This window comes from Mytilus edulis, chromosome 11 (assembly GCF_963676685.1).
Source record: "Mytilus edulis chromosome 11, xbMytEdul2.2, whole genome shotgun sequence".
NCBI lineage: Eukaryota > Metazoa > Mollusca > Bivalvia > Mytilida > Mytilidae > Mytilus > Mytilus edulis.
In genome coordinates, this window is record NC_092354.1 from 76,192,591 (window position 1) to 76,264,679 (window position 72,089).

The following is a 72,089-nucleotide window of genomic DNA, read 5'->3' on the forward strand; positions in this document are numbered from 1 at the left end:
AGTATCATTATTTGACACCTGATCTACTTTTATTGAAAAGAGAATTATATGAGCCCGAATCAATTATTCCAAAACAAAACTGATGAATTGAAACAATTATTTAATAATTTATATTTAATTTCTTAAACATTTCTTGAGGTCATTGGTATAATGACCGACCTGAATAACGCAACAATAAAGACTATACAGAATTTTTAAATGTTTTCAATTTCCACCGTTGATTGCAAAATCCCCATTTTTCTACATTAAGATATTTCTGTAACTAGTTTGGGAATCGGTATTTTATTAATTATTTTTTATTTTTTGCAATAACTTCTCCACGATTTTATTGTTGTTATATCATAAGGATCGAAATTTTGTTGACTTGTGTAAATCATGCTGATACTGAGGTCTGTTTTGTTGTTTGTAGGAGGTCCTGGCTACTTATTTTGGTTTATTTATTGTTCTTATAGTTCTCAATCCCCATCGTGTATATCTATTGGTAAATTTATATCGGAAGTATTTGTCCTCCTTCTCAATCTGAAATCATAAAATGAAATGGAGATGTGTGTGTAGACCTTAAGATGTTTAGTATACAAATTATATTTTAAAAACAAAATAACAAAACAGGCAGGTCATTTTAAACTAAACATATTTACGTAAATTTCGAATGGATAACATGTACATTGCCATTGTATTTACTTTGTCTGTAATGAACTTAAAGAAAGCAGGTAAGAACAGATTTTGCTAATATTATTACTTTTCTATATCTTCTACTGAAACATTCAGTTTGAAAATACTGCTTTTAAAAAATGATAACTTTTAACAAAACATATTGATTATTTTATTTTTGATATTAAAAAGACCGTTATAAATTTGAATGCTTCATATGAAACATTTTTGTTCCAAAATATATGAAATAAAAGCCAAATCTTGAGAAGGATCTACTGACCCTTCTGGGGCACATGATTTAACTTCCAGTTAATTCTTGGTGGGGTTCGTGTTGCTCAGTGTTATTTTATTATATGTTGTGTACAATTATTGTTTGTCTGCAGTTTTTTTTCGCATCTCTTTTATTTCAATTACGTATACCTATTTCATGTGGTGTGTATCCCGTAGCGTTGTTCTAAATAATTGAATAGTGTGTTACATATTTAATGCTAAAAGAGGGACGAAAGATACCAAACGGACAGTCAAACTCATAAATCTAAAACAAACTGACAACGCCATGGCTAAAAATGAAAAAGACAAACAGAAAAACAATAGTACACATGACATAGAAAACTAAACAACACGAACCCCACCAAAAACTAGGGGTTTTCTTAATTTTAATAACTATGATAACTATTAATACACTTGCATACTATTTAAACACTTGCTTTACATTGAAGATGAGTATTGTGTTTAATACTAAGTAATAAAACTGGTATCACTATCAAGAGTGAGTCTTCTCTGGAATTCTATTTAAAACAAATAGCATACTGTGAATTTATATACTGAGTGGAACAAAGCACACGCTTAACATAGATAAGTATCTATTAAATCCGCAAAACACCATTTCATTACCATTATGGCTAACTAGCTAATGTCATAATTTCAAATTGTACACTTTTCCCTCAAATGTGGTATACTGAGTTAGACTTATTAGTTAGTTTCTTCTAACAGGAGCAATAAGACAGGTTCCGCATGTGGAGTAGGACATGATAAACCCTGCAGGAGCACATGATATTATACCTATTTTTTAATGGGGGGTTGTATTGCTCAGTCTTTAGTTTTCTATGTAGTGTTTTGTATAGTATTTTTTTCCATTTTTTAGCTATGGCCTTTTTCAGTTTATATTCGAGTTTTGAGTTGATATGGTATCTTTCTCTTATAATTGTTGTATTTCCCTCAGTTTTGGTTTGTGAACAGGATTTGTTTCAGTTAAATTGATTAATGTTACCTTTATTTATAATAAAACTTTCTTTTTTCAACAGATTGTGGATTGCATATGAATTGTTATCGCTTCTACAGCAATTATTGGGATCCTGGTGTGGAGAATACTGCCGGTACTAACATTGGGTGTGAACATTATTGTAAAGCTACTGATATAGATCATACATTTTCGGCGACATTTGTAAGTTGATATTTATTATCATTAGATAATTTTAGAAAGATTCCCATGCCAGTAATACGCGTTTCAAAAATAATTTTGATTACTCATTCTACAAAACAATTTGCTGCAAGCCAAAGCAGTCCAAGTATTCAAAGTCGGGTTTGCCTGATGAGTTGCATTCTTAATTTTAATACATTTGCATACTATTTAGATATTTGCTGTCATAATAAGTGCGCCAAAACCAAAGCATTGACTACTGAAGGAAGATCGTATGGAAAACGTTTAGAAACGATTATTTTTTCTAATGTCAGGAATGCCAAGAGACTGGCAGACATAGGTTTAAAAGCCAAAAACATATGAATACAAACCGAATCTTTTATGATTTTTTTTTATTTGCAATGGTTTATTCTTACCGTTTCTTACTTTTGCCTACAGTTTTAGTTTGGTTCTCACTATTTCAAAGGTTAAAATTAAATTACGTTAGTTTCTCTTACCTCTTTCAAGTGTTGCGATTAAAACAAACATAAAGACTTTCATATGTGATAATGTCGTAAAGGAGTAATATCGGTTTTCTTTGAAATCACATTGACGTTTGCTGAAATATCATTAAAAAAATTCGATTCATACCAGAAGAGGAGGAATACATGATATTGTTTGTTTTAACGTGATATTTATTTATTATCTAACAGTATTGTTATTCATAAATATTGATATATGCACGAATGACTGAACTTTTCTAATGAAATAAAAAAAAAATTGTCTTGTTCAGGTAAATAAACACTACTGAACAATCCGAACATAAATTGAACAAGTCTAAATTGTCTGCAAGCGAATCGTAGAAGATATCTGAATAAACTGAACTGGATACGTCTACATAGTATATCTGAAAGACATAGCTAATAGTTATCAAAGCTACCAGGATTATATTTCAATTCGCCAGACGTGCGATTCGTCTTAATAAGACTAATCAGTGACCCTCGTATCAAGAAAGTTATCAAGCCAGAAAAGTACAAACTTAAAGCGCATTAAGGACCTAAATTTTCATTAACTTGTGCCAAATACGCCTAAGGTAATCTTTAACTGGGATGAGACAAAAGTGCATTGATATTATATTAATAGTCCTGTTAATAAATCGTTACTCTAACTATCACATAAACTTAACATGATCTTATAAATGAGGCCAAGGTCATAATAACCATCTAAGAAATACATATACACCTTACAATCATTAAATGCACTAAATAAAGTTGACCTATTGATTATAGTATCTAAGAAACAGGTGTAACAAGAAAAAAAACATTGACCAATGAACCACAAAAATGAGGTCAGGTTCAGATGAACCATGCCAGGCAGACTTGTAAAGCTATATTCATCCGTTCAAAAAATATAGTTGACCGATTGTTTATAGTAAGAAAAACAGACCAAAACACAAAAACTTAACACTGAGCAATGAACCGTGAAAATGAAAACAAGGTCAAATAAAACCTGCAAGACTGACGTGTACATCATAAAATATTTCCATACACCAAATATAGTTGACCTATTGTATAAAGTATTAGCAAATCCTAGTTTTATTTGACCTTTAACATTTAAACGCCAAAAAATTAAACTGCACAATACGACGTTTTGACGACCAATTTAAAATTCAAGTAAAATCATTTTTTAGAACTGTTTAGAATTTCGCCGTGACATATGAAGAGAAGTTAAATTCTTTTAGTATTCGACAGTTCCTGATTTGTTAGTAAAAGAAGATAAAATTATTATAGATATGTGATGGATTAATTGATTGATAGGTGTTTAATGCCACTAACAGCACTATTGTGTTTATTTGTGTTAGTCAGTTTTTATTGGTTGAGGAAGAGAACCAAAGACCTTCGATAGGAAAACGAACAATTCATCCAATTGAAATTATAGTCGTGCGCACCTGTCACGTGCTGGATTCGACTCATAAACTCAGTGTTGACAGTCTATTTCGACTTCTTTGATCAATGGGCCTCTGATATGTGATGTAGAAAATATCACAATTTAAGTCAATTATAGAAAGCACTAACTCTTTACCGTGTTTTGGGGAACTACACAAAACAAAAAAGAGTGTGCAAAAGTAGCAGTGATTTAAACATTTCAGTTCATTGGTATTCAGTGAAAGTGTTAATTTCAAATTTGTTTAAGCCATCCTATTTTTAATCCTTGAACGAATTGTGTTATTGCCTCACTACTTGAATATGTAGAGCTTTCGTACAATACGTATAATCATGGAAGTATTATATTGACAGGAACTCCAACGAAAAATTAGCACATTCGCATCCCACTGATTTCTTTAGGAAAATAAAAGGTTCCGACTCAGTATGTCAAGTATGTGATAACTCCTTTGTGGGGTATCTGCGATGCCGCCCTCGCGTGTGTAGTTTACAGAAACTGATCTTATCACGTGATCTGTTATCGAGGGTCTAATCTACCTACCAATGTAAATAAACACGGAAACTCCCGTGGCTAATTGCGAATCGCTACATGAATAACGACACCTGTTTTTGTTCAATAATTAAAGACTACAGCTGAAACAATCTTAAAAATCGGTCCATATTTAACAGAATGACAAAAGAAAAATAACTGTATTTGGAAAGAATGTAAGATTATTTTTAGTTTTGTCTAATATGTTTTTATCACTAGAACTAGGAAATCGGGAAATATCGGATTATGCAGATTACATGACTCTGAAGTAGAGTGTTTGCAGAAAATAATTTGATGTCCGTGTAGTGTGCCTGATGGCGCCTGATAACTCAAATTTTAAGTTAAAGATTGTAAATTTTAATCGAGTGTAACACAAATATTAATAGTTTTCTCGATCGTAAAATGTAACTTAACATATTTATAGAAATTGTTTTAAGCACTAAGAGGTGGATAATTATACGCCCGTGATTGTCTCTCCATATAGTATGTATCAAGTTAAAACACAGATTACATGTACACCTTCTTTTTTTTTTAAATTCAACCTGGTCCGAGATTGCTCTGGCGTCTGACGGATTTGTTTTGGGAAATTTATAAAATTTTCTTTTTGTTGAAATGAATGAAACATTTGACACCGGACTTTCAGTAAACAATTCAACAAGTGATTTGTTAGCAGTAAACCTCAATTATACATGCAGATTACAACTATTTGTTTCCTTACAAAAGACATTTATTATAATTCAATATAAAAATAAGAAGATATGATTGCCAATAAGACTACTCTCCACCAGAGATCAAACGAAACAGAAGTTTTCAACTATAGGTCACCTTACAGCCTTAAACATATTTTAGCAAATCCATTTCATATATGAAAAAAATTATATTGGCCTGATTATGCACAAAACAAATAAGCGAATATAAAGAATAAATAGATATTTGCGATTGAAAATGATGTCCATGCAAACGATTATGTTTTTTTTTTCAGTTTTTTTTTTTTTTTTTTTTTGGGGGGGGGGTCGTTAAATGTCATATCCTTGACATTTATGTATACATCCGGTTACTTCGGTAAATTCCGTAATTACGAGTATCCCGAAAACGTCGTTGAACCCATGCATCGATACAACTAATTGAAAGATGTCAAATTAATTAACAGATACTTAACGATTTTGCGGCATCGCACTATAAACGTTTGAAGTCGGTTTGTTGGAGTTCCTGTCAATATAATACTTCCATGGTATAATATAAATTGTAAGATAAATATGTACGCCGCTCAAGTAAACCTCATATATTTTCTGAAAACCTCAACTGTAATGACAAAGCTAATATATTTAGTCGGAAATATAATTTTGCAAAGAAATTTACTATCTGTTTAAACGTATATTGAAATCTTAAACTATGTTATTCCTTTTCAGTCAGATATGTGCTATTGTCGAAAAACTCCACCACCTTCAACCTATGAGAAACCAGCTAGTGAATGTACTCGTACCTGTTCGGGTGCCTCAACAGAATTTTGTGGAGGTTCTACCACATTAAGGGTTACAGTTTCTATCATAGGTAATTATTAAGATACACTGAAAAAAAATGAGAATGAAAATGGGGAATGTGTCATACTGACAGCAACTCGACCGCAAAAAAAAAACAATAGCAGAAGGTCACCAACAGGTCTTCAATGTAGCTATACACTCCCGCACCCGGAGGCGTCCTTAAGATGGCCCTTAAACAAATATATACTAGTTTAGTGATAATGAACGCCATACTTATTTCCAAGTTGTACTCAAGAAACTAAAATTGTTTATTAGTGTTGTTTAATGCCATTTGTGTATTCGAACCAGATCAAAAGCCAGCACTTCTGTGTTGACATGAATTATCAATGATATGTTCAAATTAAAAAATAACTATCTGCATAAACTATTCTTTTAAAATGCTCAAGATTTATAACCCCATGAATAGATTTTCTTAACTGCATTTGGAAAAAACGTTTTGGGAATATTGAGTTCTCAATGCACTTTAACTTCGTGCTGAATCTGGCATATTTTTAGATTTTTGGATTTTAGCGTCACTGGTGCCTCTTTTGTAGACCAAACGTGCGTCTGAAGTACAGTATGTTAAGCATGGTGAATACTATGAGTTTATTGTAACGATTGTCCACTCAAACTATTTGAAAGACACTTTAAAGTATAATATATTATCTATATTGGGAAAAGAAACATTAAATTCGTCTATGATAAATCAAAGTTTAAACATAACACATTGCTGACCTTTTGTAAAGAATTATTACTTTTTCACAGATCGGCCGCCTGACATAGTGACTACTACAATTTCACAAACGACTACTACAACCTCTCTAGCTATTAGGGAATCGCCTACTACAACCTCCGCGGATATGTTAATCACTGACACATCTCAAACAATAGTCACGATGGAATCGTTCAGTACAATATCTGAAAATCTTCAATATTTAATTTCAACTGTAACGAATCCGACTTCCTCACAGACAACCACAGATGTAGCTCTTTCAACAACTGACAGTAAGTTTACTTTGCTATTTTAAATATAAAGTATATATAAAAAAAATCAGAAAAGTCAAAATTCCAAGGTAAATTCAAAAATGTACATCACACTTTAAAAAATCGAGCGTTCGACTTTGTCTCTCAATAGAACGTTAGAAAAAACAACTATTACAGATGGGATATGACGTACTAATTGATGCATGACATTCTTGAACTTAAAATACATTTCATTTCAAGGAAACACATTCTTTTTTCTATCTGCATCAAAATTGATGTCACTCGCAACATGTACTCCGATGATTTATTGCATGTGAGGCAGATAGAAAACACAAGTGGACATAACAAATTGATAAACTGTTCAATTTTTTTCAAAGTTAATAGCTATTAAAGGTACCAGGGTTATAATTGAGGACGTCAGATACGCGGTTCGATTATGTCAAAATAATAAGTAGTTGAAAATATTGATGATCCTTTATTAATTGACCGTACTGAATTTTTACAGCATAAACAAATCGAAGGAAAAAGGAAATATTCTGTTACTTTAATAACTAAATATATCCAATATATATATACGTAAAATAAAACAAATTTATCATGAACACTTGTTGGATTTGACAAATAATTTGCGTACCTATCACTTAATCAAAGGTATGGGTTTACAGTTGATAATATCTATTCTACTAAATTAACTTTGATGTCATTTGGTCTCTTATAAAGAGTTTTTTCATTGGCAATCATACCCCATATTCTTTTTTATATTCAATGTTTTTATTTCAGGAGTGAATCATAAGAAAACGTTATGCAGATGTCCAAAAAGCTTAGTTAATACTAAATGGCGTTTTCTTTATGAAATGGGTTTAACAGACTCAGAAGCAACAACAATAATCCTTCAACATTTTTATGAAAACATACTACCGGAAATAACTGTTGACAAAAGAGCTGTAACAAAAGAGGTTCGAAAGAGGACATCAGCCGAGAACAAAACACAACCTGCACAATTCATTGGATGGGGATGCATTGTGTTTCTCATTCTCCCAATAGTTATTTTGGTCTCTATAGACTTGCTTAACTGTTGTATCTACTTCCAGAAACGCTCTCGTCGAAACAAACGCAACCGAATAAACTCAATGTAAGAAACTAAACATCGTAAAGCAGGCACAATGTCTATGCAAATATGAAATTGACTGAACATATTAGGTCAGTACACACGGTAGTTATCAACCTGATGAGAAAAATCATTAAAATATCAACACAGACTTGAGAACGACTTTTTGCTATACGTAATCGAATTAATTCAGTACATTTACCACTTATCAACTTGTCAGACACCTGAATCATATAGATACATTGCTTACTACAATGAATTTCAGATACATTTGCACTTTACTTTTCGACAATATTAAAGACAGTACTCAATTAGAAATTCATATATAGTCCTAAAAGTACAAGTAGTACCAACGCATCGGATACTTACCTTAAGAAATTTACATATCACTAAAATACATGTACAAGTAGCTGAAATGATAAACAAACGAATTTGTAAATAATAGATATATATCCATCTCCAAAAAAAAATGAATATTCAGAAATAAATGTGAATGACTGATCACCATTCACAGTTAGATGAATCAAACATAAATTAAGCTTTTGTGATTTGTGGATTAAGGAAAAAAATTAATCTTTGTTGAACATATCATTTTATGGATTAATTATACTCACAGTTTTGAAAATTGGTGTCCAACGAATAAAAATGAGCCCACAGTATAAACTAGTTATTGCATGTTCATCCACATCTTGACAAGTGTTTTCTTTGGTATAAATAGGAAATGTGTTGAATATTGGGCACTGATAAGACTGAATATATAATATAATAATCGTCCAAGAGTAAACGCTGGTTTGTTGTTATCAATTAATATACACGTAACAGTTACATGTATATATAATTTTTAACAATTTTCATTTCATTTGAATCTACTTTTCTAATAGTAGTGCAGTGCAAATGCATGGTGAACACCTCACTATAAAAAATCGATTTTTCTAAAAGATTGGATATGAGGAGCCATTCCTATTATCCCGCAAAAACAATTACAGAGTTACCGGTCCTTGCCGGGAATATTGCAAAACGTTCTTGATATTTTCTTCCGCAAGCTTAAACACAATTTTTCGGTATTAAATATTATCATGATGTTTTCTTTTATATATATATATATATATATAACTAACGACAAAACAGTTTCATATTATTAATTTGTATTTATTAAAAAAAAAAATTAGGAGTATCCATTGAAAGAATAAATTTAAAACAAGCGATATGTAATGTTATTTTGCACAAGATATTGTCCGCGAATCTATATTTTTATAGATCGGTTGAAAACGCTAAGCTTATTTGCATATTGGAAATTTAGGCGATAGCAATACATCGGAGTGACCTCACGGTCATCTCGGTGTTAAAAGACAAAAAATACAAATAAGTCAACAAAAGTTTACAAATCTCAACATAGAAAACTATAGATAATTCATCCATCATTTTAACTTTGAAATGTTCAGCTGATAATGAGAAACAACGTGTGTGTATGCGGTAGACGACTTCATAATAAATAAAGACATTTGTCTAACAACTGAAAAGCAAATAGCAATGCGATAATTGAGAATACTTTTGAAGTTGTTTCGGTTTATTTATTTTGTTTGTATTTTGTGTTTTATTAGTTTTTATTTGAATATGTATCTGTTTTATGCATAACCCCCGAAAATCAGATTTGTAAAAACAACTTTCTATGCTGCTAACCAATGTCTTTTATATTTGTTAATTCCTGGTTACTTCTTCAAGCTAATTGGTTGTCAAATGTACCAGGATTATGTTTGGAAACGCCAGACGCGTGTTTCGTCCATTTAAGAATCATCAGTGACGCTCAAAGCAAAATACTAATAAAGCCAAACAAGTACAAAGTTGAAGGACTTCAAATGTATAATGATCAGCTGTATATATAGCGATGTGCATAACACATCGATATACTTTTAGACTTCAAATTAAAATAATGAATATATTTCAATTCTTTTTTTCTTATGAGAAATGTTATTCTAGGGCTATTGGATATGAAGTAATGAGCAAAAAACATTCAACGCATGATCTGCTTTTATTAAAAAGATAATTATATAAGCAAGAATCAATTATTTCAAAACAAAACTGATGAACTTTAACAGTTAATTTATAATTGATATCTAGTTGCTAAAACATTTCCTTGGATAATTGGTATAATGACCGACTTGAATAACACAACAATAAAGACTTTATAGATTTAAGCGTTGGTTGCAATTTCCAACCTCCCCTACAAAAGGAAATGCACGTCACTAGTAAGGTATATTACAGTTGTGTTCCAACTGTTTGTTGTGTTCGAGTTTTGTATGTTGTCACTGGATTACAGACTTTCAGATAATAATAAATTTCCTTGGAGATCGTTTTTATTAATTTTTTTGTTTTTTTTTTATTTTTGCAATAACTTCTCCTATGCAATTTCATTATTCTTTTGTTGACTTGTGTTTACTTATTAGAAGGTTCTTGCTTCTTATGTTGTGTAATGTATTGTTCTAACTGCAATCAATAATAATCCTTTTATCTATTAGTTATCGTAATACACCATCGTGTGTAAGATTCATTTTGATTGGATAACGTCACCAATGGTTATGCCATCAATGCATAATTGCAAGGATATGTCATCATTTCAAGGATATGTCATCATTTCAAGCTGCAATTCTGACATTATGAAATGAAATAGAAGTGGGTGTGCTTTCTCTATGATGTTTAGTATACAAATACGATGTTTCTTTTCAGACAAATTTAATTTCAAAATAACAAAACGAGACGTTAATATTAAACTGAACATATTTACGTAATTTTAGAATGGATAGCATGTACGTTGGCATTGCATTTATTTTGTCTGTAATGAACTTAAAGACTGCAGGTAAGAACAGATTTTGGTAATATTAGAATTTGTTCTATATCTTCTGAAACACAGTTCGATGATATTTTATTATTGATAACTTGTTTAAAGTTAAATTAATGTAATGATTATTATTCCTAAATGAATGGTTCAAAACTATGTGTTTTTGTGTTTGTTACCTTATATTTAAGGTGGTACCAAACACTACAGGGAGATACCTCTGTAAAGTCATCTAAACGTTTTGATTACGTTGTGTTGTAAGGGGAATATTAAGCTGCTCAATGATCAAAATTAATGTTTGTCAAACTGCTATATAACCAGTGTAAATTTTGACAAAACGGTTGGTTCAAAAATTTTGGAAATGTTTATATTTTTGTTAAAGGGTCAAAGTTTATAAATTAAACGAGCAAAATTAAGATAAGTGAAAGTTTTGGGTACCACCTTAAACGATTCAGGTTTGATAATTGTTCATTTTAAATGGATTTTTTTTAGGTAACAAAAACTAACCAAAGAGAATCAAACCTTTATGTTTTAAATTCAGACTTTTATACCAATATCTGCATTTATTCGTTCATGTGTAACTATTATTTGAGCCTTAAATAGAATATTTCAAAAATAAAAATCACAATAGTATCCTTGCTTAAGATTGTTGACAAACAGATTATGTATATACTTTCGGGGACTTTCGGATTACATTTTTGTGCTTCATACAAAACTGTTTTAAATATATGGAATGAAAAGCCAAATGTAGAGCAGGATCTGCTTACACTACCGGACCATTTGAGACCTATCCTATAGGTTTGTTTTGCTCTATTGTTAGTTTTTTTTATGTTCCTCTGATATCTTTCGCCTTTCTCTTGTTTCAGTTTATATTCCGATATAATGTGGAGTGTATCCCATCACAGTGTTCTCATTATTAGATTAACCCATAACATCTTTAATGCTAAATGATTTTCAGGACAGGATGCTGCCTCTGAATTAGTAGTTTAAAGGTTATTTTGCAGGTTTTGGTATATATTTTTTTAAATAGATATAGACTGCATACAGCAATTTTTAGCTAGTTCGATATACAAATAAGTTAACATGACCGAAATTGACACAATTGACCCAGAAATGAATTGTTGCCCTTTGTCATAATTCATAATTAATCACACTTGGCAACAATCATCTTTGGGGGTATATAGTTATAAACAAATGTCTGATGAACTGACTTGTCAACTAAGATGCCCAACATGGCTAAAAATAGAACGTAGGTGGTAATATGCCAAAAAAAAATTTAAACTATTTTGAAAACCATTTTATTGACAGAAAATCTGACATGATCAAACATGTTGGGAATGTTGAGCTTTACCTATTATTCATACATTTCAAAAATGTCAGATGGCTTTTTATATAGGATTTATTGCCATTAAATGTCACATTTTACCATTTTTTGTATTGTCGTAAAACTATAATATGTACAGAGTATAGCGTTTAGAGGAATCAGCAAGATGGGTTCTTCATATGAGTCAACATGGGTGAAACCGTCAATCGGCCTCATTAGGGTTATTGCACTTTTCAATTTATTTTCGACTTAACTTTCATCTCATAATTTCATTAACACTACTATTTAATGAAGGCAACCGTAGTATACTGCTGTTCGAAATACACAAATCGATTGAGAAAAAAAATAAATCCAGGTTACTAAATTAAACTGAAAGAAACACGTCAAAAATAAGAGGATAACGACGACACAACAGAAACACTAAAATGGAACACACAGAAACGAACTATAATAAAACAATGGCCATGTTTCTGACTTGGTACAGAACATTCAAAGAACAAATGCCGGGTTGAAACTGGTTTAAACAATAACATGAATAAGTTAATATCATTTTGTTCTTATACATTATTAACGAAAATATTTACAAAAAAAGTATGAATGCATTTTTTCTATCCATTAAAACACAGGATATGAAAAATGATAAAACGTATTGCAAATAAGTTTTGAATTATTTTTTTTTATTTACAGATTGTGGATTGCATTTTAAATGTTTTGATTTCGGAACCATTTATTGGTCTTCTAGTATTCAGTATAATGCAAATACTAACCTTTGGTGTGAAAATTACTGCAAAGCTGCTAATATAGATAATACATATTCGGGAACATTAGTAAGATTAGTTTTAGATATTAAACAGATTTGCATGCGAACACGAGACATGTTCTAAAAGTAAAATCACAAAAAAACTGAACTCCGACGAAAAGTTAAAACGGAAAGTACCTAATCAAATAGCAAAATTAAAAGATAAAACACATCAAACAAATTGATAGAAACTAAGGTAATAAGATTTACTAGTTATTCTCGCAAATACCCTGCAAGCCAGGCACACTATCCATTCGATCATAAGCAGCTTTATCTGCGCCAAATAAGCAAAGCATCCACTACAGGAGGTGGTTTGACTGGTATCATCTGGAACAGGAATATCAAAACCAACCTGTTTCATAACAGACTATTTTCTATTTATATCAGGCTTTCTTCAATCGTTAGAAATCGTCAAAACCTTGCAGAAGTTAACAACGCTACCGAATCATAAAAGATTAGACATTTTACTCTCCAAAAAAATCTAATCAAAGAGAGATTTTAGTATCAAATTAGACAATTCAAGCAAATATTCTCATGGGAAAAAAGAACAGTTCAAACAACTTTAGTTATTATTATAGATTATTATATGGCATTTTCCATATTGGCCATGGTATAAATCCTAGACTCCAATATCAAGCCATAATAGTTCCTGTTACCTGTTACCTAATCTATATGTTCAAATCTGTCAGACGGATCACCAAACGGTGTATTTGCAATTTGCTATAAGCACGGGTCATATTCACAATTTCTGAAGTCAACCTTTGACTTAAAGAATTTATCTGCAAGTAATTCCCGGCTGTAGTAAGAAAACCAGGACTGATTCCCACAGAAAGATTGTGAAAGCAAAGAAACTATACAACTTAAATTAAGCATTTCTATCAAATGAAAATACGAGTTCTAAACATACAGGCTGACATAAGGCGTATGGACATATATTCAGTAAAAGACACGTATACTGCACGTTTTAGTATATAAATCATCTAAATAACAATTTTAGATCTGTAAATTAGTTTTTTCTTCCTTTGCTGGGATTCAAAATCATGTTACTAAGATATTGTGGCACCGAATTGCGTTGCACTGTGACCGACGCGCTAGACCACTCGACCATCTAGGCTCTACAATGATATGGCTTTCGGTGACCGGTTCCTCGTCATTTGTAATCTAAAGTCGTGAAACAATACATGATATATGAGGCATGAAAATGGAATTGTTACTGATCAGCTGAATTATCTACTGTAAAGATGTAAGATGCAGTCGCAGAAAGAAAGAAAAAATCAGGTTCAATCCACCATATGTTCTTGTCCTGTACCAATGAGGGACAGTAGCAGTTGTTGTCAAAAATCCGTTTCTATGTATGCTGGCGTTTATGTTTAAAAGCTGTGCAGTGGCTCTGTTGTTCTGTTGATTTCCACGTATGATTGATGTGTTTCCCTCTGTGACCAGGATTTGTTTAAGTTAAATTGATTTACGACTATTAAACAGTGGTATGCTACTGTAGCCTTTTATTTATTGATTGAAATAGTTTTGTTATTGCCTCGTTAGTTAAAATTTAAAATGTTCGTATGATAATAAGTGACAATCAAGGATTTAAAAAAAAACTAAACAAACATGCGGTATGGGCTTTGCTCATTGTTGAAGGCTGTACGCTGGCCTATAATTGTTAATTTTTGTGTCATTTTGGTCTTTTGTGGATAGTTGTCTCATTGGCAATCATACCTCAATTTCTTTTTTATACGTCATATATATTTGGGCAGCTTAAGTAAATATTCTCGACAATCATCGGAAGTACACACAAAGGCAACATATTTAGTTTAAAATGTTGAATAACATATACCTATATTTAAATATATATGGAAACCATATGCTGTGTAATCATTTTTCAGTCAGACTTTTGTTATTGTCGAATAACGACACCACATTTGAACCAACAAAAAGCAGAGGATGAATGCACTAGTAAATGTCCAGGAAAATTATCAGAAATATGTGGACGTTATAACAACCGGGCTACAGTTTATAAAATAGGTAATTATTTCTTAATGTACACCATAGCAAGTCATTCGTCAAAACTCGGCCGATTCCGTTCCTCATCTAACGGACAGACGAAGAGTAGCGAATTCACCCGAAGATTGCCGATTGCAGAGTAAGTTTATACTGTTAAAATGGAAATTATTCAGATGATTATAGTTTTGCAATAAAATTCGATTAGATGGGTATCCGAATAACAAAAACTTGAATTTACACATATATTTGTATTAGGAATTTTCCGTACTCGCAATACTCATTCTCATATTTTGGTATGTCATGTCGAATTCGCAATTGAAAGTAAGTTTGAATTATATCTAAGTTAAGCAACACATAATTATTTAAAGTGAAAAATAAAAACATGCAAACAATACAGAACGATGGTATTGTACATGTATAAAAAAAAAATGAAACAACAGTCACGTGTACAATTACTTGTACACAATTGTATATAAAAATAAATCAAGATGTATTTCTGCAACTTTTGAATTGTTTATCATCTGAAGGTTTGTGAATCAAATCGTAGTATGTTTGCACCTGTCCTGAGTCAGGAATCTGATGTACAGTAGTTGTCGTCTGTTTATGTAGTTCATATGTGTTTCTCGTTTCCCGCTTTTATATAGATAAGACTGTTAGTGTTCCCGTTTGAAGAGTTTTACAACAGTAATTTGTGCGGCGTTTTATAGCTTACTGTTCGCTGTGATCCATTGCTTCTTGTTGAAGACCGAACCTTTACCTATAATGGTTGACTTTTATGAATTGTTACCTGGATGGAGAATTGTCTCACTTGCACTCATCTTTCTTTATCTATATGCTTTAATTTTTTTACTCAGTATATTAGGTTATTCAAAGGCTTATGTTAACCTTATCTTTCTGAGAATGACGTTGATACTTAATTAGTCGATTCCTACTTTTTTTTGTATCGACAACCTGGAGGAACAGTTATCAAATAAGAATATTTAGCTGTAACGGAAAGGATATTGATCCGTCAGAGGTTTCTGATCTGTTATGTTTTATATATTTTGTTTTTGGACTGTTGATTGCCTTTTAGTCAATTCTTGTTTTTGCCTTAATATTGTCATTTTGTTTTCTACTTTGGTATATTTTGGCCCTCTTTTATTTCTAATACACTATGTTTTATGTTTATGGACGCATTACAGTTTGTTACAAAGTGGCTATGAAATGTTCTGACATCGAAATCGTAAAAATGCAGTTGGATAAAGCAACTAGAAATGATTCTTTAATCATTTAATGTAATGCAATAACACACCAGCTTCTTTGTTCACATGAATAATCATTAATATGCTCATGATTAGAAAATAACGTTGAAATTTTGAAATGCTAGGATTTTTCGACCTCACTAGTTATCTTTACTAAATTTGACTACAATTTGTGGAATTTTGCTTCCTCGATACTCTTAATATCCGTACTTTATTAAGCCTTCTAAACTGGTTTGTTTGGCATCAGTGATGACGATGTTGAATATTAAGCCTGGTATCTATGATGAGTTTTTTTATTACTGTCAAATCTTCCGTTTAAATAACATTAACGTATAATTTATTAAGTATCTCGAACAAATACGACATGTTTAATAGTCATCTGAATTAAAACAAACATTCGAATATCAACTCTCTGTAGATATTTTGTAAAATAAGATGACAATAAATTATTCCTGTTTTTTACAGATCGGACAACTCCCACAGTGACTTCTACAATTTCTCAAATAACTACAACGTCACCAGCTATGGCAGAATCACTTACAACAAGAACTATTGATAGGATAACTACAGACACAGCAACCTCTACAATTTTGCAAACGGATAGTGTAACGTCACTAGCTGCGGGAGAATCGCCTATTACAACCTCCATGGATACGATAACCACTGACACATCCCCAGCAATAGTCACGACTGAATCGTCCAGTACAACGACTACAAATCTTCCATATTCAATTTTAACTGTAACGAGTCAGACTTCCACACATACAAACACAGATGTAACTTTTTCAACAACGGAGAGTAAGTTTATGTAGCTATTTTGAATATAAATATATATAGGAAGTTGTGGTATGAGTGCCAATGAGACAGCTCTCAATCCAAATACCAATTTATAAAAAATGAACCAGTATAGGTCAAGGTAAGACCTCAAACACGAAGCATTGGCTCACACTGAACAACAAGCTATAAAAGGTCCCAATATTAAGTAATGTAAAACCTTTGAAACCGGAAAACCAGCGGTCTAATCCGTAAAAAAAACTAGAAACGAGAAACATGTATGAACTACGTAAACAAACAACAACTACTGCAATTAGATTCCTGACTTAGGACAGGTGCAAACATTTGCAGCAAGATTAAACGTTTTAATGGTACATATAAAAAAATTCACAGCTCAAAGGTAAATGAAAACAAACTGGCAAAACGAACGTTGTCCCCAACGGAACGTTAGGAAAACAACTATTACAGATAGGATATGGCGTAATAAATGATGCATGGCATTTTTTCTCTATCTGCACCAAATTAGATGCCACTCACAACATGTATTCCAAGGATTTATTGCATGTGAGGCAGATAGGAAACACATGTGGACATAACAAATTGATAAACTTTCTAACTAGTTTCAAAGTGAAAGGGGATATGATAATGTCAAAATAGATTGTATGTCTCCTCGGTATCGTCTTCCTCTTTTACTGTTCATCTTTAAATTTGTCAGCTTGAAATATTTAAAATTATATCTACTGAATAATTTTGGAACTAAAACGTAGTATTCAGAGATAAATATACGTATAGGTCTTAAGTTTTCTCGTCTATAGTGTTTTACCTCTGTCATTTCGATGGTTTTTCAATGCCAACGGTAAATAGTTATCAAAGGTACCAGGATTATAATTTAGTACGCCAGACGCGCGTTTCGTCTACATAAGACTCATCAGTGACGCTCATATCAAAATAGTTATAAACCAAACAAATACAAAGTTGAAGAGCATTGTGGATTCAAAATTCCAAAACTTTGTGCCAAATACGGCTAAGGTAATCTATGCCTGGGATAAGAAAATCCTTAGTTTTTCGAAAAATTCAAAGTTTTTGGAAACAGGAAATTTATAAAAATGACCACATAATTGATATTCATGTCAACACCGAAGTGCTGACAACTGGACTGGTGATACCCTCGGGGACGAAACGTCCAACGAGAGGTATCGACCCAGTGGTGTAAATAGTTATCAAAGGTACCAGGATTATAAAGTCTTGCATCAGGTTTGCAGACCAAACGATGACCTACATCTGTTGGATTTTGTGTCATTTGCGTCTCCTGTAAAGTTTTTCCTCATTGCTAATCATATGACACATTCTTTTTTATATTCAACTTTTTTATTTCAGGATTGAATCAAAAGAAAATGTTATGTGAATGTCCAAAAAGCTTAGTTAGTACAAAATGGCATTTTCTCGATGAAATGGATATAACAGACTCAGAGGCAGCAGAAATAATCCTTCAGCATTTTTATGAAGATATACTACCGGAAATGACTGTGGACAAAAAAGCTGTAACAAAAGAGGTTCGAAAGAGGACATCAGCTGTTAACAAAACACAACCTGCACAATTTATTGGATGGGGATGCATTGTATTTCTCATTCTCCCAGTGTTTATTTTGGTCTCTATAGACTTGCTTAACTGTTGTATTTTCTTCCAGAAACGCTATCGTCGAAACAAACGCATCACAATTAACTCAATGTAAGACACTAAACATCGTAAAGAAGGTACAAGTCCTATGCAAATTATAAATTCGACCGAAACATATTAATTTAATAAAAGCTGCAATTATTACAAATCTGATGTGAAATATCATGAAAATTGAAATTAAACATCAAAAAGCCTTTTGCCAATACAAAATCGAATGAACTCAGTACATATACCACTCTTCAACTTGCCAGACACCTGGATCATATAGATACATTACTTACTTGAAGGACTTTCATATAAATATGTACTTTTCTTTTCGACATTTGTGAAAGAAAATATGAAAGACAGTACTCAACTAGAAATTAATATATCTGGATAAAGGCCCAACCTTCTGCAATGCATTCATTGAGTAAATCTTCAATTTTTTAACGTGTCTAGTATTTGCTTTCATTGAACGAATACACATAACTACAAAGCATCGGATACTGACCATTAGAAGTTTACAGTATACTAAAAGAAATGACCAAGTAGCTGAACTGACAAACAAAACAAGCAATTTTATCTGCACAAGAATTTTGAAGGATTGTAATTATATTTATCTATATACAAAAAAACAAACAAATGAATATTCAGAAATAAATGTGAATACTGAAAACCATAAACAGTTAAAATTTATATATGATAAATCAATGCAATGTTTTAATTTGCCTCAACAGAACAAACATAAACTCTTGAGATTCGTTGATAAAATTTATTGAACTTAATATTGTTATAGGATTCTTATGAAGGTCACGGAAATGGGTCGGAACTTCTCGGAAAACATACAAGGCTAAACACTGAAAACATACAAGGCTACACATTGAAAACATACAAGAATACACACTGAAAAATTAAATAGTTTGAATAGTACATTTTAATGCTTAAAATCTTCCAAAGATTATTAAATGACATTAGTTAAGTAATGTATATGTATTAACCTCTTTAAAACTGTGCTTCTCTGCTTTATTTATGCCCGTCTTCAAGAATGACCACTTTACAACTAAAGCATGATTCATTTATTCATGACAAGAACATATTGACCACGATTTATTCAGAGAACATTTTGTCCATGATAAATTCCAAGAACATTTGTCCATGATTTATTCCAAGAACATAGTGTCTATAAGTTATTCCTAGAACAAGAATATATTGTCCATGATTATTCCAAAAAAACACATTGTCCATGATTCATTCCAAGAACATATTGACCAAGAAAATACTATCCATGAATTATTCCAAGAAATATAGTCAATGCAGAATACACTGTTCATGATGAGGAACAAGAACACATTGTCAAAGATTTGTGATAGAACACACTGTCTGTGATTAATAATAAGAACACATTAAAACTGTGTTTATATACTTTATCTCTATCCGTCTCCAAGAATGCCCTCTCTCATACTAGAGCATAATTCATGACAAGCACATATGTCCATTATTTATTCAAAGAACATATTGTCCATGATTTATTCAAAGAACATATTGTCCAAGATTTATTCAAAGAAAATATTGTCTCTGATTTATTTATAGAAAAATCGTCAATGCAGAATACACTGTTCATGATTAAGAACAAGAGCACATTGCAAAAGATTTATGATAGAACACACTGTATATGATTTAAAATTAGAACGCATTGTCTATAATTTAAGACAATAACACAATGTCAATGATTTCTGACAAGATCACATTGTTTTTATTGTAAGACAAGAACACATTTTCTATGATGGATGACAAGCACACATTGTCTTTCATTTAAATCAAGAACACATTGTCATGGTTTATAACAAGAACACACAAGGGACCACTGCCCATGATTTGTGACAAAAACACAGTGCCAATGATTTGTTACAAACATACATTGTCCATGATTTATGAAAAGAATATTACCCTGCCCATGATTTGTGACAAAAAAAATGTACATGATTTGTGACAAGTACGCATTGTCTAAGATTCATGAAAAGAATACACTGACCATAATTTGTGACAAAACACATTTTATATGATGTGTGACGAAAACACACTGCCCTTGATTTGTGACAAGAACACATAGTTCAAATTTTATGACGAGAACACATTGTTCAAATTTTATGACCAGAACACACTGCCTTAATTTTTGACAGAAGCACACTGCTCATGATTTAACACGAAACAGACTGCGCATGATATGTGACAAAAACACATTGTACAAGATTTATGACAAAGAATACACAGCCCATGATTTTTGACAAAAACGCACTGCTCATGATTTGTGAGAAAAACACATTGGCCATAATTGATCAAATTAACCTGATTATATATCAACCAAAGTTGAAAATACACGATTTGACGACATGACATCTCTAACGACAATAAAAACTTTTCTGAGATTTCACTTAGCCCTATTCTTTTGCAATGGAGCAGGCCAGAAGGGATTCACTCTTAGCACACTAAATATACACGAATAAATTAATTTACGACATCCTTAATTATTAATTTTGATTAAGAAAAGTAATATATATACTGTGGTTGAACATTTTCAGCGTTTAAACAGACGATTTGACATTAACATTTTTTCATGCTAATCAAATAGAAAAAAATCTCAGTCAAATGTTATACTTTAAGCCTTTGTGAACACAACATCAAATATCTTATCGGATTTGTTATAAAATGAACAACACGATGGTTGACACATGTGAAGCAGGATCTGCTTATCCTCCCGGAGCCCCTGAAATAACCCCTAGTTTTGTTGTTGGGTTTTGTTACTTATTCTTTAGTTTTCAGTGTTGTCTATTATTTGTCTGTTTGTCTTTTAAATTTTTAGCCATTACGTTGTCAGTTTATTTTTTATTTATGCGTTTGACTGTCCCACTGGTATCTTTCGTCCATCTTTTATCATGTTCAACTTTTTTTTCTTGATACTCCGCAAACTGCATAATCGTCCATGTCTATCTCGAGTTTGGATCAATACCAATTTTATACTATTTTTGTATTATCGTGCTCATCTGGTGCAGAAAAAAATAGTATCGTTAATGGTATTTATACTTAAAACTGACAATTTCTCTTAATAACATGTCTCTAGGAGTATGATATCAAAATTTGTCCCAATGCCCACATTTATAAAATATAGTTTAATAAAATACATTTGTTAAATATCAATTCTAATTTTCTCTTTCTATAAAAGGGGAGATAAATCCAACTCTAAAGAAGCAATAGCTAATAATTGAATTAATGAGTTAAAACATTATTAAGTCATTGAGTTACATAGAATGAATGTCCAACAATGTCAAGGACTAGGCATAGATATAGGAAGATGTGGTATGAGTGCAAATGTCAAGGACTAGGCATAGATATAGGAAGATGTGGTATGAGTGCAAATGAGAAAAAACTCAATCATGGATGTTTTTCTCTCTAATCAAAATATACAACTTAATTTAATTATCATAACTGTTATACAAAACAAATAAATCTATAATCAGAGTACAAATGAGGAAAGTTACATTTTTTACGGGAAAACATAAATATGAATTTGATATTCTCATTTTTTCAAGACATGTACACTCAAATAAGAAATAAAACAAAGCCAATCTTATATATGCATAACGCTGTTAGATATTGTAATCCACTTAGAAGACTTCCGGGTCATTGTATGTGATGATAAAATCAATATTTTGTAAATGTTTACACTGTTAAGCAATTTAGATAGATGTTTTATCTTTTGAATGTTATGTTCATTTTGATTCATAATTATACAAAAATATTATGTCTAGAAGTTGATCTAGATATAGGAAGATGTGGTGTGAGTGCCAATGAGACAACTCTCCATCCAAATAACAATTTTAAAAGTAAACCATTATAGGTTAAGTACGGCCTTCAACACGGAACCTTGGCTCACACCGAACAACAAGCTATAAAGGGCCCCAAAATTACTAGTGTAAAACCATTCAAGCGGGAAAACCAACGTTTTAATCTATATAAACAAAACGAGAAACGAGAAACACGTATATAGTACATAAACAAACGACAACTACTGTACATATGTTCCTATTTTAATAACGTATGTTATAAACACCTGATAGAAGACCACACTGACGCATCCAACTGAATTATTAATGTTTTACATCAATTGACTAATGATTAAAAAAGAGGGGGAAAATAATATATTATCAGTTAATAAATCTGGGACTGGGAGTATACTTAAATTGTTCACCTGTTGCAACCCCAGCTAAAAATGATTTCTGAACTATGTCCCATGCTATATATGTAATGCTATACATACAGTTACTTATTACCTGACTACAGCATTCCATGTTCACATAGTACATATTAAATATTAAACAAAACTAGAATGCGAACATTTTTTATGTATATTTTAATATTTTACAGAAATGTCATAAATAATTATTTTCAGATAAACATTCTTGTTTACGTTTGACATACAATGCGTTATCCAATTGAACAAAAAACTATAGTGAAAAAATTACCCTAATTGAGTGAAATATTCGTAAATATAGTGGAGGGATAACATTATTAGATTTCATGATAACATGATAACACGGTTAATAGTCTATGGAAAGTGCGAATCAATAAAAAACAAATCTGACCGATATTTTCTTTTGTAATCGATGTGCAATAAATAGGAACGAAAAATCATTTTCTTTTATAGAATTGTTTCCTTTTATTAAAATACAGGGACGCTTTAAACAGGACTGTTATGCTGTCTTTGTTCACTGTCCTAAACTATTGTTACGTAAAAGAGGGACAAAAGATACCAAAGGGACAGTTCCAACTTATAAATTTAAAATAAACTGACAACGCCATGGCTCAAAATGAAAAAGACAAACAGACAAACAATAGTGGACATGACACAACATAGAAAAATAAAGAATGAACAACACAAACCCCACCAAAAACTAGAAGTGCTGTCAGGTGTTCCGGAAGGGTAAGCAGATCCTGCTCCACATGTGGCACCTGTCGTGTTGCTTATGTGATAACAAATCCGATAAATAGTCTTATTTGGTAGGTCACATTCATGAGAGGGAAGGGGATTGTAATTACGACGTAAGGAACATGTCCGTCATCATTTGTGTAACGGTTATTCCATAACGGTCAATTGTTATTCTGTCGAAACGCACCATTATATTATTAATTTATGTATTCTTTGTCTTGAATGTTCTGGCAGTTATTTGTACTGTATGTCTGTCATGTAAAATTGTCATTTAAGCGATATAGTGAACATTACCATCATGCTAGGTTTAGCCAGCAACAAAACCAGGTTCAACCACTCATTGTTCTTAAAATGTTCCTTACCAAATCATCAAAATGGCGATTTGTTTCTTATAGTTCAGTTATATGTCGTTTGTTTTTGGTGCACTTCATTGTTTCTGTTGTTTCGTTGTTTTCCTCTTATAGTTATGTATTTTCCTCAGTTTAGTTTCGAACCCGGATTTGTGTTTTTTTCTTAATGGATTTATTACTTTGAACAGCGATATACTAGTGTTGTCTTTATTTAAACGATGTGCTTGTCTATTTGTCTCTATAAAGAAAGTGCCTCATTTAAAAGTTAAACAATGCTAAAATTCCTGTTGGATATACACTCTATTAATAGAAAATATCTCTACTGCAAATAATAAATAGTTTTCTTAATTCCAATTTTCTTTTGACTGGTTACACTGTGACAAATTTGACCATTGGTAGGTTAACCATTTCATTAAACATGCGTTCAACTGTTTTATAAACCTTAAATCCATGCACTGACATTTCAGTTTATATAGTTGTCAACTACGTGTACTGACTGTTAGCTTGTGTATATAAAGAAACTGTTATACTACAGTCATAGTGTATTCGGAAATCTTATAGAAATGAATTATTTAGCACTACATGTTGTTATAATTCTTGTACTATTACTTTGTTTTTTTAATGAAGGTAAGATTTTCTGCAGATTAAGGATGTTTGCTACTGTATTTTGTAATAACAAACTTTTTAATGTGTGGTTCAAGCTGGAGTCACACATTCACGATGTTTACTCCCGTCGTTGATAGTACCATTCTCGATTAAAATGTGTTACAAATCTAATTGGGAACCTGTAAATCGTGGCAAGAAATTGAAACTTCAATTAATCTCGACAGCAATCAGATGTTATCCCGAATGCGTCTAAACTCAGCTGTTTACAGCCACATAATTTATGTCCTGGTTACACGGCTTCCAATGCGATATTATTCCGGTTTGTATATCTCATTTGGTTAAAAATAGAACAGTATCTGTTTTGGTTCATTTGTATGTGTCAGAGTTACGTGTGACATGAATTATCACGGACAAGGTGTACATTTGTGTAAGGCGGCCAGCTATGGCCCCCAATTGGTGAAGACCTTTTATTTGGCTGTTAATTTGTTTTTGGTCGGGGTATTTGTTATCAATCATTCCTTGTGCCTTTCCATTCACAATTTCATAGTATACATAAAGGCAACAGTAGTATACCGCTGTTCAAAACTCATAAATCCATGGACAAAAAACAAAATCGGGGTAACAAACCAAAACCGAGCGAAACGCATTAAATATAAGAGGAGAACAACAACACAACACCGAAACGCAACACACACAGAAACTGACCAATCATCAGACAAAACAATACAATATTTTATTACATAAAAAATCCCAGAATAATCTGAATTCTTCATTTGATAAACTGTTCCAAATGTTGTGTACCAAGTCAGGAATATGGCAGTTGTTATCTAACAATTCGCAACTTATGTATTTAGCCTTGGCTTTTGATTTCGAAACATCGGTATTTCTGTTGGTTTAAGTTTGTATTCTGGATTTATTTTCACTTAATCAATTTATGCGGTGTACCACTATTTCCTTTATTTATCAATGTGAGAATCAAAATATAAAAGCTTCAAAACAGTGTTTTATCTTTTGTTGCAAAATTTTTTTCATTATCTGAACATGTGTTTTTTTAAAGAAAAATTTTTTTCCGACCTTTTTGTGAGAGATTGTTGCAATTTATATACAAATACACATTCTTTTCTAGTAAGACGGGAAATCGAAACCTCAAATAAATATAACAGATATATGTTATAAAGGTTATTAACTACATATTATTTGCCCTTTGAATGCTTTTATTTCATACTATATTCATATGCTTGTGTGCTTCAAAATTACTTTTAGTATACACATGGGGTTGTTTTATTTAAATATTGCTTGTCTTGTTTTCTTCGTTATTGTACAAGTTTTTATTTAAAATAAAAGCTCCTCGGAGATATGTTTTAAATATTCATCAATAAGACGATTCAAATTGACTTACTTCATATTTACTTGTGAAATAAGCCATTTTTGAAATTGTTACACGATGATGACTGCTGTTCCCATATTTTGACCATTTTATTTATTGCGTCTGTTTAGTTAACGCATCATTGTAAATAAATCGGAAATTTATGAGACTGTCATTAAAGTGAGAGGGTTAGCGCTAAAGAACCAGGTTTAATCCACAATTTTCTACATTTGAAAATTCCTGTACCAAGTCAGGAATATGACAGTTCTTGTCCATTCGTTTTTTATGCGTTTTGTATTTTAATTTTGCCATGTCTTATGGACTTTCCAAATTAATTTTCTTCTCAGTTCAGTATTTTTACGATTTTACTTTTTATACACATAGGAATGTGAAAATAAAAATATCGGTCATATAATCTTTATATTTTTACATTTACAGACGGTTTACAGATATACTTATACTTGTTATATCAAGATTAATAAAGTCATTTTATATCAAAACATTTCAAAATGTCTGCGTATGTTTCTTCCCCTCCCCCCCCCCCCTCCCCTTTTATTTTTGGTTTTGAGTACGCGTGTTTATTTTGTCGGATGAATAAGCAATATCAAATTAAATAAAATTTGATCTATTTAAGGAATGACTAGTATTCTCTGTCTATGAAGAAATAACATAAAAAATGTGGTGCACACTAAATACCGTGCGTAGCGGGTTATTTAACAGTGTGCACCATATTTTTTGTGTTATTTCGAATAGACAGAAAAAATACTACAGTCATTTCTTATAATTTAATTCTAAATTCGATTTTAAACCGTAGAAAACCACGAAAAAACGTTGATGACGTCACGGCTGCATGACTTACTTATGTCTATGGGCGGATAACAAATAACGTCGGCCAATTAAAATACGCGTTACATTAAAAATTTAATTATAAACATTTAACATGAGAGCATGATTCTTCTATCAAAATTGCATATCTCCACCATGAATCGAGCCTGTGTTTAAAGGCATCGCGTGTACCAACTGAGCTAAAGATGAGCATCTCAGCTCTTCAGCTTACGCCTGACTAAGTATCTACCAAATTTACTAATGGGAGTAATACCGTCACAGATGCATTTACTTAACAATAAAATGATTAAAAAAGTCTAAATAAAGAGTTTTGAAAAAACAAAATCAAGTAGCATCTACACAACAATTCGTATCAACTCTATACAACTACTTTTATTATGCTCATAAAACACATTTCTAAAAAAACATCGTTTATTTATGGAACGTAACAGCTGTCTGCCTTATGTGATACTCTGACATTTAGGTTGTTTCCAAGTGAATGGTAACACGTGATTTACAAAATTAATTCGAATTTATTTTTCTCTTTGATATTTACGAGCGTAAACAATCATATTAATTCATATCATTAATCATAATTTAGTTCTTATCCATTTATGTCTGACCAATTTTCATTGAGTAAGGTCAGCTGGTTTAGCAAGACATATCCATCTCTTTTGTTGCTTCTATAGTGTGTCGTGTGTCAATAATGTTGGATCCTGTGGTTTCATGGATGTCTTTGTTTGTGATCTGACGTATACAGAATTTTCTTAAGATCTTTATGGGACACCCATTGGAAAAACTAAATAGCTTGTTGACGTTATTTTGGGCAATTGTCCAGTATTCTTCCCCATATGAATGAATGAGATATAACGAGTCCAGAACCAATCCTATATATACCAATACATATTCTTAGTATTTGACTTTATTTCATAATCTATTTTGTTCAATTCAATATTTTATCATAAATATTTGTTGTTTTTTAAGGTGTTTCGGTTAAGGTTTAACTACCAAGTTATAGCAGCACAACAAGTATACATCTATTGCATGGTCTAATTTTGTTGTTCATACTGAAGTAACTAGACCTACAGATGTTACGTAGCTGAAAAAATGCAGTTCTTGTTTTTCACACTCCGGAGCAGATGCCATTTTTTGCTCCTTTTTTAGCTGTTACTTTCAAAAGACTATGCTGTCATGAAAATGAACGACGAAGTACATTCCAGATGTTCTCCATTCACAGATTTTACAGGATTCTCTGATTTTTGAAGTGGCATAATCTCTGAGTAATTAATGGTGTTCACTCCAATAATACTTACATTCTTCTGTGATTTGATGGTTTTTACTTGTATGTGTGTTTCTAGTAATGCCAGAGCAAATACATAGTTTAGATCTACTATATATTAGGTAAATAGAGTTTATCTGATGCATGTGTTTCTACTGCCTATTATTATTTACATCAACTAGTCGATAGTTATTATTACAAGAAGGAATGGCATAATAAAAGGAGTCCAACTCCTAATTTTATTAAGAATACTGATGTTTGGTGAAGTGTTTACAGTACATTTCAACTCTGTATAAAAATGTGTATAGGTTCGACTGTTTTTGCTGTTATCTTCTAGCTTTTTTTAATAACTTCCATAATCATTTACCGTGTATTCTGTTAAAGATTTTTTTGAAATTAAAAATTTGTATTATAAAAGGTTAGAAAAGCAATATTCAAAATTAACAAATCTCTCAGTATAATCAATTCATGTAGACTTTTAGAAACACTTTTTGATACAATGGTACGTCAAATTTTATCATACGGAAGTAAAGTTTGGGTATTGAAGCAATTAATTTTTTTTTTTTTTTTTTTTTTAAATGTGCACACAATGTTGACCAATTGAATATGTTGAAAGAGAGGGTATCTTTGGCATAACTAGGCTAAGTGCACACACACTCGAAATTAAGAGCGGCAGATACATGCAAGTTAACATAGAAGAAAGGTTGGGCAAATTATGTCATGATCAAATATAGAAGAAGAAAAACATTTTATCTTGCACTTCACAAAATATGAACCACACAGAAATGTTCTTATATCAAAATTGTCCAATATTAAAAATTATGACAAACAATTCAAAACTGAGGATGAATATATCAAACTAGAAACAGAATAATAAGTTTTTTTAATCCTTTTTTTACTGATAAATGGACTGACATTCATGTATTTGGTTTTGATGTTATATTTTTTATTCTCATCGAATTTTGTCTAATGCTTAGTCCGTTTCTGTTTGTGTTACATTTTAATGTTGTGTCGTTGTTTTCCTCTTATATTTAATGCTTTTCCCTCAGTTTTATTTTGTTATCCAAATTTTGTTTTTTGTCCATAGATTTACTAGTTGGAAACAGCGGTATACTACTGTTGCCTTTATTCACATACTAGATGATCTCTACCCATTGTGGTAATTAAATGTTGTATAGGTGATGTTGTTTTTTTTTTCTTCATTAATCTATTTTTGTTTTGTTGATAGGATTCTGCATTCTGCAAGTACAACGCAATACACATGGACGTCACAAAACAGTTGATGGGGAAAAAGACACAGAACCACAGTCAAAGAATACACCAAAATTTGTGTCCGACTCCATCGAGGGACAATATAGATCTGCTGCAGTGGCATCTGACGCAGGAGCTCCATGTGCAAGGATAGGAACGTAAGATTAATACAGCTCAAAACATTATATCTATTTATGGTAGCACAATACAAAGATTTTATAACTCCGACTCCCAAGTTGTAACATGTTTTAACTTTCTTAATAATGCTTGAAATTTATAAAAGTGGTAATTTTAAATAGCTAATAGATAACTCTTTCAAATTAATGCAATGTTAGTATTATGCAACAATTATTCAACCAATTATAATGTTAACTGTGTCTAAAATATTTTTCACCAAATTTCCACTTTCAAATGAAATTAGCTTCTGCATAAGTATCCCTAGAGGGTTGATTTTATTATATGTTGTTTCTATGACCATTATCTACAAAAGCATGTCTCAGATTTCAGATAGAATGTATAGAACTAGTTTTACACCTAATCAAACATTATCTTCTTTTATGTGGTTAGGACGTTTACACTAGTTAAAGATTTATGAGAGAATGGAATACCATAAGGACAATTTGAGACACCATTTTGAAGCCCATGATGTGTTGATAAAGATTTCTTTAAATTTTTTGTATAGCTAAAGAGATGATGGAGCTAAATTCATTCAAGTGAACAGACCCAGATTTGGACACTCATTACTTAATAATTGATTACATAATGATTGCATTATAAAAATATTGCAGCCATTTAAAAGATTATTCTTCTATCTATCTATATATACCTCTTTTATTATTTTCTATGCTTTAATAAGAACGTTACAGCATTTTAAAAGTTATTGATTGGAGGTAAAAAAAAAATTACTACCTTAAAGGGGAATAATCCTTGCATAAATTTATTGTCTCCCATATTACTTTCTCTTCCATGTGCATGCAATAACTGTTCAGTGTTCTATTGAGATGTATTTTATTTTACTATATAGTAATAACACAAATCATTGTAATCATTATATAAAATTAAAAATCCGCAAGGGTCCATAATTGGATTATTAAAGTTTTCTTATTATCATTCTTATTCCTATATATTTACCTTTTGGTGGATGATTATACATGAAAGAACCTAAACAATATTTTACCTTAACGCTGTTGAAGAACAGGACGACCACATGAAGAAAAGACAATAAAATTACAGTGGAAAAATAAACAAAATAATAGTCATTGAACAACCAAAATATCCTTTTTAAAATCGGGATAGGCAGTTTTGTTCTCTCTATCTTTGACATTTTCCCTTGCATTTGAACTATTTCACAGCAACAACCATTAGATGTATATTAAGTTCACATATTGGTGACATTTTTAGTTTGAAATACAAGATAGCAATATAGTTAAAAGTGTGTCTATTGATTCAATGCAATAAACGAATGAAATCTGTAGGTCTTGGGTATCTTTGTGATCAGATAATATTTCATTGCAATTAGCAAACTGTTTGATTACAATAGATATTTATTAACGACAAAAATGATATAGCTTCGGTTCAAGACAGCGATTAAATGAGTTGCACACCTGTATTTCAACAGGAGAGAAAAAAACACTTAAAAAGGAAAACAATTACGACAGAAACCAAAAGACAAAACTGCTGCCTTGGATGTTAAAATCTTTTATATTGTTTATTGATAGAACACATATTTCTATGTATCAATATAAATGTCCTGTCTACTAATTTTCGAATGCAGACAAAATACCTGAAAAACTAAGCGACCGGGTTCAAAATTCAGCAATGACTTACAATCTGTTTTAGAGTTATTTAAGAAATAATTCCTTCATGTCATGTTCTATGCTCATTTTAACATGGGTAGGCATTATATTTGTCGATATTTTACACTGTTTCGATTCTAATATTACAAATACTATATATTTATAGGTCGAAGCGTACGAAAATACCGTAAAAATGTGTGGCTGCTCCCATGTCTTCCCCGAGGAGTCTGTATATTACATTTCATATTTGATCAGTTTAAAAACTACAAGCAGGGCAAATATATGTTGTTTGATAAAAATATATAATAAAAGTTTATGTTAGCTGCTTTAATGTAAATATTTAAAAGGATAACGAGGGAAATAACGTTAATATAAACAGTAAGTACGTGCGCATGTGTCAAACATATTTTTTTGTGCTCATTAGAAGACGGCTTTGATAACAAAGCGTAATAAGGACGTCATATTAGAATCTCATTTCAATCTTTTTAAAATTGCAAAGCTCGAGCGGGGTCATTCCTGTCTTCTTTTATTTTCATTTATAATCGGGTTATAATCATAGATTTATAGAACTATAGAATAACTCATCGAAGAATTCAAATAAATAAAAAACATTTAACGAATGACCAACAACACAACAATACACGAATGTTGGTACCTCATGATTTAGCTTTTTGATCTGTTAGACACGAGTTGTGAAATTATTGAATTATCATACTTTGACATAATATATAATAATAAAGTTAAAAGAATATCAAAAGTTTACAGATTATATAAATCATATTGATTTGCATTGTAGACACATCATGAAAAGCCGTCATGGGTCAGCTGTTGATGCAGCCATTGCCACTCTTCTATGTCAGTGTGTTTCAAACTTGCAAAGCTGCGGCATAGGAGGTGGATTCTTCATGACTGTTTTTAACAAGTAGGTATTCAAAATGAACTAAAGCGTATTGACTAAATCTGCTAACACTTACAACTAAAGCTTTTTCAATACCAGCCAAAAGATAAGAACAAACATGAAGGGAAAAAGAAGAGCTCAAATATCAAGAATCGTAGTGACGTCATATGTCCTATAAGGATAAACATAATATATAATTATTATATTACTGCTCATGTAGCACTGGTTGTACCGTCCGAAAAGCCATAAATTACGGTTTCCTGTAATGAATCGTATCTGGCTTGTGAAAAAGGCAAAATATACCACACCTTCTTATTCTTATAATTCATGCATATACATAAGTCTAATGTTATTTGAGACAATCAGAGTGTCTGAGTTAAGTACTTACAAAATGCATCAAAAAGCAAGTTTGCGTTAAACCTTCAGGTTTAAAACTGCTAAAAAAAAAATTATGAAATCGAAATCCTGCGTAAAGGGAACATCTAAAATTTACATTTTCCAATTTGTTTGCAATAAACTCTGAAACACCATTCACTTATAATTAAGTTGACTTGAACAACTGACCTTTTACACATGATGCTTACATATCGTTCCGTCTATGAGCCGGTTCAAATTAATAAACACTACTAACTTGTATATGAAAAAGGTACAGTAGATTTGATATATTAAACTGAGAATGGAAATGGGGAATATGTCAAAGATACAACAACCCGACCAAAGAGCGGATACCAGCCGAATGCCTCCAAGGGATCTTTAACGATGCGTGAATATCCTGCATCCGGTGGTGGTCCTCAACTAGTCCCTTAATAAACATGATAAAATTGTTTATTATAAAATTAAGAATGGAAATGGGGAATGTATTAGTTTAGCGATGAACTCCAAAGCATATAAATGTAATATATTTTATTCCAGGAAGAATAAATCTGCATACACGATCATTGCTCGTGAAACGGCTCCTGATGGCGCTAATGCGACCATGTTTGATGGCAGATCATCTACAGAAGGTACTGACATTTAAAGAACTTATGATGTTTTATTATAACGCTTTAATGAACAGAATGAGTCAGCTCCAAAATTGATATTGATTGTTTTTCGAATTGCAATTAACTATTTCTATGTAAACCCGTTTTGTCGACAATGAACACCTTGAAAACAATTATTATTTGGTAGAAATTTAAAGGGAGATAATTAAGTATTAGTTATAGATATTTTTCCCCGTCCACATGAAAATTTAACAGAGTCATTGATATTTAGATAGTAATTCGCACATAGATTAACAAATTTATAAAACCGATTGCATTGAATAACATTGATTTCACAGTGAAATAAAAACCAATAACTTCACATGTGAAAGAAACGTTGCCATTTCACTCCTCTGACGTCATATAACAATAGGCGTTGACAAGATGTCGATTATGTTAGATCAAAACAAATTGTGAATGCATACAAAAAGATATAGTTCCTTATATTTTGTACTTTAATTTCATAAAAAAAAAGCAATTTGCCAAAGCAATAAGAAGAATAACTAACCAAAGAATTCAAATATCGAAAAAAATATTCAACTCATAACCGGATAACACTGATGATTAACTCATGCAGTATGCGCATGCCTGAAATAATGTACCGTTTGGTCACTAGTTGAATGTTGGTCTCCCTTTGAATTCTCCGATTTTTTATTCTATAATTAAAGAGGTTCTTGATTTTAGGTGGTTTGGCTGTTGGGGTTCCTGGCGAGATACGTGGTTATTGGTTAGCTCATCAGATCGGTGGTAGACTTCCATGGAAAGAATTATTTCAGCCATCAATAAAATTATGTCGGGAGGGTATAGTGGTAGGAAACCCAACCGCTTTTGCCATATCTCGTCAAACTGAAAATATCAAAAAGTTTCAGGGATTAAAGTGAGTAATATTACATAGTTTACAACATACATCTGATTTGTATCAGATATCCGCTTTGTTCAGTACGGTTTATAATATCAAAACACCTGATTATAGAAAGTGTATTTGAAATTTAAACCACATGTCAAAATTGCTAGATTTATTGACTGCAACTATATACATATGCTCTAGCAACCTTAATTAACTCATGGTAGCTTAAATCCAGGTTATTCTTGATATACCGTTGACACGGGGGAGGGGGGGGGGAGGTCTAATTTCCATACATCCTACTGAATAACTTTTTGTATTAATTCCTATCGGAATATTTCCAAGACACTTACAAATCATTATAATCAGTATCGTTTTTTGTATAACTTATCTTTTTACGATATACTAGTACTTATAAGAGTATAAGAAATCTGCATCTCTATTTCAATTTTCCTTTACAAAATGTGCTTAAATAAGTTATTGCATAAGCAACATTCAACCTTGTAAATAACAGATAAGTTTAAATATGCAAGAAAAAACAATAATCTCCTCTGGGATTCAATGAAATAAAGGTAACAGTAGCCTGTTCGAAACGTCTGTTTTATTTGAAGGTGACATCTTTTATTGGTTATTTGGATATCTGAAAATCCTTAATTTTGACAGAAATTTAGTGGTAAACCCAGACACAGGGCGTTTATATGAGGCTGGGGATATTTTAAAAAGGCCAAAACTAGCCAGAACTTTAGAAACCATTGCTAACAAAGGTGTGGATGCATTCTATAATGGAGAATTGAGTAAAGATATAGCAGCAGACATACGAGATGCAGGTGAGTCATTCGTCACAACTCGGCCGATTTCGTATTTCAATCTTACGGATAAATGGAGAACAGTGGAGTCACCCGAGGTTTGCCGATTGGCGAGTGAATTGTACAAATCTAACAGATAAGGGTTTGTTGAATAATGCATTTCCACAGGTTTTGGGGCATTTTATCCTCTTGGTATTGCTTGAAAACAAACAAAAGTTTTGTATTAAGACAACCTTATCTTAGTTATAGCTTCTCATTGTAGATTTATTAGGGTGTAAACGCGTCGACATTATCACTATGTGTAATAAAGGAAGAGGCGAAATAAAGGCGCACATTAAATACGTTAACAACATGTACACCTTCATAAAAATATTTCAAACATTCAATTCTTATCGTTTCATTTTGATGCAGAAATAAAACAATTTATCATTTTACCTGTTCAATCAATTGTTAGGTGAGTTTTGTTAAAAATATTAAGATACAATGTTGTTATGAATACCACGTCTTGGTATAATAATGAAAGTTGCGTTCTTTTTATAAAAAAACCAAAACACTTCAAACCAACCACGCTTTGTTTATCTGCAATCAACATGAACTCCTTTCAAAAATGTATCCTATATTACTATGAATAAATAGACCACTTTCGAGTTCATCCGTCACCGGAAAAAAAATCGTCAATTATGCGCGCCTTTATGACGTTATTTACCAGAAAGGAGGGGTCACCTGTATCCCTGCACTATTTACGTTCATCAAGCGTCTTAGTGATCGACATTGTGCAGGATAAACTAGAAATAATGGTTGTTCTGTAGGTACTTAATGACAATTTCCTAATGACAGAAGTGCTAATTGTCAATTTTGAAAATGCAATTTGCCGAATAACTCGTACAATATAGAATTAAATTTTTCCAACCACTCAACATTGGAATGGAAGTGACGTCGCCCCTAAACGCACAAATGACGTTCACTTAAACAAGAGTTTTTGACGGGAATGCATCGAACTCGAAAGTTGTCTATAAGAACAACCTACACTGGTTTCATGCGTTACGTTATAGATAGTTCATGTATGTAGCAAGCTTCCGTAGTCTGCCATGTATAGATTCGTAAACGATTTCTGTCAATCGTAGCTATTTTGTCATTATCGTATAATTACATTAGGCTTTTCCAAAATGGCCGAGTAGTAGTGCTTGCGATGTACAGTCTTTCATTTAGTAAAGTCTGTTTCTGTTTACAGGTGGTATCATCACTGAGAACGACCTTGCTGGGTACACAGCACTAGTAAAGAATCCATTGGTAGTTAAACTAAACTCAGAGAGAACTGTGTTTTCTCCCCCACCACCATCAAGCGGAGCAATCGTACAGTTCATATTGAATATACTGGACGGTTCGTAGTAGTATTAATAGGAGTTGATCATACTTTATGAAAGCAACCATTTAACTTAAAAGGGAGGTAATAGTTTCTTGTCGCTGTCAATCAAATGATTTTATTTTCAAAATTAAAAACTACAAGGTATGTAAGGGACAGTCTAGATTCACAATAACTTATTTTCTTCAAGTTAGGGATCAGCATATTTGTTTTATGGGGAAAAAATATAACCCGCTCTCCAACCTTCCTTGATATTAAATGGTTGTTCCTTAAAAAAATGCGACATTTTCAAATTCTAAAGTGTTGTCCGCTGCGTTTGCAAATGGCGTCAACATATTTCCTTCAAGGCTGTTAAAAATGTCTGCTGCAGATATATAACGTTTTATGTTTGGTTTTTTGTACTAAGTTGTAGTATGAATGATAAGCGATGTAAGGTTAACGTGAAAGAGACAGTTACACAACGACTCATTTTACCAAAAGACAACTAGATGGAATCTCAACAAAAGTCTTAAAAGAAGAAAGATGTGCATATAATTCTCTTATCCCGCTTGACATTCAGTAATTTGTCAACTAGATACATTTATTTTTGCAATTATATTATAGGATATAACCTGAACGAGAAAAGTCTTTCTTGTCAACAAAAAGAAATAGTGACATGGCATAGATTTATAGAATCTTTTAAGTTTGGTTTTGCTAAACGAACGGGCCTTGGCGATGGAGATGTTGAAAACGAGGCTTTTAGAGAAAAATTAAACGAGGTAAGTACAGACTATATGTTTCAGAAGACAGTCAAATTAAGATTAAAGTTGAACGCAACTCACATGCTGCGAAGCCACAATCTCACGTTTAAAAGGCTCTAAGTATTTTAGTTGGACTACCTAGACCAATAAACTAGCGATGCGCTGTGTAACAATGCCTCTTTCAAAAATGCATACAAACTTCTATACAACCTTGAATGTCATATGGCGTATGTGTAAGCAAAATAAATAAGAATTTGTGAATTGTATTAATATTTTGAAAGTGCTTTTCTTGAAATACCTTCATCAGGAACGCTCAAGCCAAACACTTGAAATCCAACATAGCACTTCTCAACACCCCAATTCACCGATATTTTCAGAAAACATTTTAATATCATCAATTAACACTCTTTCACATCCCACACCCACCGGTCCTGAAACAAGTACCCGGCTATTGATTCTTATAATGTATCATTTTTGTATTCATATATTATCATCATATGTGATTATAGTTTCTCTGCACCTTAACGTCCAAGGAGTTTGCAGACCAGATACGTTCCCAGATTTCAGATAGCCAAACTTTTGGAACAGATTACTACGGGCCAACTTTTTTCGATAGATTAAATTCGTCCGGAACTTCACACTTGTCTGTACTGGCTCCTAATGGAGATGCTGTATCGGTAACCAGTACAATCAATTTCTTGTGAGTGATTGCGATAACATAAATATTAAGATTTTATTCTTCTCCGCATATACATTGTAAAGTAGTAAAAAGTAAAATCTCAAAAATACTGAACTCCGACGAAAATTCAAAATGGAAAATCCCTTATGAAATGGAAAAATCAAAAGTGTAATTATTTCAAACAAATGAATAACAACTGTCATATTCTTTACTTGTAATATACACACGAACGACTTAGGAATTGGTATATTGTGTACAGACGTCAGTGTCTGTTGGTTAAGACCAAACATTTGCTCCATCATTTCTTCGGCACTTCTTTGGATGTTTCGATCGCTTGGTTGCTGACTCATTTATTAGAATTATTTATAAGCCGGAGAAGTTAACAGCTGATTAGTTGATCGATCTAAGGGAAAATCGAAAGGCGTCTTACCTACCTATTGTCGAGCATTGAAGATATTAACTCTTAAGATTCAATTATAATAGGATGAACAATTTCTTCACAATGGCCATTATTATTGTATTTTTCTATATTTCAGTTTTGGATCTAAAGTAGTTGGAAGTCGGACCGGTATAATATTTAACAATCAGATGGATGATTTCTCTACACCAAACGCTAATGTTCCTGAATCACCAGCAAATTTTATTAAACCCGGGAAACGCCCACTTTCCTCAATGTCTCCTACTATTATAGTTGGTCCTGACGGCGTGGTAAATCTTGTCGTTGGAGCATCGGGTGGTACAAAGATAATTACATCAACAGTACTGGTAAGTTACACTACGTGGCATAATACCACTGATGGATAGTTATCAATAAATGATGTGCTTATCACATTTTGTTCTGATGTTTAGCAAGATAGACATTTGACAGATACTCTAACTGTTCGTTTCACGTTGACCATATTTCATCTTAAACATCTCTTTTAAAAAAATAATTGACATCCGGAAGTCTTTGACGTTGTAGTTATAAAGAAACAGATGACCAAAGGTACGATAAAGTTGAAATCAGATTAACTCTTTTCTTTGAACAGGAACTGTCAGAAGAACTATTCTAAAAAAATAACTAGAACATTAACATTAACAACACATTTAGAACACTATCCCGGAACAGATTTTTTCAGATTTAAATGCGAATATAGTCTCAAGATGCAATCACTAAATAGATCGTAAATGGTTCGAGCTTGTGTAACCTGTATTTGATTATCATGTTTTTCTTGTTCAGATAACAAGTTTAATATTTAGCTATGCACTTTATTATAATCTAAATTTGATTGCGGTATTTTAAAGAAAAATCAATGTTGTCTTTAGAACCTGTAAGACAGTGAAATATTCATGCATCCGTCAAATGTTCTGAATTATTCAATACAATTATAACATATAATTAGGCGAAGAATTGTATGCTTGTGTGTAATAACGCTTTTAGTGTAAGATAAGTGTTTGTTTGGTGTGGTTGATGGAGAAGGAGAACCCTCAGAAAACAATCCTCATTTTAATAAAATCAGCAATTATTGTTATTTAAAATTTAAGTTTTACACATATATCATTAAAAAAGATTTTAGATCAGATTTGACTGCATAGTTATTACTGTGATCACTAGGGCACCTACGAATGGAAATTTATAAACATGATAAAGGCACAACACCTCAAAATGAAAGCTGCAATATGTAATTGTCCAATACCTACATAAATTTAAAGTTCATATACAAATATTACAACTGTCTGGAAAGATATCCTGAACATATTTAATTTAGCTGTTTTATTTCGGACCGTTCAATTTTAGCGGTTTTGTGTTCTTGAACGTTTTATATTTTCATTTCTTTTTTGTACATACAACATCACTTCATTAACTTTTAATGTAATACAAAAACACATTTGCACATACTCAGCTTACTAATAAATGAATTATATACTACAAAAACAAAATGGTTTTTGTCAGGTTACTGTCTTAACACAATGGTTAGGTTTGAGTATAAAGGAAGCCATTGACAACAGAAGATTACATCATCGTTTACTTCCACCTCTTGTTGATGTAGAACGAGGATTTCCACAGGTAAATCTAACGTATAATCCGGCTCTGCATGTAGTATCCGTCTTGTATCTTATGCAAATAAAAATGAGTTATAAGTCTAATTTAGTGATGCACATTCTAGGAAGAGCGGACAAGATTGTAACTATGACAATTGGAACATATTCATCGGCATCTATTAAACAGATATTCCATCACAGTTTAAAATTAATATGCAGGAGCAGGAATTGTTTACCCCTCTGAAGCATTTGAGACAGTATTGTAACATCACACATACGAACAATTTGTAAAACTGTGTTGTTAAAGGCTTGACTCAGCATACTAAGACTGAGAACACAAAAACCTTAACAAAAAGATAAAAACATAACAAACGATACAAATTTTTCCAATGTCTTTGTTTAAAATATTGGTGTAAAGACAATGCAATGCGCTTCAAAATCCAAAATACCTCATTGAGCATGGACGTAAAAATAAAAACGTTATAGTACTAAATTTTTTTAGGGAATCATCGAATGAGATGAATACAAAAGCATTTAATAAAAATGCTTGTCGATGTAACTGATTTTAATCAACCAGTATAAAAATAATCAGAAACCCAATGCAAGCAAACCATGTTACCGCACAGTTTTTAATCTTGCGAAACCGAAAATGAATTAAAAATGTTTCTAATTAAAACAAAATAACAAAACGCTTAAATTAAGACAAAAGCAATTGAGGGAAAAAATATGACCGCTAGCAATATTTGCTTATTTAATTGCAGTCTCTTGACATAGGAAATGCAATACGACAGTGGCAAATTTTAAGTTGTCTGTGATCGTTCAAGCAATTCTATCCTGGGACTGCTGTTTGTTTCTTAGTATTCACTGATCACATGCAAATTCCTAACTTGATTTTTCAATTTTACTTTAGTATTTATCTTTCCAATTAGCTCATGTCACAAGACAAACTGATATTTTATAAAAAATCTTCTTAAATTTTAGTTTATTCTTGATGGATTAGTGTCACGTGGACATAATATAACAGTACAAGGCAGTGCAGGGTCTGTAGTACAAGGTATACTTCAGCGACGAGAAGGCTGGGTTACTGCTAACTCCGATTTCCGCAAGGAGGGGTTGTCCGATGGATTTTGATAATACAGACACTTCAGTGTTCCAGCTAGGATTTGAAAATAGAGGTCCTCGTATATTATATTTTGTTGTTTTTTTATGCATAATAAACGATTAATAGCTATAACCCATTGATATATGTATGTTTATTTAGACAGACGTTGATCGGCAAATAATTTTTGGTTGTTCAGGGCTTACACCATAATGTATGTAAACTTCGTTTCAAATTTAGACCAACAATATAAGATATAGGCTATTTTTTTTTTATTTTGTACAATATATCTATCCCATCTTTGCTAGCCAAGGGTTACGATCCAATACCTCCCCCTCCACCACCCTTGGCACATTAGGCCAACATTTGTGAAAAAAATTTGCGCTATCTTTTGGTTGATTATTACCACATCAATTCCGAATACATTAAATTTTACAAATGGTAGCAGTTGAACTCTATTCAGTATTGTAGCGTCTTGAATTTACAGGAAACGAAAATATACGTTGACATTCCAACATTTGTGCAAGAAACATACAGCATAACATTTAGATTATCACAAAAAGAGGAATGAAAGATACCAGAGGGACAGTCAAACTGATACATCGAAAATAAACTGACATCGCCTGGCTAAAAATGAAAGAAAATACACAGACAAAAAATATAACACATGTCACAACATAGACAACTAATTAATAAGCAACACGAACCCCACCAAAAATAATTGGTGATCGCCTGTGCTCCGGAAGTGTTAGATGCTCCTGTTCCAAATGTGGCACCCGTCGTGTTACTTACAATGTATGTTATAACAAATCTGGTAAATAGTCTAATTCGGTAGGTCACGTTCATGAAAGGTTGAGGGATTGTCACTAAATATCATCGTATGTTATTTTTCAGCATCTCGCAATTGTTTCCCTATATTTTCTACATTTACACGTGATCATGTCATTGGCAACTATTGATTGGATACAGTCAGTTACGACTGTATCCAACTAAAATCATTACCTCTTAGATCCGTTATTCTCTTCTAATCTTCTTATCAATGATAACGTACAGGAGAGTGGGTAGTAATTCTTGTCTAGCGAAAATGGATTTATCCATGTCATTCACATTGACTTTTTTCATGAAACAAAGCAAAACCAACTCTATCAATTTGTCTTTTAGTTTGGAATGGATAATACTTGTGTAAAATTTAAAACAGATCACATGACCTCTGGAATAAATCGTACGTAATGAATAGATTCAATGATACTGTTTAATTGGCGTTCCCTTTTGCGAAAACTTGATTATAAAAAGAAGATCTGGTTTTGTTGCCAATGAGACAACTCTTCAGAAAACACCACGTGACACATAAACAAACGGCAACCACTAAATTACTGGCTCCTGACTTTGGACATCCAGATACATACAAAATGAGGCGGGATTAAACATGTTAGCGACGTGTTATAACTTATCTTCCTGTTTTAACAACAACAGTTGAAAAAACCAAACAGAAAATAATAAACAGAACTATGATCATACATATGATGTCATAAGGTTGTCCTACCATCGACATGTACATTTTTTTTATATGCATCCACATAAAAGACAAGTTCAGACTGTAAAAAATGAAAAACAACAAATTTGATTAAGCTTAGCTAACCGTAGTAATATTTCATGTCTGTCAGTTTTGATTGGCTTAAATACGGAATGATTTACAGCTTGATGTAGCGCATATAAATGTATATTGTTGTAGACGGTATATTTACCTTCAAAAGTCCGTTTGTTTATTTTTGTTGTCAGGTACTGTCTTTTTAGTATATTGACCACACTCCATTTTTCAATAACATCATGTTAGAGCATTAAACAATAAAATCAAATGCGAACAAAATTGTGTTGATATATTTTTGTGATAAATAATTCAAAAGGAATATTTGAATGTTTCGTCATATGTTTATTTGTCAATAGTCCAAAACTCAGTCACTTTAATTTTAGCGTTTCCTCCATTTCCGCCATTCCCACCGGTCCAACGACCACCGTTTTCTCCACTACCTCCATATCGACCGCTTCCTCCATTACCACCGTCCCAAGTACCACCGTTTCCACCTCTCCCGTAGTTCAAACTGTCTCCTCCATTCCCGTCGTTCCATGTTCCACCGTTTCCTCCATTCCGTCCGTTTTCTCCAGTCCCGCCGTTCCAAGTACCGCCGTTTCCGCCATTTTCAAATCTGGGCTTCCAAGAAGGTTGAAGCTTTGGTCCTTGAAAATGAAACACGTCATAATTAAAGTGTTGGGTCAAAAGTAATCACTTCTTGAGAAATCAAAATTATTAAAACCTGTTTTAAGAGACCACTTAAGAGAGAAAAAATGTGGTCTCTTAAGACATGTGGACTTTAAAAACAGGTTTAATCTATTTGAAATGTACTCAAGAGGGATCTAAAATTAATAGACTTTCAACACAGGTTTTGCTTTATACAGGTGGTCTCTTAAGCATGTTTGACTGTTATTACAATAAATAGGCTAACGGTATCAAGTATTTATATGAAGCAGCATTCCTACAAAACCTTCTAAAATACGAAAGGAATTATTAAATTTAAGTTCAGAAATAGTGGGGAAGTCCTAAATCAGCATTTCAATGAGTTCTTCAATCAAATCTTAATTGATATTTAGGAAGCTACTGAAAGTAGGTTTATATCTTGAAATAATTTTTTAAATCACCACAGAGAAACGACTTCAAACTGAATCTATGACAAACCTGACGAATTCAGTTTAATATTTTAACTTTTCATCTTATACATGTAGTAGGAACACATCTAAGTCTCAATCGAGGGACACATTTATCAATCAACAATCCTCGGGTGACTCCGCTACTGTCCTTTTATGAGGTACGGAATCGGCCGAGTTGTGACGAATGATAAATTAATGTCTCAATCGATGCCTTGCGCACGTGCATGTTTAACAATTTAAATATATCATTTTCATAATCATATTGGAGAACCTTTTGCATAATTCAGAGATGGTTCGTCAATACTGGTCATTACAGCCACAAACAAAACTTATTAATAGGTAATTTTGACAGTTTTTACGTTTGGTTGTAACACGCTTCAGTACGGCTAATCACAAGACATACCACTTAAGCTGAATAAGCTACATTATTACGATGTCAGCATATGCATCGTGTCATTTGTCAAAGTTGAATTCAAACATTGATAGATCTTGTTAATACAAAAAAAATCAATTATAAGAGGCAAACAACACCGTCAGCAAACGACAATGCAACATACATAGAAACAAACTATAAGTTGATATTCCTGACTTGACACAGGGCATTCTAAAACAAAAATGTGGGTTGTACCTTGTGTGAATGCTAGCCGAATCTCGCACTTTATGGTAATGTTAAATATACCGCTTAAATGACAACAGTAAATGTACATTACGGGTAAACAATACAAATAAATGCAAAAACACCCAAAGACGGAAAAATACATAAATAGATAATAAAATAGTACATGTCGACATGTTAATCACAAAATGATAACGGACAACTAAAATTGATTATACAGTACACATAAACAGCTCTGTGTGTCTGTCACACGAATGTATCAACGCCACAAAAATTAAAGTCACAGTATTACACGGGTGTCATTCGGATTATCGAGAGAAACGAGCGTGAAAGAATACCTAACGGCGGTCAAGTATTTAGCGACTATCGTGAAAGTTCTGGTAACGGATCGTGAAAGACATTAAATCGAGAAGACATATGAAAGGTTAATACATATTCTAATTAAATTAATTACACAGACTAATTTACGACAAAATAAAACTGTCTGTCAAAATGGTTCAACATTATGATCAGTATATCAGAATATCCAGTTTTAAAAGTACATAGTTATTACAAAACAACAAAAGGCAGATTGCTTCTCGACATTTCAATGACATAAAAAATGTAAACAAACATGATTTTTTCACAAATTCGACTAGAAAACCTACTTTAATACGAATAAGGGCATTATATTTGAATTTATCATAGTTATTTTGTATGAACATAATATTAAACTTGGTAAATAAAGAACTATGTACACAAAAATGGATTTTTTGGATCGTGAAAGATCATGAACCGTTTTTTTGAAGATCGTGAAAAGGATCGTGAAAGATCTGATGCTACGAAGACGTTCAAATTTTTCTTCAATTATATCATAGTTGATATTTGTTATTGGTATTGAGAAAAGCTATATAGGTCAACATCCTCAATATGTTTAAGCTTTTCAAAGTTTAAATATTTTCAGAAAATGAAATGTAAAATAGTTGGATGATTGTAGAATGAAACGTTTTATTGTCATATGAAGTACTCACTTATCACGAGTTATAGGATATCCACATTTGGTATATTGGATCCTATAAACTACATGTCCGTCAGATAGGATTTATCTGACCCCGAATTTGTCTTATTTCATGGATGAAGATTCATTTTTGTGGTCAAGTCCGCGTATCGCGGATTCGTTAAGCGTTAGAATAAGTGTCTGTTGTTATGATTGTGAGGTGTAAATTTTCGACTTCTGCAAGGTTTCAACTGACATTGAACCCATTATCATGCATCATTCGGCAATGCTCGTTTTATGTCGTCTAGCCTTTGGATATATACCTGTATGCTATAGCGCCATGGCATTTCGTGTATGGTGTACATGTCTGTTTGCATGTTTCATAAATGACCATAATGACGTCAATTGTATTTGATATATTGAATGATAGAAATATGTCTATGGCTGGCTGTCGATCAGGGTTCATATACTTTTGACCTTATGTTTCGAATTAATTGGCCAGCATAACTTTTAAGGATCGGAACACATTTATTTGGTCTACGGGATATTTGTAGAGATCTGTATGTCATGGTTCATCTGACCTTGCACTCTTTTTATTAACCATTGACAATCATAATTTTTAAAAAATGTGGTATGATTACCAAAGAGACAATTATCCACAAGAAACCAAAGTGACACAGACATGAACAACCATAGGTCAACGTACGGCCTTCAACAATGAGCAAAGCCCATACCGCATAGTCAGCTATAACAGGCCCCCATAGTGACAATGTAAAACAATTAAAATGAGAAAACTAACGGCCTTATTTGTATAAAAAAAAATGAACGAATACCAAATATGTAACACATAAACAAACAACAACCACTGAATTACAGGCTCCTGACTTTGGACAGGCACATACATTAATCATGTTAATAATGTGGCGGGGTTAGATACGTTATTGGGATCCCAACCCTCTCCCGAATCTGGGACAGTGGTATAACTGTACAACATAAGAACGAACTATAAAAATCAATAGAAAAGGTTTAATTCATCAGATGGACAAAAATACATTAAGCGCATTTGACACTTCTAGTAAAACCCTTGATATTATAGACGTTCCATAACATTAACTATCATAAGTAAAGCAGACGAGACATTACAGCATTTGCGATTTGGTATTCTGTAGTCTGTAGTATATAGTTAAATCAATCCACATCTGCGTTGTATATACAGAACTTAAGAAAGTACTGTTGCACAAAATATTGGTTATCGTTCAATCTCAAATTACTCATGAAAGATGCTGTTTTGCTATAATTTTTTGTTTGATTGATATCATTTTGGTTTCAACGTTGCATATTCATATTATTGGCTATCAGTGAATAGTGTCAGTCTGCATGAATTGCACTTGACCGATTCTCAGAGCTGAATCTTTCAAACTTATCTAGAGATGTTTAGTTGTTGTTTTTAAACTTTCGAGGTAAAGCGTTGAATAAAAAAAAGCTTTAATGTTCATCCTTATCAAAATAGTTACAGGCTTCAACCAGTTTCAGGTTTATCAAATGGTAAAAGAAATACTGATTTCTGATTACTAGTTATATGTCTGGTCACGCATTATCTTTCACGATCAAAATAATGCGTTGCCTGATCTTTCACGATCAAGTTTGATGGATATTCAACAAATTCAAGGTTTTCATATACAAATCAATGCTTTTAAGAGGAGAACATACCTTAATTTTACTGTACTATCAGATACACCAAAGATTACATTTCAAATATATCACGATGAACTGAAACATAACCATTATAGTCACAAAAAGCGTGTTATTTGTAATTAATTGCATATAAATGCATTGCGCCTTTTGTGTTTTTTCATAAAGTACTGCATATTTTCTCTTTCTGATTTCACAGTGATGTTGGGGAAGTTAAACCATTTTGACAGACATATTTTTTTATTCGGATTTGTTCCGCGTTTTGAAAATTAAGCAATATTTTTAAAGATTCTGACCTGGAATTCCCATTAAATGTCTTTCACGATCCGTTACCAGAGATTTCACGATCGTCGCTCAATACTTGACCGCCGTTAGATATTCTTTCACGATCATTTCTCTCGATAAACCGAATGACACCCGTGTAATAGAAATGGATGAAAAATCAAGATGAGGTTTCTAATTATGGTATCTAATGTAATTTATAACAATTACAAGAATAATAATATAATGTTATAGTAATTTTGCAACTAACTATGTCGGTCTTTCTACCTAAAGACACGAAACAATATCCGATAAGAATTTATCATAGTTATTTTGTATGAACATAATATTAAACTTGGTAAATAAAGAACTGTGTACACAAAAATGGATTTTTTGGATCGTGAAAGATCATGTACCGTTTTTTTGAAGATCGTGAAAAGGATCGTGAAAGATCTGATGCTACGAAGACGTTCAAATTTTTCTTCAATTATATCATAGTTGATATTTGTTATTGGTATTGAGAAAAGCTATATAGGTCAACATCCTCAATATGTTTAAGCTTTTCAAAGTTTAAATATTTTCAGAAAATGAAATGTAAAATAGTTGGATGATTGTAGAATGAAACTTTTTATTGTCATATGAAGTACTCACTTATCACGAGTTATAGGATATCCACATTTGGTATATTGGATCCTATAAACTACATGTCCGTCAGATAGGATTCATCTGACCCCGAATTTGCCTTATTTTATGGATGAAGATTCATTTTTGTGGTCAAGTCCGCGTATCGCGGATTCGTTAAGCGTTAGAATAAGTGTCTGTTGTTATGATTGTGAGGTGTAAATTTTCGACTTCTGCAAGGTTTCAACTGACATTGAACCCATTATCATGCATCATTCGGCAATGCTCGTTTTATGTCGTCTAGCCTTTGGATATATGCCTGTATGCTATAGCGCCATGGCATTTCGTGTATGGTGTACATGTCTGTTTGCATGTTTCATAAATTACCATAATGACGTCAATTGTATTTGATATATTGAATAATAGAAATATGTCTATGGCTGGCTGTCGATCAGGGTTCATATACTTTTGACCTTATGTTTCGAATTAATTGACCAGCATAACTTCTAAGGATCGGAACACATTTATTTGGTCTACGGGATATTTGTAGAGATCTGTATGTCATGGTTCATCTGACCTTGCACTCTTTTTATCAACCATTGACAATCATAATTTTTAAAAAATGTGGTATGATTACCAAAGAGACAATTATCCACAAGAAACCAAAGTGACACAGACATGAACAACCATAGGTCAACGTACGGCCTTCAACAATGAGCAAAGCCCATACCGCATAGTCAGCTATAACAGGCCCCCATAGTGACAATGTAAAACAATTAAAATGAGAAAACTAACGGCCTTATTTGTATAAAAAAAAATGAACGAATACCAAATATGTAACACATAAACAAACAACAACCACTGAATTACAGGCTCCTGACTTTGGACAGGCACATACATTAATCATGTTAATAATGTGGCGGGGTTAGACACGTTATTGGGATCCCAACCCTCCCCCGAATCTGGGACAGTGGTATAACTGTACAACATAAGAACGAACTATAAAAATCAATTGAAAAGGCTTAATTCATCAGATGGACAAAAATACATTAAGCGCATTTGACACTTCTAGTAAAACCCTTGATATTATAGACGTTCCATAACATTAACTATCATAAGTAAAGCAGACGAGACATTACAGCATTTGCGATTTGGTATTCTGTGGTCTGTAGTATATAGTTAAATCAATCCACATCTGCGTTGTATATACAGAACTTAAGAAAGTACTGTTGCACAAAATGTTGGTTATCGTTCAATCTCAAATTACTCATGAAAGATGCTGTTTTGCTATAATTTTTTGTTTGATTGATATCATTTTGGTTTCAACGTTGCATATTCATATTATTGGCTATCAGTGAATAGTGTCAGTCTGCATGAATTGCACTTGACCGATTCTCAGAGCTGAATCTTTCAAACTTATCTAGAGATGTTTAGTTGTTGTTTTTAAACTTTCGAGGTAAAGCGTTGAATAAAAAAAAGCTTTAATGTTCATCCTTATCAAAATAGTTACAGGCTTCAACCAGTTTCAGGTTTATCAAATGGTAAAAGAAATACTGATTTCTGATTACTAGTTATATGTCTGGTCACGCATTATCTTTCACGATCAAAATAATGCGTTGCCTGATCTTTCACGATCAAGTTTGATGGATATTCAACAAATTCAAGGTTTTCATATACAAATCAATGCTTTTAAGAGGAGAACATACCTTAATTTTACTGAACTATCAGATACACCAAAGATTACATTTCAAATATATCACGATGAACTGAAACATAACCATTATAGTCACAAAAAGCGTGTTATTTGTAATTAATTGCATATAAATGCATAGCGCCTTTTGTGTTTTTTCATAAAGTACTGCATATTTTCTCTTTCTGATTTCACAGTGATGTTGGGGAAGTTAAACCATTTTGACAGACATATTTTTTTATTCGGATTTGTTCAGCGTTTTGAAAATTAAGCAATATTTTTAAAGATTCTGACCTAGAATTCCCATTAAATGTCTTTCACGATCCGTTACCAGAGATTTCACGATCGTCGCTCAATACTTGACCGCCATTAGATATTCTTTCACGATCATTTCTCTCGATAAACCGAATGACACCCGTGTAATAGAAATGGATGAAAAATCAAGATGAGGTTTCTAATTATGGTATCTAATGTAATTTAGAACAATTACAAGAATAATAATATAATGTTATAGTAATTTTGCAACTAACTATGTCGGTCTTTCTACCTAAAGACACGAAACAATATCCGATAAGAATGACAAATACAACTTCTTAACTAAATACATAAACGCTGGATTAACAAATACCGAAACAATTCCTTAATATAGCAATGCAAATTCACACTTGGTAAAACAGTCATATAATGGAATAGTTCACGTTCGATACTTAAAAGACAAGTCGACATAAACAGTCAACAACAATCTAAGACGTAGAAAACATATCCTTAGTTAGGACTAAGTTACACACATGTATTGTCTTATTGATTATCAGACTTTATAAAACGTGAAATAAAACAGGTGTATGTTATACTTTTAGTATTTAAAAACTGATAAGTCATCAGAATAAAAAAGTACACTTAATAACAACTGAATAAGTATAAAAATAAGAAAAAAAATCCTTTCAAAATAAAACATTTGAAGAAATAAAACTGATGGCAAACTATTGATTAACAAGAATGTGTCCCAAGTACACAGATGCTCCCATCTGCACTATCATTTTCTATGTTCATCGATTAAATCTCTAATTTGGCATTAAAATTAGAAATATCATATTGACCATGTTTACTAAATTTTAGGTTGATTGGACTCTAACTTCATCAAAAACTACATCGACAAAAAACTTTAACCTAAACCGGGACGAACATACGCACGGAATAACGGACGAATGGACGGACGGATGGATAGACAGACGGACGCACAGAACAGAAAATATAGTGGCCATAAACGGGGCATACCAATTAAATTTAATTGTCATTTACCAGATCTGTTCCAGGAATGCTTTTCAATAAAAACTCCAGAGTTTAATGATAAAGAGAAATAAGATTTTAGGAATCATGTGAACAACATAAATGATAATTAATATACATGTACTTACTCCTAACCCAAGTTCCAGAAACTCCTACAACCAGACATACGATTAAGATGATAGAAAGCTTCATTTTCCACTTTGTCAGAGGAGTACATATTATTTATAGTCTTGATGAGGACATACAAACACGGATATACATGTTAGTAAGACAACGGGATGTATTTTAATTGAAATGAAAAGTGTTAACCAGGCTTAACATTTTGAACGTTAGAATTGCCTTTTGTAATAATTTAAAAAAAAAACACAGTCACTGTTTGTTCACTTTTTCTCACAGCTATTTCAGACAAAATGTTTTCATAAAAAATGTATTTAGAAATAAAAAAGCATTATTGTACAATGAACGAATCCGAAGTAGTAGTTGTATCTGTATGAAAGCCGAGAAGGACCATTCAAATTTCAAAATTCAGTATTTGCATGGTATTATTTGTTCATTACCTTTAGTTTATTTTGTAATTGTGCCACACGTCGACTGCCTAATAGCAAATAAATGCGAAATTGTTGACCACTGCTTTGTCTTTTCTCAAAATGACTCCATAAAGGAGCAACTATCTTCAAAAAAGGGGGGATGTTATATTTTTTTCTGAGTCAGAATGTTTTTTCGCGCGAACGCTTTTATGAGTTTTTTAAACGCTACCAATCAAATCATTTTTTCAATACTTGACACGGTAAGGTATGAGAAAACATAGTATTCAGATTTTTTTTTGTGTCATCTGCTTGGCCAGAGTATGTTTTTTCTATCATTATGGAATCAGAATATTTTTTATGGAAAAAACGACCCTTGTTTTTGAGTCAAATTGTCGTTTCCTAACTTCTAGAATAGTTGTCCAAGAAATTTGATGGAAATAAATCATACTTTTATGTTCAATGATAAATTGCAAGATACACACAATATTCGTAGAGTGTGGGATAAATTAGAAGTAAATTTTCCTGTGAGCTCTTACTTGTGAGAGAGAAAAAGATATATTTTGTTGTTTCGGTGGAGATAAAATAATACGGATATTGATAAAGTAATGGGATGTGTTTCAATTGGTTTTAGTATTTATCGGCATATGCAGATTTCCGATACTTGAGCGATGTTGATAATATTCTTTTCTGTTGTACACAAGACGGAAATTAAAGCTGATTGGATACAAGCTTCATTTTTCGTTTGATATGTAAGAGTTTAATGTTAACCAAGGTTCAAGGGTATTATCAAATATTCATTGTGTCGAAAGCCGATATAGAAAATTTGATAATATATTTTTTTTTTTGTACACTACCATTAAGTCATTCAAGTAAATAAAATGAAATAAAAACACTAATTTTGCTAATTTTAGCGTTTATTCTGAATGTTTATCGTAATGGTAATGCTATCCATACTTCGTACTTTATTTGGCTTTTTTTAAACTTTTTTTTATTCGAGCGTCACTGATAAATCTTTTGTAGACGAAACGCGCGTCTGGCGTATATATAAAATTTAGTCCTGGTATCTATGATGAGTTTATACATCAAAAAATATAAAAACATTGAAATACAACCCAATGTGAGGACATGTGGCTAGAAACACAGTCAGACAAAATCGTTACACAATTACTTCAGTGAATGTAACATGGCATCGGATACACAATAGATCTGTTGCATTCATTACAAAGATTCTTGACTTTAAACATTTCATATACATTTTGTTAGGAATACTGTAATAGGTGTATGTCTTTTGTTTGAGTTAAGCTATTTGATTGATATTTTATAGTATTTCTTTCTATGTTGTGATATTACACTATTGTTTCAGATAAGGGTGAAGGTCGGTACCTATTAAAAAGTTTAAACCTGCTGCATTTGTTTGAAACTGTCCTAATTCAGGAATATGGTGTTTAGTAGTTGTTGTTTATTGATTATGATTCATAACTGTTTCTGGTTTTTTTATTTATTAGACCGTTGGTTTTCCCGTTTGAATGATTTTACACTTATCATTTTTGGGGCAATTTATAAATTGATGTTCGGTGTGAGCCAAGGCTCTGTATTGAAAACACATCTAATGCAAAGACTTTGTGACCTTTAATGTCATTGTATACATAAATTTGATGTGATACGCCAGTCAATCAATATCCCAAAACATATTTGAAAATATAAGGCGAATTTGAACTTCTAATATCTAAAGTAGATATTTGCTTTTTGTCGTCTTCGAACATGTAGGTTTGTCGAGAACTATCAATTTGAACATTGTTAAAAACGTATATTTAATTGCCATTTCATTCAGTTAACTCCGTATCAATTTCAAAATGTTTTCCAATCTTAACTTGCTCAAATTTATTTAAGAATTGAATGCTTCTTTTTTTAAATTTATTGGGGTGTAAAAGCGTTGACCGAAGTACATTTTGTATGAAGCGCGTAAGCGCTTCATTCTAAAAATGTATGCACGGTCAACGCTTTTACAGCCCTATAAAGTTACAAAAAGAAGCATTTAATACTTATAATTACATTTTTTAGCTAGGATCATGAAAACACGATTTTAATCAAGTTGTGTGTAATTCACCTGTGCACTTTATTGTGGGACCTCGTGTCATCATAAATAATAAGTTTTATTGTCTAGTGCAATTGCTTACGGAATAACATGTGATGTGCAGTTAGCCAATCAGAATAACGTATTGTAATGAAACATACATCTAATGTAATTATTTAACCATGAATCGATTTAATCTATTCATAAGAATTATTAATAGTTTTTCTTTCATAAACTGTTTTTAAGAGTTATCTACAAGAAGCTACTCTTTTAACTGTCCTATGACCGAAAACCGAGAAAGAAAAATAAATTCTGCAAAAAAGGGTCCCAAAATTTTTTCGCCTCGCTCCGCTAGGCAGTACTTGCTTGCACATCATTTCTTTCTAGCTACGCCCCTGGATAATATAGGTTCAAACCTTTATGTAAAACTTTACATAAACGTCTAAAATATTCGATACTGGTCTAAATCGTCTTCAATGAACAAAGTAGAGCGGCAAGTAACATTCCAGTTGTATGATTATGTGAAAATAATTCAAATCCAAGTTAAACTATCACTTAGAATAATATCTTCCTTGTTAGCAGCAACATTCAAAAAGGAAATCGATGAAAGCATGATAGGAATACAAGCCCTGGAATATCATAGCAACAGGAAGATATATACTCTGCATGCAGGTGCTGCTGGAATGTTGCTACAAAGCAATGAACAATTCACAATAGGGAAGCTAAAATCATCTCTTTTGTCGTAAAGTTTATTTTTTAGCAGACTTTCATTGTCAATTTCTCGATGTTAGTCAAGATATGATTCAGACTTAAATGTATCTGTTGTATCCTTTATCTCAAGTTCGATGAAATAAATAGGTTCAACATAGTCACCATATTTTGAATTATTTAGTGGAAAGCAAATGTAACCGATAACGCTTACTTTTTTTCTTTCTTCCTAAGAAGTGCATGTATGAAGCTAAGTCAGCCTCATCTGAATATAGGAACAAGTCGGCAAGAGAAGGAGTACAGTTTTGTTCATTGGAAAGCCGATTGTTTGTTGCAAAACACGCCTTTCCAAATCATGAGCAGTGTGTTCATTTCATAAATCATGGACATTGTGTTTTTGTCCCAACTCATGAGCAGTGTGGTTTTGTTCCAAATCATGGGCAGTGTGTTCTTGTCAGAAAACAGGGACATAGTGTTATGGTCTAAAATCAAAAACAACGTGTTCTATCATTTATCTTTGACAAAGTGCAAATCTGATTTTTATAGAACATCCGCTGATTTCAGTGCGTTTAGTTATATCTAAGTACTGATTATAGAGAGCAAAGCTTAGATTTATCGACTGCAAATGACATATTGTTTCTCAAGCTTAATTTATTTACGGTAGCTTAAAGTCAGTTTTTCTTCAGTAACCATTTTGGGGAAAAACACAGGTCCCTACAACTAATTAAATGACTTTTAATAATAATTCCTTTTTAAGACAAGCTGAAATAAGTATAATCAGTATCGCTATTTACCTTTTCTTCAACAGAATGTTTTTACATAGGTTATTTTGAGTTTCCTTTTGAATAAAGGACAGTGATTGAATTCTTAACAACGACTATTTGAATTAACTTTTTACGATATACTAATAGTATTTATAACAGTATAAGAAATCAGTATCATTATTTCTATTTTCTTTTACAAAATGTGCTTAAACCAGTAATTGAAAAAGCAATATTCATACTTGTAAATAACGAATTATTATAAATATGCAAAAGACAAAATACTTTTGCATCCTCTGGGATTCAATAAAATAAAGGTAACAGTAGTCTGTTCAAAATGTTTAATTTATATAATTTATTTAAAAGAGACATCTTTTAATAGATATTTGGATATCTAAAAATCCTTTAATTTGACAGAGATTTAGCGGTCAACCAAGAAATAAAGTGTAAACTTATATGAGGATGGGAATATTTTAAAAAGGCCAAAACTGGCCAGAACTTAAGAAATCATTGCTAACAAAGGTGTGTGGATGCATTCTATAATGGAGAATTGATTAAAGATGAAGCAGCAGACATACAAGATGTAGGTGAGTCAATCGTTACCCAGGATTATAATTTAGTACTCAAGACGCACGTTTCGTCTACATAAGACTCATCAGTGACGCTCATATCAAATTATTTGTAAAGCCAAACAAGTAAAAAGTTGAAGAGCATTGAGGATTAAAAATTCCAACCAAGTACGGCTAATGTAATCTATACCTGGGATAAGAAAATCCTTAGTTTTTCGAAAAATTCTATTTTTTGTAAACAGGAAATTTAAATAAATGACCACATTTTTTATATTCATGTCGACACCTTAGTGTTGACTACTGGTCCGACACCACAATTACTTCGTAGTGCATTTCTGTTAGAACACAAATGAAAATTGAAAAAATAGAAATGTTTACAGTGCGTTGTACAATGTTGTCAAAAAAGCGGTCAATACTAGTATTGACCATGCTAGTGGTGAATACCGGTATTTACCGGGAAATACTGGCAAATATCGACAAATACTGGTCGATTGAAATTTAGAGTGGTCATAACTATCTACTTGGTCAATTACAATTACTATTAATAAATAATTTATAAAGAAAGTGTTCAAATTATTTTTAAAACTTTTATTTCTAATTCCATTTTAAATTCAAACAGGGATCTACATTGATTAATGTGTACATACTATTATAGTAAAAGATAGAAACGTTTTGTCCCTGCTTCAAATTTTCATTTCCAGCATGAAAAAGATTTTTATCTCACAGTTATATAGCTATAGACAGGAAATAATTTATTTTTTAAGGTGGCTCGGGACTATTCTACTGCGCATAATTTCACGTTTAAGTATTTGTCCTAAATTTTATATGTTTTTTTTTTTAAATTTTATTGATTAGAAATGTTAAATCATTGTAGTTATGTGACTAATAGAATATTTTCGTTATTATCCGTATTTGTTAAGGGGTCAAAATGACATTTCACCCCTTTTCATCATTTTCCCGCATACATTTGGGTTTAAGGCAAAATATTTTTTTCCCTTATCTGTGACCTATGTTTTTTATTTGCTCATTCTTTGAAGCTATAGTTCAGCTTTTTATATTACAGTTTTGTACCAAGTGTGATAGAACGTATTTTTGATATTCCGATAAAAATATGTTATTGCCTCTATTTTCCCTATTATTTCATTGAAAAATGGTCTCTTTTACTTACCTGTTTAAAAGTAAAATTTTGAGCTTAAATGGTCCGTGACCCCCTTTTGTCCACCAATTTGATTTACTTTCTGCAAAGAATAAAATAACAAAACATGCAGCACTTCTTCATTCCAGTAAAATCCACAATCATTGTCATTTAAAATTTGAGTCTTACATATATATCATTAAAAATGCTTATAGGTAAGATTTGACAGTATAGTTATCACTGTGATAACTAGGGCCTCTAGGAAATAGAAATTTATAAACATGATGAAGGCACAACACCTCAAAATGAAAACTGCAATATGTAAATATCCTATACCTACAGAAATAACATTCAAGGTTAAAGACTACAACTGTCTCGAAAGATATCTTAAACAGTATTTAATTTGGCTGTTCTGTTACGGATCGTTTGATTTTCGCGATTTTTTTGTTCTCTAACTATTATGAGCTTATTTTTTTACATAATGCATTCATTCATTGAATTTTTAATTTAATACAAAATCATTTATACATACTCAGTTAACTAATAAATGTATGATATATATATATTTTTTTCAGGTAACAGTTTTAACCGAATGGTTAGGTTTGAGTATAAAGGAAGCCACTGACAACAGGAGATTGCACCACCGTTTACTTCCACCTAATGTTGATATAGAACGAGTATTTCTACAGGTAAGTTAAACCTATAGCTCTGCTTAACACGAAGTATCCGTCTTGGGCATCCAATTACAAATTCGGTGTTAAGTTTAATTTAGTGATGCACATTCGAGGACAACAGGGCGAGATTGTAATTATGACAATTTGAACATATTCATCCGCATCTATGAAACAGATATACCATAACAATTAAAAAGGAAATAAAGGAGTAGGACCTGCTTACCAATCTGTAGCACCTGAGACAGTGAAATTACATTACAAAATTCGAACAATTTGTACAATCAGTTGTTAATTAAAGGGTTAAATCAGCATACCGGGACAAGAAACACAAAAACATAAGCAACAAATTAAAAAATAATAGATGATATTACTTGTTCTAATCTCTTTTTTCAAAATATTGGTACAAAGACAATACACTGCCTTCGTTGAAAAGGCAAAATATTTCGTTTAGCATGAAAATAAAAATGAAATTGTTATGGTACCGTTTTTGAATTAGTAAATAACCGAAACTAGAGGAATACAAAATCAATAGATAAAAGTGCGTGTCGATGTTACTTATTAGAATCAATCAGTATAAGATTAATGAGAAGTGTAAATGAGACAACTATCAACTATAGACCGGATGCAAGCAAATTATTTTTCTAAAAAGCTTTTACCTATGCAAAACCGATGCCGAATACAAAATGTTTCTCATTCAAACAAAATAACCAAAGGCTTAGATTAAGACAAATTATATTGATGACTAAAAGATAAAGATAGTAAGCAAATTTTAATTGCTGGCGCTTGACCTAGGCCATGCAACAGAGACAGTGGCAAGGTATACTTTTCTTTCAGAGTTCAAACATTCTTTACCCTGGGACTGCTTTTAGTTTCTTAGTATGCATATATCACTTGCATGTCACTGAAGGAATTTTTCAATTTTACTTTATTTCTACTTCCAATTAGCTCAAGACAAAAAGATATTTCATGAAAACCTTCTTATATTCTAGTTTATTCTCGATGGATTGTTGTCACGTGGACATAATATAATAGTATGAGACAGTGCAGGATCTGTAGTACAAGGTATACTTCAGCGACAAGAAGGATGTGTCACTGCTAACTCCGACTGCCGTAAAGAAGGAGTGCCAGACGGATTTTGATGAAACAGACTTTTTAATTTTTCTTTTTGATATGCATAATATAAACGATCAATATATATGACTCATTGATTTGTGTACGTATATAGAAAGACAACTTTACTACTACAGATGTTTTTTGACGGTAAGCCCGTGGTTGTTCACGGCGTACATCATATTTCAAATACACTACGTCTCAATGTTCAAATGGTAGCCCTACATTATTTGGTTGAGGTAAAAATAGAAAATAGCTTTCATTAGTCAAGTAAATCCTTCCTTTTCACTTTTTTTTGTACAATATACAAAGTGGCAAGTAGAGGCTCTTACTTCAGCTATGCTTGTCATGAATGATGATAATGCTACTAACCACAAATACCTATTAAGCCTAAGCATGTTCTCAAAATGTTTTTCTTCTTACAGCGAAATCCGAACCGTGCTTCTATATTTTATACAGCCTAGAAATAAGGATATGCTTTATAGAGAGACGATAGATACCAGTTTGACAGTCAAAATCATATATTTAAAATAACCTGACAACGCAAGGGCTAAAAATAACTAGACGCTCTAAAGAGCCTGTGTCGCTCACCTTGGTCTATGTGAATATTAAACAAATGACGCAGATGGATTCATGACAAATTTGTATTTTGGTCATGGTGATGTGTTTGTACATCTTAATTTACTGAACATTCTAGCTGCTTACAATTATCTCTATCTATAATTATCTTGGCCCAGTAGTTTCAGAGGGGAAGATGTTTGTAAAAGATTACTAAGATTTACGAAATATTGTTAAAAATTGACTATAAAGGGCATAAACAGGTCAACTGACCATTTCGGTCATTTTGACTTATTTGTAAATCTTACTTTGCTGAACATTATTGCTGTTTACAGTTTATGTCTATCTATAATAATATTCAAGATAATAACCAAAAACAGCAAAATTTACTTAAAATTACCAGTTCAGGGGCAGCAGCCCAACAACAGGTTGTCCGATTCATTTGAAAATTTCAGGGGAGATAGATTTTGACCTGATAAACAATTTTCTTTATGTCAGATTTGCTTTAAATGCATTGGTTTTTGAGTTATAAGCTAAAAAATGAATTTTATCCCTATGTTCTATTTTTAGCCATGGCGGCCATCTTGGTGGGTTGACCGGGTCACGCCACACATTTTTTAGACTAAATACCCAAATGATAATTGTCGCCAAGTTTGGTTTAATTTGGCCTTGTAGTATCAGAGAAGAAGATGTTTGTAAAAGATTACTAAGATTTACGAAAAATTGTTAAAAATTTACAATAAAGGGCAATAACTCCTAAAGAGATCAACTGACCATTTTGGTTATGTTGTCTTATATGTAAATCTTACTTTGCTGAACATTATTGCTGTTAACAGTTTATGTATATCTATAATAATATTCAAGATAATAACCAAAAACAGCAAAATTTACTTAAAATTACCAGTCCAGGGGCAGCAGCCCAACAACGGGTTGTCCGATTCATTTGAAAATTTCAGGGCAGATAGATTTTGACCTGATAAACAATTTTCTTTATGTCAGATTTGCTTTAAATGCATTGGTTTTTGAGTTAAAAGCTAAAAAATGAATTTTACCCCTATGTTCTATTTTTAGCCATGGCGGCCATCTTGGTGGGTTGACCGGGTCACGCCACACATTTTTTAGACTAAATACCCAAATGATAATTGTCGTCAAGTTTGGTTTAATTTGGCCTTGTAGTATCAGAGAAGAAGATATTTGTAAAAGATTACTAAGATTTACGAAAAATTGTTAAAAATTTACCATAAAGGGCAATAACTCCTAGAGAGGTCAACTGACCATTTCGGTTATGTTGTCTTATATGTAAATCTTACTTTGCTGAACATTATTGCTGTTTACAGTTTATGTCTATCTATAATAATATTCAAGATAATAACCAAAAACAGCAAAATTTCCTGAAAATTACCAGTTCAGGGGCAGCAGCCCAACAACGGGCAGTCCGATTCATCTGAAAATTTCAGGGCAGATAGATGTGACCTGATAAACAATTTTCTTCATGTCAGATTTGCTTTAAATGCATTGGTTTTTGAGTTATAAGTCAAAAACTGAATTTTACCCCTATGTTCTATTTTTAGCCGTGGCGGCCATCTTGGTTGGTTGAACGGGTCACGCCACATATTTTTTAGACTAGATACCCCAATGATAGTTGTGGCTAAGTTTAAATTAATTTGTCCCAGTTGTGTCAGAGGAGAAGATTTTTGTTAGAGATTAATAAGATTTACGAAAAATGGTTAAAAATTTACTTTAAAGGTCAATAACTCCTAAAAGGGTCAAATGACCATTTAGGTCATGTTGACTTATTTGTAAATCTTACTTTGCTGAACATTATTGCTATTTACAGTGTATTGCTATCTATAACAATATTCAAGATAATAACCAAAAACAGCAAAATATCCTGAAAATTACCAATTCAGGGGCAGCAACCCAACAACGGGTTGTCCGATTCATCTGATAATTGCAGGGTAGATAGATCTTGACCTGATGAACATTTTTTTTTCGGTGAGAATTGCACAAACTGCTTTGGTTTTTGAGTTATAAGCCAAAACTTGGTTGGTTGACCGGGTCATAGGACACATTTGTTAAACTAGATACCCCAATGATGATTGTGGCCAAGTTTGGTTAAATTTGGCCTTGTAGTTTCAGAAGAAGATTTTGTAAAAGTTAACGACGACTGCAGACGACGGACGACGGATGACGGACGCAAAGTGATGGGAAAAGCTCACTTGGTTCTTTGGCCTTGGTGAGCTAAAAAGGGCACACAGACAGATAAAAGTACAGAAGACATAACATAGAAAACTGAATACAAGGCAACACGAACCCCACCAAAAACTAGAGGTGATAGCAGGTGCTCCTAAAGGGTAAGCAGATCCTGCTTCACATTTGCTTCATTCTTGATTGTTTTTACTTAAACTTTAAGTTTAGGCTATGTATGATGATTTTGATTATCCTTGTTAATTATGCATTTTTGTTTATAAAATATTCTCTGTTCAATCGATCCTATCGTATGCCTTGTTTTTGTCTCAAGTGAGTTCATTGTTAAGCTCGAAAACACTTTGTTGATAAAAGGCACTAAAAGCATATAAAACTGAGATCGGAACATTCAAAATCGAAACTTCACAATCGTTACGGTCACAATTACATTGTAGCATACGTGGGTACGCTGATACGACTTGATCGTTTTAAAAAGTCTCATCGTGTTGGTATTCTAGGTCGGAAGATATCAGAATAATTATTATTTTGTGAGTTTATCCATTGTTTTCATTCTTATTTGGAGACATTTTGTTAGCTCACAATGCCCATAGGGCCAAGTGAGCTTATCTCATAACTGGACTTCCGTCGTCCATCGTCGTCGTACTATTCACAAAAATCTTCTCCTATATAAACCACTTTTCTAAATTTAACCAAAATTGGCCAACCAACCAAGATGGCTGCCATTCTAAAAATAAAACATAGGGGGACATGTAGATTTTGGCTTATAACTCTGAAACCACAGCATTAAGATCTGACAGAGAAAATTTTTTGATCAAGTCAAGTTCTATCTGCCCGGAAATTTGCAGATGAATCGGACAACCGGTTGATACGTTGCTGTACCTGAATTTGTAATTTTAAGGAAATTTAGCAATTTTTGGTTATTATCTTGAATACTATAAATGATAGAGATAAACTGTAAAGAGCAATTATGTTCAGCAAAGTAAGACGTACAAGTAATTCAACTTGACCAAAATGGTCAGTTAACCCCTTATGAAGTAATTGCCCTTATAGTATTTTTTTAAACAATTTTCATTAATTTTGGATTTTTTTTTTTAAATTTTACAAAATATTTTTCTCTGTTAATAAAGGGCCAAGTTCATTACAAATAGAGAAAGTTTTAAGTAGCAAGAATTGTTGGTAAAGTAATATCTACAAACACATCACCATCACAAAAACACAATTTTGTTATGAATCCATCGGTGTCCTTTGTTTAATATGCACATAGACCACAGTGAGCGACACAGCCTCTTAAGGGCCTCTAGTTTAGATTGGATTATGTTTACGGGTAATGGTCACGCTACATGTACGCTCCATTCAATGTATTATGATTTAAATAAAAAGATAATATTTCTTTATTTGAATACAAAAAAACAGTTTAAGAAAAATAAACCACTATTATAGAAAAAAAACAAAAAAAAGGAAAGCAAGGAAACTCAGACTGATTTGTCCATCAGATGAGTTAAGCCTTTTTCATTTGATTTTCATAGATCTTTCTTATGTTGTACTGTTATACAACATTCTGTATGTATGTGCTTGTCCCAAGTCAGGAACCTGTAATTCAGTGGTTGTCGTTTGTTTATGTGTTACATGCTTGTTTTTTGATAATTTTTAGCACATGAATAAGGCAGTTAGTTTTCTCGTTTGAATTATTTTACATTGTCCTTCCAGGGCCTTTTATAGCTGACTATGCAGTATGGACTTTGCCCATTGTTGAAGGCCGTACTGTGACCTATAGTTGTTACTTTCTGTGTCATGTTGGTCTTTTGTGAAGAGTTGTCTCATTGGCAAGCATATCACATCTTTTTTTTGAAGCATAGCAACAAAATCTCCGAAAAGACATCCAAAGAGTTAACATTTGATGAAGGGAACTGGATTCGAATTCATATTATATTCATAAATGTTATATTCATGACCTGTATTTTTTTCAGAAAGCACAAGATTATGTTGTTTAAGAACACACTTACTGTACTTTTAGTTTTTATAAATACAACAAAGAGAGAGTAAAATTCTACGTTAGCTTGTTCAGAAGAGTGTATACTTTTAAGTATACAAGAAAGATAAACCATGTGTACGTTTTGTAATTAATACATTCATAATTTTAGTTTATAGCGATATAGTAGCCGGATTATTTAATCTTAGAAAACTATGGTTTTGATTATCGTGTTAGCTTTAAAACAAGGAAAACAAATAACAAATTTAAATGTACATCAACAAATTCATTCATCGTTTGAACATGTCTTAGTTGCAACATTTTCAAAGAAAGTGAATTAGTCGTTTGTTCTACTGATGAGGTATCTCTGTAAAGTGTGTACTGTTCTATATCAAATATCTCCAATAGCTCATTATTTAATTTCAACAATTTACAATTCAGTTATTCGTCATTTCGTGCTCCTCATTGATACAATATCAGCAATATAGAGTATATCTTCTGTGTTATGGGGTACACTATATAGAATCTAAAAACAAACATACATTAAGTGAAAAAAATATTTTAATAAGCCTGCATTTACCATCCACAGTGTTTACACTCGAGCATTGTTAGAGTTTTATGCACAATAAATATTCAATGTTGAGGCTCAAATATGTGTTAAAGAGATCTATATAAGATCCAGTGCAAAATGTTCGCCTAATTGTGATTATGATACGATACATTTGGTCTGAAACAATCTTATAAGTTATTCGACCTGAAATGATTCAATTTAAGATTAATTGATTATTACTTCAACTTGATACATGTTAAAGCCAATGTGTCTTAGCAAGCTGTTGGTTGGTATTTGACCTTAAACAATATCAACCGGAAGTGATATTATATAAACCGGGAGTTGCTTTTTTGCACTTATTTTATGAAAAAGTTGCTAAATATTAAATACTTTTTAAACTAAACATTGAGAATGGAAATTTGGAATGTGTCAAAGAGACAACAATCCGACCATAGAGAAGACAACAGCAGAAGGTCAACAACAGGTCTTCAATGCAGCGAGAAATTTCGACACCAGGAGGCGTCCTTCAGCTTGCCCTTAAGCAAATATATAACATTAGTTCATTGATAATGGACGCCATACTAAACTCCAAATAGTACTATTTAAATTTCACTAATCCATAAGTACATCATTACTCCCATATAACAGTCAAAAGTATATAGAAACCATATATTTTTTTTGGAATCAGTTTAAATACTGGTCGACGACCAGTTACCGTCAGTTACCAGTTACCGCCATTTGCATTTTTTCCGCGAAACGTCGTGGTCAATCCGATGACGTCATCGTGTTTTTTTAACGGACAAGCATCAAGAAGTTGTTGACAAAATTTAGTTCAGTAAGTTTCAGTTTTTGGTTATTTATTTGTCAAAAATCACTTTTTTTTTACCCCCGCATCGCATGTTCAGACGGGGGAATCCTTTGTAGCAAAAATAAATAGAAACTGACCAAAAAAAGGTTTGTTTACATATTTTCGAGAACCCTGTTCGTCATTTGGGAATCGTTTCAGCCATTCATTTCACGATTTTGAATACAAATTTATTTTATAAAAAATGTTTTCATCCAAGATTCTCAATGGGCGCCATTTTATCCGATTTTTACCTGGGATGCAAAAATGGTTGCTGAACGACGTTGTATATTGCTTTTTGTGGCTGTATTTTCGGGTTGTTCCTACTTGATAATGATCTTGAAAATGTTATTTCGTATATTTGTACACATTACATAACATTTAGATTGAAAACATTAAAGATATATCTGCTGTATCCTATATTCTACAAATTTGATTCATTGCATTACTTGATTTGAAACACCATATTACGCTCTCCCTTCCAGAAAAGAGATTTTAATAACAAAATAATATATTGACTTACATTTTGGAATTCACAAATGTTATTCCTAAATCGATTCAGACTACCGTTGCAGGTTGTACAACATAAATAATGCACATTTGAGAATAAAAGCGTACGTCTCCAGCATTGTTTACAAACTGCAACGCTTAAAGTCAAGGCCATTGTTATGATATTACGTCACATCTGTGTATTAGCAAGCAAGCACTTGTTACTTTTAAGGGGTGTACAAGGGATATTCACAACCAATGTACACAAAGTTCGTTAACCTGTACATGGACGGAATTACTTGACGTTCGGCATTGCTTTTATCTATTATAAAGAGTTGCAAGTCATACCTATCCCACCCATTTTAAAATGTGTGTAATTTTTTTTTTTTTTGGGGGGGGGGGGGGGGTCCAACTGTTTGTCCACATTCAAATGCAGAAAAATGGCAAAAATAAGTGTTTTAACACCCCACCCCCTCTTTGGATACGCCACTGATACCATATTCTTTGTTTATGTACTTCCAGTTTAAATTCTGTGTTTTCAGTAACAAACATTTGATTAATCATGAAAAATAATTCGGGAGGCTTCCAAGAACTTATCACTGAACTAGCAAAATATAGGTGTACCAGAGTTAGTTTTCTTGTTTTGAAGGTTTTACACTAGTCATTTTCTGTGGATTTTTAAGGCTTGCATTATAGCGGCAGCCAAACGTTTGTATCAACAGCCGTCCGTTTGGCCTTTAATGGTTTACTAGGTTTACAAATTGTGACTTTCATATAGAGTGGGAGAACTAGCACTTATACTCTTTCTTCTTTTATCCATCATCATGCAAACTCCAACACAAATGTCTACATTGAAAAAATGACGTAAAGAGAAGTCATATCATCGAACAAATAGACCAGAATACAGTACTTAAATCAAGGAAACAAACAAGTTTCTTTCAAACTGAGACTTTTTATACCAATATTAGCTCGGCCGAGATCAGTCGATAATTTTAATATTTGTGCATCGCTTTTAAAAGTACTCAGTCCAGTTAGTATAGAAAGTCCCGCATTTAAAACGGACTTTGTATACCTAATTAAATGCTCATAGATATGAAAAAAATGTGACTAGATTACCAATGAGACAACTGTCCATTCAGGTCACAATTTGTATAACATGTATAAGTAAAACATTACAGGCTTTTAAAGGCTTCCGAGTACAATCATCAAATAAACTCCAACGAAAACGTACAACATGCAATCATAACATACAACAACAGCGAGATGAGTACACAGTACAGCAATAAACCGCTCCAATATGAACTAGAGGACAAGACCTAACAATTTGTAAGGGTTCCGCAGAACCCAGTGTCTCGCCTACTTCTGCTGTAAATTGAAGGGTCAACAAAAAATGAGGAAAAGAATCAATAAAAATATACCGCTTGATACTATCTTTTGATTGTAAGAAGCTTCTGTCCAAGTTGGGTAAAAATCCAGGATAGTTAATGAATCTAATAAATGTTTGTAAACTTTAACTGCAGACAGGACGTACTGTTAACTGGTCCATTTTCAAGTAAAATACAGATACACAGGTACAAAATGTCCTTCAAGATACAAGCTTTTGTCCGAAGTTTTTAAGTCAATAGACCAGGACTGAGGGAGCAGGGCCAAATAATCCCCCATGGAAATGAGATGTGGCAATATTAGTTTTCTCGTTTGAATTGTTTTACATTAGTCTTATCGGGGCCTTTTATAGCGGACTATGTGGTATGGGCTTTGTTCATTGGCAATCATACCACATCTTCTTTTTAATATTATACAACTGCATACCAAATATGATTGACGTACCACTTGTGGTTCACCATAAACTAGACCTAATCACAAACTAATACATTGTTGACGCCGTCGCCGACAAAAGCATACCCGTCTCACTTTTCAACTCCAGCAAGGCGAAACAAAACTTTAACCACAGAGTGAAGGTAATGTTTTCCCGCATAAAAACTAAGTGCATTTATAAGTAAAATTCGGAATAAATGGAATTTTATTTTCACAAAGTTTACTTCTAGATACCATCTTATCATCATAAACAAGCTTCTGCATGTCCTAGTTTGGTAGAAATCCATTATGTTTAAAGAAAGTTATTAAAATTACAACAAGAGTGCACACGCTGGATGTCTCGCCTTCTTTATTTATCATTGATATTATGTTGATAGTGCTAAGTATAAAGCTTTATTACTACTGTCACATAAACTTAACATTAACCAAGATAACTAAATAAAGACGAATGAACCATGCCAATGAGGTCAAGGTCAGATGAACCATGCCAGGCAGACATATACATGTAGCTAACAATGCTTCCATACAACAATTACAGTTGACCTTTTACTTATAATTTAAGAAAAATAGACCAAAACACCAAATCTTAACACTTCGTTATCACTAGACAGTGAAAATGAGGTCAAGGTAACAAAACCTGCGCCACTGACTTATAGATCATAAAATATTTCTATACACCAAATATAGTTGACCTATGGCCGATACAATGTAGTATTAGATGAAGAGACCAAAACTCAAAAACTTTGACAACTGAACAATGAAATGAGGTCATGGTCAGATGACATCTGCCCGTACATGTACACCCTATAATCATACCATACAACAAATATAGTGTACCTATTGGATAAAGTACGAGAAAAACAGCCCAAAACACAAAAACTTAACTATAACCACTGAACCATGAAAATGAGGTCAAGGTCAGATGACACCTTACAGTCCTTCCATACACCGAATATACTAGCCCTATTGCTTATAGTATCTGATGTGGACTTGACCACCAAAACTTAACCTTGTTCACTGATCCATGAAATAAAGTCGAGGTAAAGTGAAAACTGTCCGAAGTGCATGAGGACCTTGCAAGGTACGCACATACCAAATATAATTATCCTATTACTTATAAGTAGAGCTATCTTGTAAGACGGAAATTTATATTTTTAAAACCGGAAGTGTTCTTCCTTATTTCATACCAAAATATATAACAACATTTATTTATTGAATCAGTATGGAGAAACCTATGCGTGGACGCCTAAAGTAAACCGAAAGAAGCTTCTCATCAATTATTTAAACAAATTGATGTGGAAAGATCTCTAATTGATTTCTGTGCCTTTGGTTTTTAATTTTACTTTCTGATTCTTCTCTAAATTGGACCTACAGAACTAAGACAAAAAGTTCATTCCTGATAAATAGTAACAAATTATCAGTCCAAACATAATTTATACAGTTGCATATTTGAAGCCATAGTATTCTTCAAATGGGAAACTGTCTTTAATTTGTTTTTTTAATATCCCATGCCGACAAGATTTTCCTGTTGTGACGTCAAAGGTGTTTCCATATCCACTACAAACAATGGTCTGTATGCCATAAACCTACATTTCTAACAAAACTAAACGTCAATTATATTCATATACACCTTTTAGTAACTTATCTCAACTGATGTTTGGATATATATGCAACAAGCATAAGTTTAAAAAAAAACATTAACATATAAATTATTTGAATTGTCCAATGATTTTAAAAGTATTTTTATTGTAAATATGGTACTATAATAAATGATTGTTCTGCTATTCACATTTTTTCAGGTTAAAAATAAACATAAAGGATTGATACATAATTACTACGGTGCACTGGCATGACGTATATATTTTACTGTATTTCATCAACAACGTGATGTAACAACCATCAAAACGTGTAGAAACCCTTGTCCTTTTTACTTCCTAAAAAATGCAATGTCTTATCGCCTGGATTACGCTTATAGGGATATATCCCAAAATTGTTCCCCTAGAAGGTTCCAAACACTTTTTTAAATAATATTTGTTACATTTCTTTTTTTATAATTTATTGTTTATCGATTTTAATATAAAGACAATATACGTATAGTGTCTAAGTATCTTTGATATTTGCATTTGAATTGATGGGTTCATTGTGGTGATCAAAGGAACCAACATGCATGCATATATGCTGACTAGCTTTAAACACATGACAATTTAAAGCAATTTTCAATAAAGACCACATGCTCTGAATACATTTTAAGTCATCTGGTTGCATTTAATAGCTTACAGCTGGTATGCATAAACAGCGTATACATTATTCTGCGGTTGTCACGGAATGGCAGTTTCATCAATCCCACCTGTAACATGAAATAAAAACATTATTTGAACACAACACAACAGTACACAAGACATAAAATACGAAATGTAAGACACTCTTACAACACGAACCCACCAAAAACATAGGACGATATTATAAGTGGTCCAATATAATTATTTGATGTATTACAATAACACAATATCTTGAAATGTAAGTAAAAGGTCCGATGTATGTGATTTTCTAGTGGATTCATTTGAGGACGTAGACCCCTCTTTTAGGAGTCGTTTTCATAAATTGAATTTCGGCTAATAAGATTGATCAAAAGTATACTAAACTGTTAACGATTTATGAACAATTTACTTACATTGTTTATGTGAAACCGACTTCCAATCTTTGCAGAAGAAACACTTTTTCAGTTGTGTATCAATTGCATGTACATTTTTTTTTTGGAAAGTTTCAGTACATAATTAGAAACTGTGGAGATGTATATATCTAGAATATGATATCCATATGTCATATTCATATGGCTATGTTTAATGCATAAATACATGGTATAACATATTAACAGTGTTGTGCATCGAGTCGGAGCCCAAAAAATAGTCCACAGATTCGTCGATAGAGTCACTAGGACTTGTTTATAAAGCCGAAAAAGATTGAACCTTAGATGAAAAATTAAACTAGTGTTATGACCGTTCAATGTGCTTTGTTGTGAGCAGTAACAATTTGTAAAAATATCATTTCGACTATTTATTTGTTAAATCAGTGACATTCAATAGTTAAACTGATACAAGACTCTATTCGGGAATAAGTGCATACAATAACAATAAAAAAAAAGTTGATGTATACTGTGATTTATGTGATTATGTAACAGAACTTATTTATTAGCTATTTATTTGTTTGTTTGTATTCTGCCTTGCCCTTAAACGTTAACGTTATTTTATGCTTATCAAATCTTAAATTGCACTGTTATAATATAGACACTGTTTTCTTCCCATTGTCCATATATAATGCCACATGTAATTACTATTTTCAGTTCGTGATCTTCAAAATAAATGAAACTGTTACTATATATCAGAAGAAGAAGAACACCTAGTGCCTGTGAGATTTGTGATATAACGTTATGAAAGAGGGCAGAGGGAAACATATTTTCGGTGGATACATTAATCTTAATAAAAAAAAATGTTTTCTTAATTGATATACATGTACCTGTCAAAAACAAACCACTGAAAGCGTAGTGTTACAAATACATTTATCATATGAACCAATTTGTGATTAGAAGGCGATCAGCATTGCTAACAAGATCGTCTATGTCGGATTTTTCGAATGACGAATTAATATACTCTACTTGTTTATTTTTCCAGAATTAACGACTCAAACTGATAAGGTCGAATATCCAAAGTTTGAGAATTACCTTGAAATTGGTTATTCCAATTAGAAACGAACAATCCAAATAATGACAAATAATGCATGGAATAAATGCAGAAACAAATAAGATAATATGAATGTTTTGAAATTATTTTTTAAAAGTTTATTTGTTCCACTATATAAAAATCATTTGTATACTGCATCAAGCAAAAATGGCTGTGAAGAATCATAGGAGATTCCAACGACTTCTTATTACAAAGATATGAATAGATCAACCCTATTTTCATTAAAAAAAAATAGATGAACAAATAAAGATATCAGCTATATTAGATATTAGTTTCTTCCATTATCTTCCCAATTAATGTTTAAATATGTTTATTTTGTTTGTTTGTTTGTTTCAATCAAAGAATTATATTATCTAAATTGATTATATATTTTAATCATGAAAAGAATCTTCGTTGTGTACACATGATTATTTCAAGTTCATGCTGACAAATTAGTTTTGTTCTGATCATCAAACATTTACAATTAGGGGTCATTCCATATATTTAGGTCACTGCATCAAGTTCGGAAATGCTGCAAAATTGAAAGTTTAATTTTTAACATATTCAAGTAGTAAATCCGTGAGAATCAATGCTATATTTTTAAACAATTATATGATAGTGTTTTTGAATTTCATTTTTTTTATAATATACAAACACATATATAAAGATTATATTTCTACACACAAGCATCAAGATAATGCAACATATAAAGCGAATCATGTTAATATGCGTCCAGTTATTGACAAAAGTGTGTAAATAGTTGTATTCTAAAATATAAAGGTGCTAAGGGACGACATCAACAGTTTTATGTAGGATAAAAAATACTTTATTCATATAGTAATTTCACTGACTACCCTACCCACTCTCTTAACTTACATTTTGAAAAATTGATTGAGCAATAAAGATATATATAAAATCGATGTCAATTAAACAAAACCTGCAGAGAAACTTATACCCCCACCTCCAATTCCACCCCAAACTATTTGAATTAAGTTTTTTTATTCTCCATTGATGTTTTATGTCGTCCCTAATGAGTGTGTAAGACAGATGCATTATTACATTACATACGTTACAAATGCAAATATCACCAAACTATTTTGCACATATAATATGTATGATATGCATGCTATAAATTAAGTTTCTGATATTATAATAACATCAAAAAAAATATAACCTTAGCTATAAAGATGTGGTTTTATGTTAAGTTTGTTTGCAAACAGTTTAAGATTTTAATAACCTTTCCCGGGATACTTAGCACATTTCCTGAACTACAACAACAACGTTGCTTATTATTGAACTCACATTTTTCAATAGTTATAATATATCATACAATAATAAAGAGATAATTGCTGTTTTATATGTGTATGGTTTGATAAAGATTTTGAACCTATTTATCAAGAATTGTCAAGAGTGTATATTTTTGGTAGTTTTTAAAATGTTGATACTTAAAATAGTTAATAAATTGGTATTCATGATCATTTTTATTTTGGCTATTTTATGTGATATTACTTACTAGCACATTTATCAAGCTCAGTTGATTGCAATGAGGTAACAAATGTTCCGTTGCTACATGTTTCCTGTGGTACTACGAATGTTCTTTCAAGCAACCATGACCAGAATGGATAAATACTGCAGTTACAGATGAGTGGATTTTCAGCAAGATTTCTACAATTACCAATTATATATGCAGTTATAACATCTGTTCTTGCTTATGATTACACATCAAAATCATAATTTATGATAGATATTGACAGTAAGAAGATTTATGTCAAATAGATATAATAAGATGTGATATGAGTCCCAATGAGACAACTCTTCATCCAAGTCACACAATTTATAAAGG

General features: G+C 32.1%; 1 protein-coding gene across 1 annotated transcript; it reads left to right on the forward strand.

Moving 5' to 3' along the window:
- Positions 1 to 658: 658 nt before the first annotated feature.
- Positions 659 to 40,725, forward strand: LOC139494605 (glutathione hydrolase 1 proenzyme-like). The gene is made up of 19 exons (XM_071282764.1): positions 659 to 710; positions 1,956 to 2,095; positions 5,932 to 6,073; positions 12,979 to 13,118; positions 14,974 to 15,112; positions 16,798 to 17,130; positions 18,484 to 18,725; positions 28,592 to 28,700; positions 29,402 to 29,582; positions 32,017 to 32,142; positions 33,031 to 33,122; positions 33,825 to 34,017; positions 34,648 to 34,811; positions 36,022 to 36,171; positions 36,757 to 36,911; positions 37,403 to 37,593; positions 38,109 to 38,337; positions 39,506 to 39,619; positions 40,576 to 40,725. Exons 1-19 carry the CDS (start codon positions 659 to 661, stop codon positions 40,723 to 40,725), a joined length of 3,042 nt encoding a protein of 1,013 aa, XP_071138865.1.
- Positions 40,726 to 72,089: the final 31,364 nt, after the last annotated feature.

Coding starts and splice junctions, on each gene's coding strand:
- LOC139494605 (XM_071282764.1), top strand. CDS start 659: ATGTACATTGCCATTGTATTTACTTTGTCTGTAATGAACTTAAAGAAA. Junction 15,113..16,797: donor GGCTACAGTTTATAAAATAG/GTAATTATTTCT, acceptor TGTTTTTTACAG/ATCGGACAACTCCCACAGTG. Junction 28,701..29,401: donor TCAAATTTTATCATACGGAA/GTAAAGTTTGGG, acceptor TTTTGTTGATAG/GATTCTGCATTCTGCAAGTA.